Genomic DNA, 72,089 nt, shown 5'->3' with positions numbered 1-72,089 from the left:
CTGCAAAAGTCTGAAACAATAGATCTGAGACCTGTGAATTGCTTCATTCAGCTAAATGGACACTAACCTACATGCCCAGTGGTGATAAATGTCAGCATTGTTAACTATTTTGTTCTTCCTCAAAGCTTGTTGGAAATAAGAGGGACATCCTATTATGAAGGATGAACACAATCTGCTTTGGGTGGCATCTCATTTTGGAGTTTGGGGGAGTATCAGAACTTATTTTTCCTCAACCTGACCTATGGCGTCAAAAGACCAGTCGGTAGGTGTGGAGTTCAGTGGAACTTCTAAGCCCTACTAATCCACAGAGCCCAGCAGGATTTAGATTGCAAGGTGGAATCTACATGCAGCAAAGTTCATAATGTAGAGGTTCAAGTACCAATCCCTGAATGCAAATCTTCTGAGTCATGATTCACTTTCTATGGCACTAAGCAAACTGCTTGTAAATAACACTGAAGAGTTTACAAATAAGGCTTATATCAACAGTGTTTATTAGAAAAATTAAATTAAATGGGCTATTTGGCCTTCAGACCTCTAAAAATGAGTTATTTCTAAAATGTAGGGCTCGTTAGATTCTATCCCAACTTCATTCTTCTCTCCATCTGTAGGGGTTATTGTCCTTGAACTTTCTACTGTTTCTTCCCACTCTCTTTTAGCTTTGTTTCTCCTTCCTTTTTCCCTCCTTTAAAATCTTCCTTTAAACCCTCTCCTTCACTTTATTCCCCACCCATAATTTTTGGCGGATGGCTCTTGTCTTAAAGTGCTAACATGGCTACACCTGCATTCAGCTCTGAATGCCATTTATGTATGTCACAGAGGGCCAGATACCCGCATTGTCTGGTATCTTGTATAGTCCCTTATACATGGGCAAAATGTGTTTAAAATGGTGCTGAATCAGAATGGTAGTGTTTGACATCCAATTTGTACATGTGTAATGACTACACAATTGGAGAAGCAGGTCCGCAGATCACGCCATTGTGATCCATCATTTTTAAAACAAACTCTGCACAGGAAATATGAAAATGAGGGTGTAACAAGGGATTTGGAGGGCTTGGTCGCCTAGTGGTTGGCATGCCTGACCTCAGGCCCCTTGCTTCCCTGGTCGAGGTGCCTCAATCTTTTAGGTGGTGGGTTAGGGTACCAAAGCCCTCAGTCTCCTCCAGGTCCCAGCCCAGGGCGCTGCGATGAGTCCAGTGACGGATTAACTCTCCTGTGGGCCCAGGGCTATTGGATTTGTGGTGTTCCTGTATACAAGTCTTTTTCCCAATTTAAAACAAAATGATCACAATTATGGCATCGAGGCTATTAATGCTATACTAAACTTGCCTTTTAATTAACATAAAGCCATTCTGTGGTGACATTTCAGTCTTGAACCGTGTAGAATATAGTTAAGTTAATTCAAAATAGCCTACTTCTTACTTTAGAACAGCGGTTATATTAGTTTCTTTCTGGCAGGGAGTTTGGGTGCAGGAGCGGGCTCCAGGCTGGGGCAGAGTGTTGGGGTGCAGGAGAGAGTGAGGGCTGAGGGTCTGGGAGGGAGTTTGAGTGCAGGAGGGGATTCTGACCTGGGGCAGGGGGTTGGGACATAGGAGGGGGTGCGAGATGCCGGCTCTGGCCAGGAGGCGCTTACCACAGGCAGCTCCCGGCCGGCAGTGCAGCAGGGGCAGCAGAGACGTGCCAGCAGCGGGCTGCTTCCAGGAGCAGCGTGAGTCCAGGGCACGCAGGCAGCCTGCCTGAGCCCTGCTGCACTGGGGGCCCCCTTGGCCCTGGGCTGCAGCCCCTAAAGCCCCTGTGTTAATCTGGCCTTGGGTGAGTTGACCTCTGAACAGGGGGCACTTACAGCCAGGAGTATAAAGCCTGATCTACACTACACGGTTAGGTCAACTTAAGCTGCCTTGTGTTGACTGAGCCGTAGAAGTGTCTTCCCTTAAATTTGGCTCCCCCCTACATAAGGGCCTCTCTACACCAATTTAGTAACACCACATCCCCGAGTGTCATAAAGTCATGGTCCATGTAATTAGGTTGGAGCAGCGTCAGTATAGACACAGTGTTGTTTACATCGACTGTTACTGGCCTTCATAAGCTATTCCGCAATACCCCACACCATCAATACAATCAATACAAGCACTCCAAGTGAAGACGTGCACCACTGACACAAGGAGCCAAGTGTGCATGCTCCAAAGCTATTTAATAACTGCGATGGCTGTATGCCAATGTAAATTAGGTCGACATAGTTTTGTAGTGTAGACATGGCCTTTAAATCTGCTGCCCTAGACTACTTCCTACCACTGGCCCTTTGGTTTGGGACCCTATAGCCCAATTCACTGGAGTGGCTTGCTCCCAGTAAACCACCCTTGTGGAGCTTGGGCGCAGGGACGTCCCTACCCATACGCAAAGTACGCAGCTGCGTAGGCAACCATTTCCTGATGCCCTGCGCAGCTGCGTGCTACTCCAACTCCTGCCCCGCCTCTTTCCTGTGGCCCCCGCCCCTGCTCTGCCCCAGCCCCACCTCTTTCCACTCCTGCTCCACCCCAGCCCTGCCCCCACTTCCCTGAGGACTGCAGCAGGGCTGGGCCTACACTCACCGGCAGTGGGAAGTGTAGTGACCTGGCCCCAGCCGTGTTGCTGGTGAGTGCTGGGGGGTGGTTCCCCGCTGCCTCCCAAGCCAGCCCCCCGACCCCAGGAGGCTTGTGGCTGTGTAGGCTCCAGGATAGCTAGGGATGGTCCTGCTTGGAGGGCGCCCTGCCAGTCCCAGGTTCTTCAGGCAGTGCAGCCATACATTTGGTGAAGCCAAACCCCACAATGTCTCTGTGCTTCAGTCACGCAGTTACCAGAGGCTTCTAAGTCTCCTCCCCAGTCTCCCTTGGTGGGGAGACAGTACTTATTCCCTGTGGCTACCTTGGCTGCCAGGCTAGTGACCTGTCCCCTCAAGTAGGGCTGTAGCTAGCTCCGGCCTTTCCACCAGTCAGCCCTGAATTGAGCCAGACTTTCTCCTTTTCTCCCTCCTCCAGGCCTGGCATCGGCTCCAGGTATAACCGGGTGGGGCTAGCTGGGTCCAAAAGCTCTCTTTAACCCCTGCTGCGCTGGTGGGCAGTTTCTCCACTTCATCACAGAGGGGTTTCCTTGAAGCCAGGAATGGTGTGATGGAGGGTATGTCTACACTATGGAGCCTGTGCCAGTGTAGCCATGTTGGCATAGCTATATCAGCATAGCTCCCTAGAGGAGAGGCAGCCTACTCCAACAGCAGTTGTTCTATTGGTGTAGGAGCACCATCTCATTGAACAACATTGGCTACAAAGAGAATCCCTCTTCCTCTGACATAGCTGCATCTATGTTGGGGGTTTTGTTAGCATAGGTATGTCAGTCAGCGGTGTGGTTTTTTTCACCCCCTGACCAATGTAGCTATGTTGACATAACTGTTAAATGTAGACAAGCCAAAATAGTTAACTTTTTTGTCCCGCATGGATTTGTTTCTGTCTGTTGGATCCAGCAATTAACTTTTTATTCTTTCCTTCTTCTCTAGAACAAGTATAAATGATTTCAGACAGAATAATTAATACCAAATATGGAGTAAATAAAACCCTTCAGGTACTGGGCCAGAGCATGAGCAAGTTGAAGCAGAAATTTCCAGCTGAAATTTACCTCAGTAACTCTTGGAAGAGATCCTTAGATCATCCATCACAGTGGCTTTATACCAGTTGTAATTCCAATCAAATTCATCATCCCGGGCATGGTAAGTGATCTCGACTTTGTCTATCTAAAAATGTGCTACATTTTTTTAACCTACAGAACTGGTGTGATGATCTACACACTTGCTTCTAGATCTACTCAGGGTCCATCTTGTGTAGTAGGGGGTTGGGATTGACAGTTCATTGAATGGGGCTAGCAACCCTTTAGATCACTAACTCCTGCAATTGTTACTGATGTTGAGCTCTCATTTGGGCTTCTTGTAGCTGCTCTAGGCTTTCTGCTGTTCATTTATGAAATGGGACTACTCACATGAATAAACACTGCAAGCCTGGGTCCTAAATACATACGTCACAACAGAAATGCTTCTGTCTTTGGGATAGAAGAAAGGATGGAACCAACAGCATGGAGAATAAAAATAAGTAGAGAAAATTCCAGAAATGGGCAAAGCCTTACTCTTATGGAAAATGCTATTGGATTTTTTTAATGTCCTTGTAAAGGAGAGAGAACCTGAATTTTAAAGGTCTTATATGAAGAATCTTCACACAAAGAATTGCATGGAACTCAAAGTATCCAATTTAGAAAGATTAAAGAAGGCATAAACCCCACTGGAATTTTAATAATGAGATTGGGGCAGGTCCAGGTGTTAAGAGTGTGATACTGTGTCCTTGAAACGAATGGCAAAACTCCCATTGACTTCTAAAGTGCAGGGCTGGGCACTAAACCACAACTCCTTTTTAAGTGTGATTGCTGGAAATAAATTGTGGAGTGGGAGGAGGAGGGGGGAATTTAGTGTTATCCGTTACCTGAGCTGGCAAGAAGGAAAACAATCCCTTGTAGGAATGAATGAATGGGTGGCTCCCTGTCATGGGAGGTTATACCAATTACTGCTGTTAGGGCTACAATATTGCAAACTGGAAGGAAGTTAATTAGGAGAACAGCAGGTTAAAGCCCTAATCTTTATTAGTTTACAAGCAAGCAAGATGAAGTCAGATATATTGAACTACAGTGAGAATGTTCTTCCTCGGTGATTAAAAACAGCATATCATCATTTGAATAGAAGGCTTGTTATATAAGTAGAATTGCAAATGATTGTAAACAAAAAAGGTCTAAGTGTCTGAACTTAGGTATTTAACTACAAAGTTATATAACATTTATGTCTGACTCTATAAATTGATTACACATTAGTTATATTTTTCTTCAGAATGTATTTTTGAAGCCTCATTTAACAATATTTAAGCATAATGGGTGAAATTCTTCCTCTGTATCGCTGTGCTGCTATAAAGCTGCCATAAAGGTGGTTTAGCCAGCCACAGAAGCATTGCTCCATAGTAGAAATGATGGCTAGCACAGTGAACTTGGCCAGGGAATGGCAGCATGGGTAGAGTGTCCCTGCACTCAGGTGATCCCTGGCTGCCATAATTGGGCTTTTGGGACCATTGGTAGCTGGCACTAGTTGAAGCAACCACATGTTAAGCAATCAATTTGTGATCACCTAGAGGATAATAGGATTTTAAGCATAGTTGCCAACTTTCACGCTGTAAATAAGCACCCCGACTTTCACAATAACCAAAAATCAAGCTAATCCAAACAAAGCCAAATTCAAAATTCAAAACAAGCCAGTCCCTAAGAACTCCAATATACTATGTGACTAGATTCCCCCTGGTGTGCAGTTTGGGAGTATGGTGGGCCCGCTGTGCACTCCTGACTCACTTGGCCCCCCTTGCCCCTGCTTGCCCGGAGCCAATCAAAAAAAAGAAGCTACAAGCCAAAAGCTAGCCAACAAGCAACTCACAAGCCATTAAGCCAAAAACAATCCCAATGTATGCATTTTTTCCCATGTGTTTGGCATGACTGGTTTTAAGCAATACCCAGCATGCATTCGTCAAGAACAAATCATGCCAGACCAACTTGGGGTTACTAGCCTAGTGGATGGGGGAAGCAGTAGACATGATGTATATTGATTTTAATAAGGCTTTTGACATAGTCCCACATAACATTCTCATAATGAAACTAGGGTAATGTGGTCTAGATGAAATTACTGTAAGGTGGGGGCACAACTGGCTGCAAGATCGTACTCAATGATTCACTGTCAAATTAGGAGGCTGCATCTAGTACGGTCCCGCAGAGGTCAGTTCCGGGTCCAGTACTAGTCAAAATTAATGACTCGGAGAGTATGCTTATAAAATTTGCAGATGACATCAAGCTGGGAGGTGGTGTGCAAGTATTTTGGAAGGCAGGATTAGAATTCAAAATGACCAGGAGAAATTGGAGAATTAGTCTCAAATCAACAAGATTAAATTAAATAAAGACACATGCAAATTCCTTAGTAAGGAAGGAGAAATGAAATGCACAGCTACAAAATGGGGAATATATGGCTAGGTGGTGATCCTACTGAAAAGAATCTGGGGGTTATAGTAGATCACAAATTGAATATGAGTCAACAGTGTGGTGAGGTTGCAAAAGAGGCTAATATCATCCTGGGATGTATCAACAGGACTGTAACATATAAGACACAGGAGGTAATTTTACTGCTCTACTCGGCACTGGTGAGGCCTCAGCTGGAGTATTGTGTCCCATTCCGGCTACCAAATTTTAATAACAATGTGGACAAATTAAAGATAGTCCAGAGGAGAGCAACAAAAATTATAGAAAGTTTAGAAAATCTGATCTATGAGGAAAAAAACTGGGCATGTTTTGTCTTGAGAAAAGAAGACCTGATGAGGAGGAGGGGACCTAATATATCTGAAGACTTATCAAGGGCTGTTTGTGCTATACCAGGGTGACATCCAGACCAAGGAGTAGCTGTCACCCCAGTCCTGTGACCTGGAGTGCCCTTTAAAATGTCTTGCTGTTGTGCAACCAACCTGGACTGCTCAAAAACTGCATGTAAGTCACTCCTAACTATGTCTGTGTGTGCCGCACCTAGCCCGCCACAGCTTGGCTCTTACAGGCCTTAAAGTTTATCACAGCGTGACCCCAACACATTCCCAGTCCCAGATTTTATAAAGATAAAATGCTTACTGGTGCCTAACTTAACAATCTTCATTAGATTCAAAGCAAAGCTTTCTCACCACACTCCTTCAGCAGTCTTACCGACCAAACTCTTTAGATCAGGACCCCTCCCTCAGAATCCAACAGCTGCTTCCTTTGTCTCTTCAGGTGCAGTGAATGCGATGCGCAAGGAGAGAAAGGGTGTCTTGCTATCTGCCCCTTCTTTTCATAGTCCTATCCCACCTTTGAGAAGCTCCAGCTGGGAGCAAGACCTTTGTCTCTGAGAAACTGGTTTGGCCACTCCCCACATTTATCTTGAAAATATGTTTAGGCAAGACTAAGGATACAAAATTTGACATGGAGGTTGCGGAATCAGTGACTTCCAGAGACATCTGTGACTTCAGCCCTTGGCAGCTGGGAGCTGCAGGGTCCCCCATCTGTGGCTCAGAGCTCAGGGGTCCAAAGTGTCCGGGCGCCCTGGAGCTCCTGGCTGCAATGGGCAGTGGGGGTGCCCGACAGCTCCCCATTTTGTCACCCATATTTTTAGCAACCATCATGAACAGGTCAAAGGCTTCTGTGAATTTTTCTGTACTGCCCATGAACTCTCCGTGACTTTCACTAAAAATGAGTGACAAAATCTTAGCCTTAGTCATGATTTCAGCTTATATTTACAGCTTCACATATAATGCTACTACATGCATTGTGCCATATTATTGATCAGCAAATTATGAGTTTTTAAATGATATCTCACCAGGTATATCTTGTACAAACACTATTACAATAATAAACTATCTAAACTACTACATGCCACAAGAGGCCACAACAGTGGTTCCCTTAACCCACCCAGCAATATTGTTAATCTATCCAACTATACTCTTAGCCCAGCAGAAGAATCTGTCCTATCTCGGGGCCTCTCCTTCTGCCCCTCCACCCCCACGAACACGATACAGTTCTGTGGTGACCTAGAATCCTATTTTCAACGTCTCCGACTCAAGGAATATTTCCAACACACCTCTGAACAACATACTAACCCACAGAGACCTTCCTACCAAAACTACAAAAAGAAGGATTCTGGGTGGACTCCTCCTGAAGGTCAAAGCAACAGACTGGACTTCTACATAGAGTGCTTCCGGCAACGTGCACGGGCTGAAATTGTGGAAAAGCAGCATCACTTGCCTCATAACCTCAGCCGTGCAGAACACAATGCCATCACAGCCTCAGAAACAACTCTGACATTATAATCAAAAAGACTGATGAAGGAGGTGCTGTCGTCATCATGAATAGGTGGGAATATGAACAAGAGGCTGCTAGGCAGCTCTCCAACACCATTTTCTAAAAACCATTACCCTCTGATCCCACTGAGGGTTACCAAAAGAAACTACACCATTTACTCAAGAAACTCCCTGAAAAAGAACAAGAACAAATCCGCACAGAGACACCTCTGGAACCCCAACCAGGGATATTCTATCTGCTACCCAAGATCCATAAACCTGGAAATCCTGGGCGCCCTATCATCTCAGGCATTGGCACCCTGACAGCAGGATTGTCTGGCTATGTAGACTCCCTCCTCAGTCCCTATGCTACCAGCACTCCCAGCTATCTTCGAGATACCACTGGCTTCCTGAGGAAACTACAATCCATTGGTGATCTTCCTGAAAACACCATCCCAGCCACTATGGATGTAGAAGCCCTCTACACCAACATTCCACAGAAAGGTGGACTACAAGCCGTCAGGAACAGTATCCCCGATAATGTCACGGCAAACCTAGTGGCTGAACTTTGTGACTTTGTCCTTACCCATAACTATTCACATTTGGGGACAATGTATACCTTCAAATCAGTGGCACTGCAATGGGTACCCGCATGGCCCCACAGTATGCCAACATTTTTATGGCTGACTTAGAACAACGCTTCCTCAGCTCTCGTCCCCTAATGCCCCTACTCTACTTGCGCTATATTGATGAAATCTTCATCATCTGGGCCCATGGAAAAGAAGCCCTTGAGGAATTCCAACATGATTTCAACAATTTCCATCCCACCATCAACCTCAGCCTGGACCAGTCCACACAAGAGATCCACTTCCTGGACACTACGGTGCTAATAAGTGATGGTCACATAAACACCACCCTATACCGGAAACCTACTGAGTGCTATGCCTACCTACATGCCTCCAGCTTTCATCCAGACCACACCACACGATCCATTGTCTACAGCCAAGCTCTTCGGTACAACCACATTTGCTCCAACCCCTTGGACAGAGACAAACACCTACAAGATCTCTATCAAGCATTCTTACAACTACAGTACCCACCTGCTGAAGTGAAGAAATAGATTGACAGAGCCAGAAGAGTACCTAGAAGTTACCTACTACAGGACAGGCCCAACAAAGAAAATAACAGAATGCCACTAGCCATCACCTTCAGCCCCCAACTAAAACCTCTCCAACGCATCATCAAAGATCTACAACCTATCCTGAAGGACAACCCATCACTCTCACAGAACTTGGGAGACAGGTCAGTCCTTGCTTCCAGTCAGCCCCCCAACCTGAAACAAATACTCACCAGCAACCACACACCAAACAACAGAACCACTAATCCAGGAACCTATCCTTGCAACAAAGCCCGTTGCCAACTGTGTCCGCATATCTATTCAGGGAACACCATAATAGGGCCTAATAACATCAGCCACACTATTAGAGGCTCATACACCTGCACATCTATCAATGTGATATATGCCATCATGTGCCAGCAATGCCCCTCTGCCATGTACATTGGTCAAACTGGACAGTCGCTACGTAAAAGAATAAATGGACACAAATCAGACGTCAAGAATTATAACATTCAAAAACCAGTCGGAGAACACTTCAATCTCTTTGGTCACTCGATTACAGACCCAAAAGTTGCAATTCCTCAACAAAAAGACTTCAAAAACGGACTCCAACGAGAGACTGCTGAATTGGAATTAATTTGCAAACTGGATACAATGAACTTAGGCTTGAATAGAGACTGGGAGTGGATGGGTCATTAGACAAGGTAAAACTATTTCCCCATGTTTATTCCCCTCCCTCCCCCAACTGTTCCTCAGATGTTCTTGTCAACTGCTGGAAATGGCCCACCTTGATTATCACTGCAAAAGGTTTCTTTCCCCCCGCTCTCCTGCTGGTAATAGCTCACCTTACCTGATCACTGTCCTTACACTCTGTATGTTAACACCCATTGTTTCATGTTCTCTATGTATATAAATCTCCCCACTGCATTTTCCACTGAATGCATCCGACGAAGTGAGCTGTAGGTCACGAAAGCGTATGCTCAAATAAATTGGTTAGTCTCTAAGGTGCCACAAGTCCTCCTTTTCGTTTTGTGGATACAGACTAACACGGCTGCTACTCTGAAATCTATTACAATAATACGTACGGTGTGAACACAGGTATATTCTGTCACACTGTTATAAAGAGGACAATGATCAATTGATAGTACAAGAAGTAATCATGCTTAATCTGCAGCAAGGGAGATTTAGGTTAGGTATTAGGAAAAACTTTCTAACTTTAAGGGTAGGTAAGCTCTGGACTAGACTTTCAAGGGAGGTTGTGAAATCCCTGTCATTGGAGGTTTTTAGGAACAGGTTAGACAAAACACCTGTCAAGGATAGTCTAGATTTGCTTGGTCCTGCCTCAGCACAGGGGCCTGGACTTGATGAGCTCTCGAGGTCTTTTCCAGTCCTTCATTTCTATGATTCTATGTGTGTTCCTTCTTAATTAGTATCAGTTACGGTCCATGACCAGAGCTGGTGTGTAGATAAATGGGTTGAAACTACTTATTGTAGTTGAATTACACCACTGAAAAGCAGCTATAGTAGAGGAGTAGTGAATATAAATTCAACTAACTAAAATTAAGCACTGCCCAAAGTTTGGATAGACTGCAGCACTGTCTCTTTCCCTGGCCTGTCTGGCACACTTCCTGGGTACAGGCTGTTTGTGTGTTACCCTTTGTAATGCAGGCAGACCAGGTGCCAGGGCAGCCAAAGCCCTAGGCCAATTCTCTTGTGTATTAGTATAGATGAAAGTGATTGTTAAATGCATAAGAGTGTATTTGATGTTTAAACTTCATGAAAACTAATGGGATGTTGCATGCATTGTGTTCACTTATCTGTATCTGTAAGGGTCCTGTCTTGGGGAGCATGGCCACAGTGGTCATGGCTACAACTCCTGACTGTCAAGGGGGTTGTGGGGAGGGCAGCCTGGGCCCTCCCACTCTACCAGGCTCCGACCCAGGGCCCTTTGGGCTACCAGTAGTCTGGCAACCAATGCTGTTTAGGACTGTCCTCCGTGGGCCTCTTCCTCCTGTCCACCCTCTGTACACCCTCCAGGATTAACTTAGGCCAAGGCTTTCCCCTGATGCAGAAACCCAAACCTCAATAAGTAAAGGGGGTTACCAACATCCAAGTTCCACAGAATACTTCCCTCTCAGGCTGTCTCTGGGTGAGTGGGGGTGGGGGTGGGGGGTGCTGCCTTCCCTCAGGGAGGGTCCCTTTGGGCAGCTGTGTCAGAGTCTTAGGCTTCTCTCTGCTCTGCTGGAACTGTGGGATGCAGGTCTGCTCACCTCCAGCTCTGCCACCATTTGGACTGTGACTCACCTGTATGCAGGGATGCTGGAACAATTTGTAAAGTGGCAGTGTTGAGAGCCTGTATGTAATGGAATCCACTTCAAGCGAGGGAATGCGGCTGCACCCTCAGTACCCCTAGTTGTGGCACCTATGCCTGTACGTATATTTTACCTGCTTTAACCTCGCAATAATTCTGAGCCCTTTTTCTTAGCTGATAAACCTTTAGTTAGTTTACTATAGAATTGGCTACCAGTGTTGTCTTTAGTGTAAGATCTAGGGTACCAATTGATTCTGGAGTAAGTGACTGGCCTCTTGGGACTGGGAGCAACCTGAATGTGGTGTGTCTATTTCTTTTTGGTGTGTCTATTTATCACAAAGTCCAGTTTGTCTGGGAGGCAAGATAGACTGTAGAGTCTAAGGGGACTGTCTGTGACTCCATGGAATTGTGGAAGACTGGAATTGTGATCCAGGATTCACATTTGTTACTGGCTTGGTAAAATCTAATTATAGAGCACACCACCAGTTTGGGATGTCTGCCCTGTTTTCTGACAGTCTACCCTGAGGTAGGCACTCACAGTCTTGAGCCTCTCCAGACAATATGACACCCTTCACCAAAGTGGGTCTGCATGGCCCAGCTGCCTTAGGGCCCCAGGGCCAGCGCTGAGTCCCCAGACTCTCCAACAGTGTAAGCACACCATTTCTCAGAGCTTCAACCCTTTGGGGACTCTGGGTTTGCAGTTCACTTCTTCAGGGACATGGGACGGTGGAAGCAAACAGACACTGGAGTTTTGTAAGGGTTCAAAAACCAGTCATCTTTACTTTAGCTTAACTAGCACAAGAAATATACATATCTACACAAAACAATAGAACACTTATATACATTGCCTTGTATCAGTTTCCCAGCTATTTTTGAGCATTCTTCGGGCTTAGGTCAGAGTCCTCCAATGAGTCCAGGGCCCCCATCTCCTGCACATGACTTTTCCCCTAAATCATGGAATCTCCCTGAGGCATTCAATGATACAGCAATTTCATAAGATCAACCAGAATCCATAAGTAGTACATATTCATTTTAAGAACGCTTTCCCTGCAGATTTGACAAAACGCAAAGGAATGAAACCAATGTAAGATTTCTAAAGATAGCTACAGCACTCGACCCCAGGTTTAAGAATCTGAAGTGCCTTCCAAAATCTGAGAGAGACAAGGTGTTTGTGGGGTCCCGTTCACCTGCCCAGTGTTCTCAGTGACTGAGCCATGCACTGTCCGCCCACCCAGTGGTCTGGGGGGCCACTCGCCACACGGTGCTGGGGCCATCCACCTGATGCTCCAGAGGGCCAAATGCCCACCTGGTGCTCTAGGATGGGAGGGGGGGCTGCCTGCCTGCCCAGTATTCTGAGGGGCCATGCGCCGCCCACCCAGTACTCTGGGGGGTTGCACGCTGCCCAGTGGGGGCTGTGCATAACTCAGTGCTCTGGGGGGGAGGCTGCCAGCCTGGTGCTCCAGGGGGCCATGCACCGTTCACCAGATGCTCCAGGAGGGGAGGGGGATCTGGGTTTGGGGGGTAAGGGAGAGGGAGGGGAGGGGCCTCAGGTGGAAGGAGTGGCTGGGCTGGGGGCTAGCCTCCCCGAGCCGGTGGCTCACCCACCAACTCGTGTGCCAGAGATGCTTAACATTCGTATGCCCCTTCATGCTTTGGCCGCCATTCCACAGGACATGCTACCAAAAATATTTAATACATTTCAATTGGTATTCTATTATTGTTTAACAGTGCGATTAAAACTGTGATTAATCAAGATTAATTTTTTTAATCGCAATTTTTTTTGTTATCCCCCTTTTTCTGAAATAACTGCGATTAATCGACAGCCCTATTAAATATTGATATTTATCTATTCTCCTTTTGCCCCACTTCCACCCAAGATCCAAAGCATGTATGCTGAACCATCCTGTAGAATGGTACAGTTTACTCCTCTCTCCACTGCCACAAGTTCTATCACCTGGTGTGGAGAGGAGACAGAGCCATGTCTCACTTCCTCTTCATCCTTCCTTGTCTCCTTTGGGTGATTATTGCCCGAATGGGCACATGCAGTGTAGTTCCTGTACACCCCTGAGTGCCTATACTAGTATTACAAAATTGCTAGTTAAAACATTGTCGTTTGCAATATTGTTGGAGGGATGTTGGTTCCAGGATGTTAGAGAGACAAGGTGGCTGAGGTAATATCTTTTACTGGACCAATTTCTGTTGGTGAAAGAGACAAGTTTTTGAGCTTACACAGGTTTCGGAAGAAGAGCTCCGTGTAAGCTCAAAAGTTTGTCTCTTTCACCACCAGCAGTTGGTCAACTAAAAGATAATACCTCACCCACCTTTTCTAGTTAAAACATGTTAACTAAACAAGATGCAATTTCCTAGTCTAGAAATGGTTTTACACTGATGTAATCCCACTGATTTAAATGGAGTTAATTCTGGTTTTCACAAGTGAAAGGCTCCAATCCTGCAAATACTGAAACATGTGAATAACTTTACACGTGAGCAATCCCACTGAGTTCAAATGAAATAATTTGTCCTCTCAGCTTTTCATTATATTTGGTCCCTTCTGGCCTTAGAATCTATGAATTTAAGATTCCTGGTCATACTGAAGTATGTGAAGATTTTATTAAATTAATAAATTTTTGGACATAATTTATCATGCTGTGTTAGAATCATTGTTATAACAGTTTACAGTTTCAGATAAAATAAAGGCCTCTCTGATACCTAAGTAGCAATATCAGTGTCAAATAGAATGAGGTTCAAGCACACCCTAAAGTAGTTGTTCCTGGAATCTTGTTCTGTTTGCAAGATACATGATGCCAATACTAAAGTCATCTATAATTATGTGCCATGTGGTAAGTACTGTAACAAATTGGTTATACACCCCAAAGAGCATCACCGCAGCACAGAAACCTGCCAAATATCATCTGCCATATTTTCAGCCGTTCAAGAATTCAGTTGTCCCCTGAAATCATGCAGTGATAAACTTGCAGACCAGACATCTCTTGTTTTACAGCTGGAACTGCCAGATGGATGAACCAGATGAATTCTCATTCAACAATCAGGGCAAACTACATAATAAGTGTTAACTCAATGAAGGCGCTTTCAAAACAACAGAGGAATTCTGGTACCATGACTACTTCTTACAGTAAAGCAGTCTTCCTCTCACTCCTCCCACAGAACTACATAACTATATATAAACATTCACTGATACTGAAGTTGCAGTATGCACTTTGCATAACATTGAAACAATCTGGGACTTTTATTTAATTCTAAATGGAATTTAATTACACCTGAGTTCATTATAATGAACCCATGCTGCTGGACTGTAAAAGCTAATTTTTATTAATGACTGAAAAAGCCAAATACCTGTATTTTTGTCCATTTGTAGCATTGTGGAATACTGTGCATATGAATTTTTCAGTGATGAATTAGTTGCAAAATAATACCTGGTGATTGTATTTATTGAAGAGTAAACTCCTTATCCATGCAGAAAGCAACAATTAAAGACTGCAATCGTCATTCAGATTTTGGATTCTATTATTTTGAACTACTACTGCTTATTGAATTGTCTACTTTAGTTGCCTTCTGTTCAGAGGTAGTGCTACCCCATTGGGGGCCCTAAGCAGGAATATTTTGCCTCCCACAAATAATAAAAAGCGAATAGGGGGCTCCCTTGAGCAATTGCTTAGTCTGGTTATGCCTAGTGCTGGCTCTGTTTCTGTTAAGCCAGAACCCTTTTGTTTCACAAAACTGCAGACTGTTTATAGTGCGAACAAGCAGGATTTGTTTAAGACCTTGGTCCTAATTGACATTTCTAGGCACAATTGTAACATAAATAATGAAGATGATGATAAGGCTGGCTTGAAAGACTGAAAACTGAGCTGCAGCTGATGGAAATCAGAATGGGTATGTGAACATATAGGTACTGGGTCTCATTCTTGACTCGTTAGAGCAGTGTAAATCAGGAGTAATGCCACTGAGGTCAATGGAATTACATTGGTGTGAAACTGGAGTAAGTGAAAGTAAAATCTGCCCAACATAGAGATGCTATAATATCTTAGTACGAACAAGTAGGATTGTATGGGATGATTTTTTGGAACCAAGGTTTTCATCAGATACAGTTATCCCAGTGGTGCCACACTGGTCAATGAGTAAAGGAGCCTTTTTTCCTTAATTGGATAATTTGTGAACAATATGAGGCTATATATTTTTAGCTGCACGTTACAAAGCCTGGTGAAGCTCATGCACTTGTCACTGGGTTTTGAGAGGGCACTTGATTAACAACCATCCTACTTTAACACACATTACAGTTGTAAATAAAATCATATGTACTGTACAGAACAATTAACAGTCTGATGTTTTAGGAAGGTGTTTATTTTATGCACATGGCAGGAAACAAAGCATTAAATGGTACAACACATTTCTTCTTATGATAATATTCACTTTAAAAAACTACCAAAAGATGGCGCTGTGGTCATGAAGTTGAGGTAAAATTTATGTATATGTGAACTGTCCTTATATTGTAGCTTATTATGGCACTTACTAATCTTACCTTTATAATACTCCCCTGAGTCAAATGAATTTGATAGGCTGATGAATACTGTAAGTAGCTTGTTGCTGGAACTGAGATATTTACAGTAAGATATTTATCGCCCATCCAAACAAAATACATTTCTGTTGTAGAGAAATACATTCAGTCAAAAGGTAGAATGATCATAATTTCCATATTTTTATTAAGTCATAAAGTTCCTTAAGGTGCTGTTCTGCTTTGTCTGACTCTAACAAAACATTTTAATATTTTTTTAACCTTCAGCAAACATAGTTCTCTTAAAATTTACCCAAACAAACAAAAAAACCACCCCAATAACTTTAGACAAGCTTCCAGTTTATAAAGGAACTGACGGCATTTGAGTGCTTTAATCTGCTTGGCTAGCAGTGGGATTTAAGAAAACAATTAAACATTAGAGCACAATTTCACATTAAAATTTTTCAAAATACAACAAACATTCTTCTCTTGTGTTTATTTACATAAACATTTATGTTATATGTATTCAAAATAGAATGCATCTTACCGTTAGGCACAAATTACATATATACAGTACATGATTGGATGAATGGGATAGAAATGGAGGATTTTTTGCCCTACTATATATAAAAATGGGCATAGTCGCCACAAACTAAGGAAATATTCTCTAATAGAAGCTTAAAGTCACTGGACACTTTTCAGATGCTGTTGAAAAAATAAATTATTATTAAATAGCAGAGGCTGGTTGAAACATTTTAGATGAAAGGTTTTTTCCATCAAAAATGCTGTTAGATTGCAAATGTTTCTCAGATCCAGGGTGGCAGAGACAGAGAGAGAGAGAGAGAGAACCCCCACCCCAAAATAGCCAACAGCCTGCTGATTCAGAGCACAGAGACTTGAAATTGGGTCTCCCACATCCCAGGTGAGAGCCCTAACAGCTGAGTTAACCTGGGGTGGTGGTGGTGTTGTGTGTGTCATTTTTTCATGAAAAATGTCACGAGGTCTCATTTTTCTCTGATGTGGAACCAAAACAAATGTCAAAATCTTAATTTTTTTCATGAAGTGGAATAATTTCCCCCCACCAGCCCTAGTAAGCAGTACTGTATTTCAGTTCAGACAGTGGCTAGATATCAGCAGGGCGCTATAAATTCTGGTCTTGAAATGGCTAAATCCTGATGTCTACCAACAATAAAATTTATCTCTTAGTTGATATCTATTTATTAACTGTCTTGCAAATCTATTACTGCAAACTAGGGGGCTGTTGTCCTTATTCAGGCAAAGCTCATTGAAGTCTATGGGAATGTTGCAAGAGCAAGGCTGCAGGATCAGGTACAGTAGCAATCAAATTGTCAAAGATATTTATGAAGAGCCAGAGACATTCATCTTTGTCTGTTATGCATTCCATTATCTTTGTTTAAAGAGGCTTCTTGGGCTAAAACTGTTGTTCTCTCCGCATAAGCAACTATCTGAGAGCTAATGAGATTAAAAATCAAGTATCATATATCCATGTCTTGTACATTGCGTTCTAATGGAAAGGTAAGTTCTTTATTACCAAGATGAATTAATTAAAAGGACACTGTCAGGTAGCATAGGTCTAAAATATAGGTTTTATTTTAATAAGTTTTAAAGAACCATATATAAATAGACATCCTTTAATGAAATGTAAAACAATTAATTAAAATCACTTGTTTAGACTGCAATATTTCCCTTCAGTTTGCAACCTGAGCAATGCAACATTGTAATAGTCTTGTTAGAGACAGAAAATGAAATTTTCGAGAAATGGGGAGTCCGCTTTTGTTGGCCAAGCTGAATAAAATGCAGAAAATAAACAAACAGTATAAATAGTGGAAATTAAATGCTCCGTTATGTCTGTAAAGCACAGCCCAGTGGGGGAGATTGCATGAAGAAGCACTCACCCACTCAGAAGCTTCAGAAAATATTGTGCTTCAGGGAAACACCGTGGCTTCTCAGATCTCCTAGACATGCACTAGCAGTGAGTAATGATTGCACTGAAGTCAGTGCAGACTGAAATGCGACTTGTTCTTTGCACCTGGGAAGGCTCCTATGACCCATGCCACCATGCACTTGGTGCAAGGTCGCGATAGGCACTAAATTAGATTTTTAAGATTGTTTCATTTTTTATCATCTAAGGGAATTTGGTTTGGGGCCAAATGCTAAAGTCCTCACTCAGTATTTACTCACTCCTTATGCTGGTGAAACTTAGTGTCTTAATGAAGACATAACTTTTGACCTAATAGTGACCCTTTATTTTCAGTTGATAGGCTCTAAAACTGAACAGTACCTTGCTTTTCTTATACCTGTTTGTAAAGTTCATGTAATTGTCTAGTATTTGGACGCAATCTTGCAGATAGTAGCAACAGCTGTAATTTTACTCCCACACGGAATCCTACTGGGTTCAGTGGAAACACATGCTATACCTGGTAGTAAATGTTTGCATGATTAGGCCTTTTTATCAAAGTAAAATATTGATGCTTTTTAAATAATCTAACTATCCTGCCATTTAAGTCTGTGCAGGTAGAATCCTACACCATTTGCAGAATCTCATTATTTTCAGTGGGCCTCCACAAAATGTAAGGATCTGCCCAGGAATCCCTCATTAAGATTGTAGCCAAATAATGCAAGGAGCCCAGCATTCCTGAGGAACCCTCTAACAACAGCAAAACAGTTTGCATATGTGATGGAGGAAAACCAAATTCTAGTAAGAAAAAACACTTCTTTTTCAGTCTTCTAATTATTCTCAGTATAGAAACATTAAAACAAAACAAGGAACAGAAATGGGGAAAGATATTCTATTAAAGCCCACTCCTTACTCATGCAGAATGCCCATTGAAGTTAATTATATTTGAAACCTATGGGAGCTGTAAAGAGAAATGTCAACGGGATTAAGCCTGAAATTATTTAGCAGTGTTAGGCCTGATTTTCCACTCTGTTACCTCACTTACACTGTTGTAAAATCAGTATAATGTAGTAGAGAACCAAGCTCAATAGAGGCTTTTTGTAACAATATACTTTAAAGTCTAAACCAGTGTATGTGAAACATTCAGAATAGGGGATAAAATGAAATAGAAAGTAGAGCTCAATAATGTTTGTAGTGACAAATGAACATTCAAATTTAATTTACTTTTGAAGAGAACTAACTTGAAGTACAGAACAAATGGCAGAAAGGCCAACAACATTTCAGAATTGTAATTGGAAAGGAAAAATATCCATAAAAACACCAATTTTTTCACATAGTTGATCTATACAGGTTTTCAGAGCATTTTCTTTAATATTTAAATATATATCCATTTTCTTTAATATTTTAAATATATATCCATAAATTAACTGATGCTTTCTTTCCTGTAAAATCTTGTAAAGTGCTCATTCAGTTAATGATAATAAAATTACATTGTAGCAAGACAAATTAATTCAAACGTAACCAGCAAGTAAACCAAACAATAGCTTTGTTTTCATTTGCAGAAGGAAAAGAAACACTTTAATTTCGTCACAGCCCATGGTATAATAATACAATAAATTGCATTTTTTCTTTAAGAAATATATTATTTAGGATACTAAAAAAATAAGTTTAATAAAGCCTTTCCTTAAAACAGCTGAAATACTGTATGAAAAAAATGCACATTTGATAGCATTTTAACCCTGTTTGTCATCAACTGGATAACATGAGTATGTGATGCTACTGAAGTTCTCTTAGACAGGGCTAATTTTCCTACGCTATCAAAGCTTCTCAGAGTTAGGTGAAGTTTTCTGAGTACATACCATTGGTTGCCATGGCAGCTGTTGACAGGCTAGCAGAGTCACACACAGCTAACCTTTTCACTGTCTGGGCTAATACTGCCCTTTGATGTACTATCTAAAGGATGTATTCCGATTGTAACCATAGAATAATCCTTGGCCATCATTTTAGCCTCTTTTTTTAAACTCTTCATTTGTGCTAGCTGGAGTTGGCTGGAGTTATACGCTAAAGCAGGTATGGTGTTCACTAAAATCAGCTGTAAAGGCTTCTTCTCCTCCTTGTATCGACACTGAATATAACGTGAGAAAGCAGAACGGTAGGTTTTATTGAACAGTGTGTATACTAATGGGTTGACAGCCGAAGAAAGGTAGCCAATCCAGACAAATACATTAAGCAGTCCTCCAATGACTTTTTCATTGCAAGATTTCTTGCAAATGACTGCCATCACATTGGTGATGAAAAACGGGCACCACATCACAACAAACAGAAAGAAGACGATACCAAGTACCTTGGAAGCTTTTTGTTCATTACTGATTGACTGCATAGTCCTCCTTCCTGAATTCCCCAGCTCTCTGTTCAAAGAGCGTTGAAAGAGTTTCTCTGATGACAGAGAACTTTGAGGGAGAAAACTAAATGAAGCAAACTTGGTCTTTGTGCCAAGGTCATTAATGCATAAGGTAGCTTCTTTCTGAAGTGATTTTATAGTTAAAAAATAGGTGACCACCATGATGGTTAAAGGAATGAAGAACGCCACAAAAGAGCCTATTAAGACAAAGCTCTCATCAGCCAGCAGGCAGCTACCTTTCTTGAACACTTTGGAATCATCTTGTAGTCCAAACACAGGTACCGGCATTGAGATACCTGAAGATTGGTTAGAGAAAAGAAATAGAGAATTTCATGCACATTAATTATAAATAAATAAATACAAAAAAATACACATCATTTGACAAAACATGAAGAAGTGTGGCATACAGTTACTCGGCATAACCTATAACTGATACAAAGAGGTTAGATTAAAAGACATTCCAAAACTAATTCAAAGCACTCCCCCAGTGCCTCCAACTCATGTGCAACAGTCTGCTGATTCCATTCCTGTCTCACCCTTTGAGCTAGGACGACAGGGGTACCACAGGGAAAGAATGCCGTTTGTACGTTTTGTCTTGGAGCATGTAATTTTTGGAAGAGAAGCTTCTGTTTGGAGTGTTACTATGGTCACAGCCCTAGTAGAGCTCCCCTGAGCGGGACACTCACCAGATTGCTGGGTTTGGATCCCACCGCACACTGTACTCTTAAGCGTCCCGTGATCTAAGCAGGCTGCAGCTTGTGGGCACTCTGAGTTTACAGGTCACCTCTTCAGGGGCATGAAGCAAACTTGGTCTTTGTGCCAAGGTCATTAATGCATGAGGTAGCTTCTTTCTGAGGTGATTTTTGTAGTTAAAAAATTTCTGTGAACACAAACAGCGTGGACGCAAACAGACCCACAGGCTTTGTAAGGGTTCCAGAAACCAATCAACTTTTTTACTTTAGCTAGCACAAGAAATATACAGATCTAGACAAAACAATAAAATGCTGTACACCATTCCCTGCCTAGTTTCCTCACCACTTTAGAGCATACTTTGGGCTAAGGCCAAGTCCTCTAAGGAGTCCAGGATACCCCTCCAGCATGTGGCCTCTCTGATACTTGCTCACTCATTCACTCTCTCCCCTTGCTGCAGTCAGGTTTCTTCTTCTGTGGCTGGTTTTGCAATTAAAAGAACCCCTCTGCTACAAAAGCATACCCCTCTGTTCCTCTCTTCTGCCCACACTTCTTTTGTCTCTGAGTGTCCCTCTGGATTCCTTCCAAGTCTCTCAGGCTATGTCTACACAGGGCTAAAAGTCCTGTGGCTGGCCTGGGTCAGCTGACTTGGGCTGCAGGGCTAAAAATTGTATAGACATCCGGGCGTGGCCTGGAGCCTGAATTTTGGGACCCTCACTGGGACCCAGAGCTCGGTCTGGAACTTGAGCCCCAGCGTCTTCACAGCACTTTTTCAGCCATGAGCCTGAGCCTTATGAACCCGAGCCTCATGAACCCGAGTGTAGACGTACCCAGTGTGATAAAGACCCAGTGCTAACAACTGATTTCTTAGTTCTTTTGTTTGGGGATTTTCCACTCTCCAAATTCCAGTCCCCCGCAGAGAAATTGGATAAAACTGGCTTAATCTAGGCAGGAGTTAGTCTCTAGGTAAGATCTATTTAGGTCCTGATAGAGTATAACAATTGGCCTATTCATGAATAGACTTGTCAGCACCACTCCCGTGACTCCTTAGTACAAGGAGTGCTAGTAAAAGGGTCATAAAACATAAGGGCGCAGGCAGGTTATAAAATCAAACTGGAATTCATAAGTTGTACATAGACAGATTCCCCAAATTGTCACAACTATCCTAGAAAGGGGCTGCAGTTACCCTTGCAGAGGCCCGGTTGAGAGGGGTCGGAGAGAGAACAGGACCCACAAATGCCGGGGTGGAGGTGATCTTTGGTCAGGTAGGGCCACATCCTCTCTTCCTGGCTGACAGTTTGGCTGTCTTTGTACCACACAATCCCGTTTACAAAACCTGTCCCTGATGCAGGACTGAATATTGCTTCTCCTATAGAGCTGTCGTCTAATGGGCTTGATGAAGATGAAGCGGTCCAAGGTGAATGGAGTTTACTACTTGGCCCTGCAACTTATTATATGACTGTAACTCAACATACGTTTCAAGGAAAGACAGCTAACGTTTGTGCTGCTGTCTTTTCTCCTCAGGGGTTCTGCTTGGAGAGAGCAATTTGAAGTTGCTCATAGTGCTCCAAAGGAGCCCCATTGACCTAGGAGTCTGGGGGATGCACGAATCCGAGGCTACCTTATTGCTGGTGAACCAGTGGCACCCAGGGCTCAGTGTTACCCATATAGTTCACCCCTTCTCTGATTACTACTATCATCCCTGCCAAGGTTGACTTGACCTGAACTTGAACTGTACCAAAAACTGCAGGCATTTCAATAAAAAGACCATGGGAAGTTATTCTCAGGCCTCCTACAAAAGATTTATCCTCCCCACTGCACATCACTCAGTATTTTTAGCCTAGTCAGAAGCTCTTAGTCAGAGTGCTTTAAATCTTCAACTGAAAAAGGCCCAGCTGCAGCCTTTACTCTCCACAGCAGCCCCAGAAAGAAGGGAGGAGGCAATGTGGATTACAACTGAGAAAAGCATTTAAGAGAGCAGCAGGAGGTGGAGGGCAATTTTGAAAATAATGACAAGAGGGCCCAGGTTTCAGAGGCGTAATCACTACTATCCTTGTTGATGTTAAGACTTTTATAACACAAGTTCACACATGCAAACTTACTCTACTGGGCAAGAAAACCTGGGTTTTCTGAAGGAGACTAAGGGGGTAAAGCACCCAACTGCTATTGGGTTTCAATGGGAGTTGTGCATCTAACTCCCCTGAAAGACAATTCCAGTCTCTATGTTCAACTTCTTCAAGTAGAAAAACTGAGGTGAAGAAGACTTGTCCGGTATCTGGGGACAAATTCTTCCCTAGTGTTCACCCCTCCCCTCCTAGGAAAGTTCTTCTTGGCTAGCAGGTAGTGTGCTCTGTCTGCTGCTCATTGGTGCCTTGATTGTTACATTGTCCTCCCTTTTGTTTGTTTTTGTCCATCTATTGTCTGTCATCCTGAGGTCCTTAGGGCAAGGACCATCTCTTTAGTTCATGTGTGTACAGTGCCTAGCACAGTGGAGCTCTGATGTGTGGTTTGAGCCCCTAGGTGCTACCACAGTCCACATTGATCATAGTAATTAATAACATAACATTACATATTAACATTAATGCCATTGTTTGGAATTTTCAATGCCTGTAGTAATACAAGAAGGCTCTTTATTCTGTTAATACTACAGTTATTTATTTATCTTCACAGCTCAAAATTGAGAGTCATAGTGACGGCATCCACGATGTTACAAAAAAACTGCCACTCTTATCTGTGCAGAACAGAATTTGATGGCAGGCCTGTGGTTTTGCCCTAACTATTTCTGTTGGATTGTTACAGAAACCTAATCACTCAAACATAACCTACACTGAGTTATTGTAAGAAGTGTCAACCTCATGGAGAATTTTACAGCAAGGGACCAATATGACTAGAAGCTCATGCAACCCAGCTGAAGTTACAGGGTATGTAACTCAGAACATATTTCAGACCCACAGACCAAGTCAATTCTACATGAATAGGAATCTACTAGAAATATATTTGTATGTGATGTTTGAGTAAATAGGGGCCCAATTGTGTGAGGTGCTGAGTACCTGCTGTGAGATGCTGAGCTTTCTCAATTACAATTGACTTCATTGGCAAATTGAATGAGAGTTGAGGGCACTCAACAGCTCACTATTAGGCTTTAGGCATGTACAAAAACACACCAATCAGAGCAATACCATAAGTTCCCCCATCCAGTTTTGCCTTGTACAGATAACCGCAGTTCTCTTTTTCTCACTTGATTCAAGGAACTACTGTGAGCTGTGTAGATAAAATACAAACCAGTGTCGACAGAATAGACTCCTTGCATTGCTACAGAGCATAATGTTTCAAAAGAGCAGAAATGCTATTAAGATGGTTAACAGTCCTAGAAAGTTGAAAATTCTCAGCATAACTACAGGCTTTTTCAAGTACAAAGCCAGAGTCAAACTTGTGAACTGGTAACACATCACGAACGAATAATCCAGTCATTCTAGGCTACCTTAAATGGGCATCATAAAATGTCAAAGATTCATTCATGAGAACTGGGATAAAGGCATTGGCAGATTTCCAGTGTCACAGTTTACTGCTTGAGTGATTGGTAAGGAGCTTTATTATCCATCTGTTTTGTTTGCTGTTGGCGATTTCTGGAGAATTGACAGCTTCTTAAATTCTTAAATTTCTTGCTTTCAAATAACCTCATCACTGTGACTGAGTGGTCGCTATCTTCAGTTTTTAACTGCAGTTTTCCCATTCCATTGTAGTTCCCTTACCAAATGTAATAAATAAGATTCACAATATAGATTTGGCATTGCCAGATGTAGCTGTTATATCTGTATTGTGCAAAATTGATCTTCAATTTTAATGATGCTCCAGCCATGTGGCTAATGGCTGTGCTATGTTCTATTGTATGGGAGACCCCAAGTTTGATTCCCAGTCCTGTTCTTTCTTTTCCTGCATAGGCAGAGGCTGGAAATGCTGTCAGATATTAAGAGGCAGGAAGTCTTACATTGCTCAACAACAAGCTTTCTGGTTAATTAAAGTGTGGGAATGACAGAATCTAATTAGGCAAAGGGAGTAAATTCAAAAGCAACAAATTTAAAATGATTAATAAAAGGAAATGTTTTTTTAACACAATACATAATTAACCTGTGAAACTCACAGCTAAGGCTATTATTTTAGTAGGTGTTTTAAACAGGATCACATGTTTATATGATTAAGAATGCCATCCACATTTACACTAACTGGGATACAACTATAAAGGACATCCTAACTCATGCTTCAGGAGCGCATAAAGGAACAGATCTGGTCTAAATTTTAATCATTCATTTATTGATTGATTTATAAAATACACATGTGTTTATAGAAGTTAACAATCATAAATTAAAAATAGAATTGACAAAAGTTAATTCAAAAATAATTCCCTCTTCCACCAATCTACTCTGTGCAGGATGCTTACTATGGAAAAGCCTGAGCAAATAGATAGGCAATGCAGCATTTCCTAAAGGACAACAAATTTAAGCTTTTTGGAAACTTTTAGCAAGTGTATTCCAGTGCATGTTTGGACAGGTGGTCTCTAGGGATGCATCTTACTCACTGAAACTAATGGCAATACTCCCATTGACTTAAGTCGTGCAAGGTAAGGCCCTAAGGTAGCCAAAAGCCAAACTACACGGGACTTTATAAAACTGGACTTTACACAGAGCTTTATAGGATTCTGCCCTGAGAAACAAATGGGCAACCAGTGCAGTATACAGAGCACAGGTGTGTTATGCTCCATATGAAGAACACCATTAAGTAATGGCCTGATCCAAAGCCCATTGAAGCCAGTGGAAAGACTCCTATTGCTGAATTTTGAATCAGGCCTTAACTGGGTGACCACATTCCATATAAGCCATGGGTTCTCCAAGGATAGCTCCCTGGGGTATACATTACAGTAATCCAGACTTAGCACTGACCAAACACTTTACACGGGATCTGTATTTGATAACAAAGACTCAACTTTTATCATGCATTACAGGAACTCGCTGAGTTTATCCTGTAGGATGCAGACCAATTCGTTTATTTCTGCTTGATGATCCAGACATGAAGTGTCTCACACCTTACAATGTCCTTGCTCCCATATCCTTGCTCTTGGTGACTCTGTGGATTTATATTAAGAGGCATAGGGAATGTCCTGAAACTTCACATCTCAAGATCAGATCAATCAGTTTCAAAGCTCAAAGCTCACCCAATACTACCAGCTGACAAAGATCAGGGAGGGCAATATTTTGAAAACTGAATATGTATTATAAATATTATACTTCCTGTGGTTTAAGGGGATTTATTTATGATTTAAACACATCTAAAAAGCGACTGTCCAAAACTCTAGGTGCTTTTAACAAACCATAGAACATGATGCATACAAAAGCAGTAAGTGATAAATCCTCAATCACATGGCACAACTAGACCAACAAAAAGGCTATCTCAATATATCAAATCTCAACTACTCCAAATCAAAACAATACTAACTGTCATGCATTTCTCCCCAAAAGTCGGAGAAAATTGATAAAGGACATGGTTTACTGGTATTCTCTGGTTGCTTTGCAGACACACAGCAACCATAAACCGAGTTTAACTGGACGAGTAAACTTGCGTTTACAGCTGCTTTGCAAAACCAGCATAGCACAAAACAGCTGGAGTGTACCAGTGAATCTGAGCTGGAATTTGCAACATGTTCTAAAGATCAACAGATTTGAGCTATGCTGGATAAAGGGGTGGAGAATGGAGTGAATTGTAAAGTCTCAAAGTCCCCTCAACACCCTGCCATCAGTTCCCTCTCATTTAAATCTGGGAGCTCCAACACAAGGTCCGTCACTGCAGCAGTGTTAATTTAAATTGGTCTTTGATACTGTCTGAGCACTGTTACATACATTTAAGAACTGTCTGAAGTACTATAAACACATTTTAAATTTTATCTATAACAAAATTCTGCCTTTTTGACCACCTCTAAAGTAAAAAAAAAAATCACCTGCCTAAATCTTGCCCATCACCATATTTCAGACATATTCAAGCTATGGGCCAAATTGTGGCCAGCGATGGGGACCCTGCAGAGTTGCACTGCCTGGAGGGAGCTCAGGGAGGGATTGTTACTCAGGGAAGTACAATCTGTCCTTCAAGCAGCTCAGTGTGTCCAGGTTGCCCCACTTTTTGGAATGGAGTAATTTGCTCCCTGCAAAACACTTGGCTTTCTCTGCCAGCTGGTGCCTCTTTTGGAGTGATGTTACCCACAGGATGCCCACAGGAAGTATCCTCTGTCCTCCTTTGAGTGCAGCGTCTACAACTGTGATTGGTCCTTGCATTGGGAGCACATGGGTGGGAAAGCTGCTTGTGCACTTTCCTTTACACGCCCACACAAGGGCCACTCACAGTCTGGCTCTGTCTCTCTACTGGACACATGCAAGTTATACAACACAAGTTATACCATTATATGAGCATTTTTATATGTTTATCTGACTTTTGTATGAATCCAAATGTATTCTCTGAAACCCTGCCCAGCTCTGGTAATGACAAATCTCTCTCTTTTATGTTATAATTTCATCTCTGCCCAAATGCTGCCAGCCTTATATTAACTCTAGTTCCAGCAATGCATTTCTCTTTCTTAGAACAAAAGCATCCAGCCTAGCCTGAGACAGCAGGGGCTGCACTTCCATTCTCCTCCTCTGTCACATTGCACCAAATCCCATGCTGCACCAGCTAATTACAGCTTAATGTTGGTAATCAGAAAGGGCGGTTTGGCATCCCTTTGCCCTTGGTTGGCAATATTTTGGGATCACAGCTTCTAATCCTATCCAGGCCAGTTCATCCCTCCCTCGTAAAGAGTCAGTTCCATGAAGTTCATGTTTGGTTTAGACCATGAAAACGGAGGTGAAGATTTTCAAAGCTGCCTAGGGGATTTCATTGGGAATCGGGTGTCCAAAATCTCTAGGTGGTTTGAAAATCTCCACCTGAGGTTCTGTCTGCTCTGTGTGAACCTTAAACATCTCATGGCTGTTTTAGTAAGTGTAGTGTAAATTTCCGCTCACTCACTGTTGGACAGTGCATAATATGCCAGCTAGCTGCTACCCTGTACCCTAGGATGTGACTGCATTTCAATGTGTATGTGTTTATTATTATTTCTTTCACAAATCCACAGAAAATATCATCTTTCAGATGGATTTCATATACAGCTAGTAGGACACAATGTCTGATACTATTTCCTTTTAATATTTCAATATTCCCTACAGAGACACAGGACAGTATTCCCTGACATCTTCCTCTGAGGCGCCATCTACACAGGAGAGTGTACAATAAAGAAAAACGTTGCTCCTAAATTTTCCATATTACTCCCTGTAGTCATAACTTACTTTTATATACAAGTACACATGACTTGTTTTATCTAACTCTGACCTGGAACATTTTATGAATTCATATAAATCATTTAATGTTACCGGCAGAGCAAATTACTTAAGACTTTTCTCACCCCTTTAACTTTCACTTAGAGTAACGTGATTCCAGCTGGAATATTATATCATAACTACTGAAGTGACTTTGTTTTCTGCTGTCCATGAGAACTTTCAGAAAGCATATTTTTTAGCCCAACAAAAGATATATACATGTACTTTTCTGTGGGGCTTGAAGAAATTATTGTAAATTATTGCAATATAATGCTAGATATTGTTGCATTATGGAACAAGTCAAGACTGAGGGTTTGTCTACACTGCAATCAGGAAGTGTGATTCATGCACATGGGTAAAACTAGCCCATGCCACAGCCAATGCTGCCAGCTGCTTCCCTACTATTATTACCCAATCTAGTTAGATCAAAGCTACCTCGAGTATGTCTACATGTGCCACAGTTACACCTTCTGATTGTACTGTAGACATAGCCTGAGCCTCTGCCCCAAAATGTTTACAGTCTGTGTCCTTAGATCTACAGCTTGTTTCATGCAGGTACAGAGGCACCTGCATAGAGTAGTTTGTAGGACTGGGACATGTGTTAAACAAGAACAAACCAGGAGAAGATGAACACTATAAGGAGGGGTTAGATAAGAGTGAAGACAAGATGATTACCAAGTCACTGGGATGACTAATGCATGCATCTTGAGGTTTACAATTTTTAAATATCCACAAATAGACTAAAGTTTATAAATCTCTTAAAGAATGTTTGAGAAGGGATTTAAAGGAGGAGGGTTCTCTGTGAATTGGAAATAAGAGCATGGCATAAACAGGTTTGGGGTCTGAACCAAACCCCAGTGAAGTAATTGGAAAGACTCCTGTAGCCTTAGGAAGTTGAAATATAGAGCACAAATATCTTCTGATATGGACACATTAGGATTTGAGTTGATCACATTTCATAAACTTAGCAGGATTTGCCTTAGTCAGTGTTCAGAAGGTAAGCCTTCAAGGGAATAAGAGAGTTGCAGGAAGTTGTGCTGTCTAGTCATTAAAGTGCAGGACAGGAAAGTAGGAGATCGGAAGTGTTGATTGGCTGCTGCTGTGCCACTATCCCAGAAGTACTATTTTTTGGAGCAGTATTGCTAATGTCATGTCTACACTGGAGCTGGAAGGCAAAATTTCCAGCTTGAGTACACACAGAACCATAGAAATGTAGGGCTGGAAAGGACCTTGAGAAGTCGTCTTCTCCATCCCCCTGCACTGAGACAGGATCTAAACCATCCCTGACAGGTGTTTGTCTAACTTGTTCTTAAAAACCTCCAGTGACCGGGATTCCACAACCTCCCTTGGAAGTCAATTCCAGTACTTAACTATCCTTAAAGTTAGAAAGTTTTTTCTTAATATCTAACCTAAACCTCCCTTGCTGCAGATTAAGCCCATTACTTTTTGTCCTACCTTCAGTGGACATGGAGACCAATTGATCACTGTCCTCTTTATAACAGCCCTTCACATATTTGAAGACTGGCATTATGTCTCCCCTCAGTCTTTTTTTCTCAAGACTACACATACTTAGTTTTTTTAACCTTTCCTCATAGGTTGTGTTTTTTAACCCTTTTTATAATTCTTGTTGCTCTTCTCTGGACTCTGTCCAATTTTTCTACATCTTTCCTAAAGTGTGGCACCCAGAATTGGACACAATACTCTAGCTGAGGCTTTACCAGTGCTGAGGAAAGCGGAACAATTACTTCCTGTGTCATACATATGACACTCCTGTTAAGACACTCCATAATGATATTCACTTTTTTTTGCAACTGCATCACATTGTTGACTCATATTCAATTTGTGATCCACTATAACCCCCAGATCCTTTTCAGCACTACTCCCACCTAGCCAGTTATTCCCTATGTTATAGTTGTGCATTGACTTTTCCTTTCTAAGTAAAACACTTTGCACTTCTCTTTATTGAATTTAACATTGTTGATTTCAAACAAACTCTCCAATTTGTCAAGGTCAGTTTTAGTTCTAATCCTGTGTTCACAAGTGCTTGCAACTCCTCTCAGCTTGGTGTCATCAGCGAATTTTATAAGCATACTTTCCATTCCATTATCCAAGTCACTCATTTTGAATACTACTGGACTCAGGACTGACCTCACTAGATACAGCCTCCCAGTTTGACAGTGAACCATTGATAACTACTCTTTGAGCATGTAAGGAGAGTGGTCAGTTTGGATGAGCTATTGCCAGCAGGAGAGTGAGTGTGTGGGGGAGGAGGGGTGAGAAAACCTGTATTTGTGCTGGAAATGGCCCACTTTGATTATCATGCACATTGTAGGGAGAGTGGTCGCTTTGGATGAGTTATTACCAGCAGGAGAGTGAGTTTGTGTGTGTGGTTTTTGGAGGGGGGTGGGGGTGTGAGAAAACCTGGATTTGTGCTGGAAATGGCCCACCTTGATTATCATACACATTTTAAAGAGAGTGGTCACTTTGGATGGGCTATTACCAGCAGGAGAGTGAGTTTGTGTGTGGGGGGGGAGGGTGAGAAAACCTGGATTTGTGCTGGAAATGGCCCAACTTGATGATCACTTTAGATAAGCTATTACCAGCAGGACAGTGGGGTGGGAGGAGGTATTGTTTCATGGTCTCTGTGTATATATAATGTCTTCTGCAGTTTCCACAGTATGCATCCGATGAAGTGAACTGTAGCTCACGAAAGCTCATGCTCAAATAAATTGGTTAGTCTCTAAGGTGCCACAAGTACTCCTTTTCTTTTTGCGAATACAGACTAACACGGCTGCTACTCTGAAACCTTTCCTTTTCTTTGAGAATGGTTCTTCCCTCATGCCGCCTCCTTATAGTCATTTCATCTAGACCACATTTCTCTTGTTTCCTTGTGGGAATCGCATGTGGCAGTGTCTGATCGAGCTAGCACGCTGAGCCTGAAGTGGAGGCTAGCTGCCCTGTGGATGATACCACGTGAGACCCTAGGTATGTAGTCAGGTGGCTAGTCTCTCCCACTACTTGTGCTGCCACAGCTAAACTTCTATTTTAGCACACTAGCTTGATCAGAGCTAGTGAAGGTAAGTCTGCTCAAGCAGGAGATTACTCCTTTGACTTAAAAGTGCAGACAAACCCTAAGAAGGGAATAGCTACAACATCTTTAAAAAAAAAAATACAGAAGGGGATAACTTAATACCTGCTGTAACACCACTGAACTCAATGTAGTTACCTCAGGGTTGAATTTAGTCCAAATTGTGTACTCATAGGCCCTCACTAATGGTGTATTGTGATAAATTTCCCAGGTAGTGCTTGGTGAACCCCTTATTAGTCTTTATTTTGATGTTATACTTCTAGTTATGCTCAGATATGTTTCAAGATTTTCACAGATCCTAGCAATTTGCTCTATAGCCTTTGCTTCCTGGCAGCATCCTTTTGAAAACTTAAGCCCTAAAGCACTTCAGTCTCTGGAGGGTAAACAAAATCATTCTGCTTGGAATTAGCAGTATGGTGACTTGAACACCTGTGGATATGGTTCGCCAGTTGCATGTCCCAAGCCAGAGAAATAGGAAGAACAGTTTCACCTTGATAAGCTGCAATTGCTGAAAAAGTAGAAGATTCCATCAAGGGGAAGGACTGGTGTGGCAATTTGCATTCTAAGTAACAAGCATTCTTGATTTCCCTCTACTTGTTTACTACAGCGCTTATATCTGCTGACACATAGTACTTTTTCTGCATAGATATGAAGTAATGACCTCTCTAGCAGATAAAATTCATCCGTGGTTCCTTTAAAGAATAAAATCATGTGTATTACATTTTAAGGATTCATGCCTCCCTTTTATAATAGGAGGTACATGGATAGTTTAAATTCTGTCTCCTCTAAATCCAACTCATTTGGGTCAGTGAGCATACGCGTCAAATTTCCTGTATGAAAAATTTCCTTTAATAAATATTTCCTATATATTCCAGTCTCTGAACGTGTCTATAAAAATGTGGAGCTATGTAACAGCTTTTACTAGCTGGTTCAAGTGGATTAATATTCTAGAGACTGTGAGAACTTCTTGATCTAAGGACATTAAAGTTAATGAAACTCCTACATCTTTCTTAAGATAAACTTGTCTAATCTGTATCAAGACAGTATTACATGGTCTCCCAGACAGAGTGACTAGTCTAATGGAAGCTTATAATGAAGTGCAATTAAATTCTTTATCATAAATATAATTTTTTTTGCAATGTTTCACAGAATCATAGCAGTGTAGGACTGGAAGGGACCTCAGTAGGCCATCTAGTCCAGTCCCCTGCACTCAGGCAGGACTAAGTAACAATTAATGAGTCAGCTTTTATGATTTAAGGTTTCAGAGTAGCAGCCATGTTAGTCTGTATTCGCAAAAAGAAGAGGAGTACTTGTGGCACCTTAGAGACTAACCAATTTATTGCTACAGCTCACTTCATCAGATGCATTCAGTGGAAAATACAGTGAGGAGATTTATATACACACAGAACTTGAAAAAATGGGTGTTTATCATGCACACTGTAAGGACAGTGATCACTTAAGATGAGCTATTACCAGCAGGAGAGCGGAGGGGGGGACCCTTTGTAGTGATCATAGAATCATAGAATATCAGGGTTGGAAGGGACCTCAGGAGGTCATCTAGTCCAACCCCCTGCTCAAAGCAGGACCGATCCCTGACTAAATCATCCCAGCCAGGGCTTTGTCAAGCCTGACCTTAAAAACTTCTAGGGAATGAGTTTCCACCTCCTCCTTAGGTAACGATTTCCAGTGTTTCACCAGCCTCGTCATGAAAAAGTTTTTCCTAATATCCAACCTAAATCTCCCCCACTGCAACTTGAGACCATTACTCCTTGTTCTGTCATCTGCTACCACTGAGAACAGTCTACAGCCATCCTCTTTGGAACCCCCTTTCAGGTAGTTGAAAGCAGCTGTCAAATCCCCCCTCATTCTTCTCTTCTGAAGACTAAACATCCCCAGTTCCCTCAGCCTCTCCTCATAAGTCATGTGTTCCAGTCCCCTAATCATTTTTGTTGCCCTCCGCTGGACTCCCCCCAATTTTTCCACATCCTTCTTGTAGTGTGGGGCCCAAAACTGGACACAGTACTCCAGATGAGTCCTCACCAATGTCGAATAGAGGGGAACGATCACGTCCCTTGATCTGCTGGCAATGCCCCTACTTATACATCCCAAAATGCCATTGGCCTTCTCGGCAACAAGGGCACACTGTTGACTCATATCCAACTTCTCGTCCACTGTAACCCCTAGGTCCTTTTCTGCAGAACTGCTGCCTAGCCATTCGGTCCCTAGTCTGTAGCGGTGCATTGGATTCTTCCGTCCTAAGTGCAGGACTCTGCACTTGTCCTTGTTGAACCTCATCAGATTTCTTTTGGCCCAATCCTCCAATTTGTCTAGGTCCTTCTGTATCCTATCCCTACCCTCCAGGGTATCTACCGCTCCTCCCAGTTTAGTGTCATCTGCAAACTTGCTGCGGGTGCAATCCACACCATCCTCCAGATCATTTATGAAGATATTGAACAAAACCAGCCCCAGGACTGACCCCTGGGGCACTCCACTTGATACCAGCTGCCAACTAGACATGGAGCCATTGATCACTACCCGTTGAGCTCAACAATCTAGCCAGCTTTCTATCCACCTTATAGTCCATTCATCCAGCCCATACTTCTTTAACTTGCTGGCAAGAATACTGTGGGAGACCGTGTCAAAAGCTTTGCTAAAGTCAAGGAACAACACGTCCACTGCTTTCCCTTCATGCACAGAGCCAGTTATCTCGTCATAGAAGGCAATTAGATTAGTCAGGCATGACTTGCCCTTGGTGAATCCATGCTGACTGTTCCTGGTCACTTTCCTCTCGTGTAAGTGCTTCAGGATTGATTCCTTGAGGACCTGCTCCATGATTTTTCCAGGGACTGAGGTGAGGCTGACTGGCCTGTAGTTCCCAGGATCCTCCTTCTTCCTTTTTTTAAAGATGGGCACTACATTAGCCTTTTTCCAGTCATTTGGGACCTCCCCCGATCGCCATGAGTTTTCAAAGATAATGGCCAATGGCTCTGCAATCACATCCGCCAACTCCTTTAGCACTTTCGGATGCAACTCATCCGGCCCCAGGGACTTGTGCTCGTCCAGCTTTTCTAAATAGTAATGAACCACTTCTTTCTCCACAGAGGGCTGGTCACCTTCTCCCCATGCTGTGCTGCCCAGTGCAGTAGTCAATAGAGTGGGGGTGGGGGGGAGAAAACCCTTTGCAGTGATAATCAAGGTGGGCCATTTCCAGCAGTAAACAAGAACGTTTGAGGAACGGGGATGGGGGAGGGGAGGAAATAGTTTTACTTAGTGTAATGACTCAACCACTCCCAGTCTCTATTCAAGCCTAAGTTAATTGTATCCAATTTGCAAATTAATTCCAATTCAGCAGTCTCTCGTTGGAGTCTGTTTCTGAAGTCTTTTTGTTGAAGAATTGCCACTTTTAGGTCAGAAATCGAGTGACCAGAGATATTGAAGTGTTCTCCAACTGGTTTATGAATGTTATAATTCTTGACATCTGATTTGTGTCCATTTATTCTTTTATGTAGCGACTGTCCAGTTTGACCAATGTACATGGCAGAGGGGCATTGCTGGCACATGATGGCATATATCACACTGGTAAATGTGCAGGTGAGTGAGCCTCTGATAGTGTGGCTGATGTGATTAGGCTCACCTTGATTATCACTACAAAGGGTTTTCTCTCCCCCCCCACTCTCCTGCTGGGAATAGCTCATCTTAAGTGATCACTCCCCTTACAGTGTGCATGATAAACACCCATTTTTTCATGTTCTGTGTGTATATAAATCTCCTCACTGTATTTTCCACTGAATGCATCCAATGAAGTGAGCTGTAGCTCAAGAAAGCTTATGCTCAAATAAATTGGTTAGTCTCTAAGGTGCCACAAGTACTCCTTTTCTTTTTATGATTTAAGTAATTTACAATAATAACAGCAGGGCAAGAGGTCGTGTGTGTGTGGCGAGGTACATTTGGGCCTAGAATAAGAGAGGGTTGAAAGTATAGAGTATAGATAAGAAAACCAGGCACCTGGCCACCCTAGTCTGAACATATTTTATCACAGAGGTCACTGCAGGAAACAAATGAGAGGAAAAGAGTGTTTCTTTACAGATTGCTGTTAAAGGAAGGCCCTGCAAGGTATATTCAAGATTGAATGGTATAAAATAAGTTTTGATTAATACGATATCACAAAGGCCTATTAAGGTATTTAGCTTAACCAAACAATGTCTCAGGCCTAAAGATAGGCTGACATGAATAGTTAACCAATGAGTGACCCGGTGTCATAAGATGAAACAGTAACAATGATAGGTGTGTTAACTGCTGATATTCAGGGAATATATATTCCAATATACCAGTTAAAGCTGGTTAAAATATTTTGGGGATTTTTGCGGATATAGGGTGTCAGCAGTGTGCTAACTACAAGTTCCTATGGTGACTGAGTGATGTAAATGTTAATGAGTATAAGGGGAACTAACAAGTTAGCATATTTAAAACAAGGCACTCCAAATTTAGTGGGGTGTGAAAGTATAGATAAGGAAAAGGAGTTGAAACCTTCATAAATATGTATGAACCTCAGTGGATGTCAGCATAATACATTGTAAAAGTTGTATCTTGGCCTATGTGCCTTAGGAGATGCCAGGATAGCACCCACTGGTGATAACAGACACAATAAAGTTGATGATGAGGAGGAAGATAATGATGGACACTCCAGGCTTCCCCAGCAGGAGATGTGAGTGATGCGAATAATAGGGTTAAACACTTTGCACTATCTCTCTATCCACTGTTGTATTTCAGTGTTTGTGGGATTGTGTATCTATTTAGTGGATTTGTTAATAAGGGATTTGTGATAAATTCTAATTGTTTCTCATGTGCTCTTTGGGTCTCACATTCTAATAATACTGGTAATAATTTTCTTGATGTTGTAGCACTCAGGAGACTGAACCCTTCTTGATAACTGTGGTCTAAGAGATTAATCAATACACCGATCCACTGCTATGATGATCAATACCCCCACAACACACCTTTCAAGATCCAGGGGTCCTACACATGTAGTGTACCTTATCCAGCACAACGAATGCCTCAACAACAACTATGTGGGTGAAACCGGATAATCACTACCATCTCAAATGAAAACTCACACAGAAAAATGATAAAAGACAAAAACACCACATCACCCATAGGCAAACACTTTTCACAGAACAATCACTCCACATCTGACCTCGTAGTCCTCATCCTCAAAGGAAACCTGTGCAACATCTTTGAAAGACGAGCCTAGCAGCTTAATTTCAGAACTCTGCTAGACACCCAAAATCATGGACTCAATAGAGTCACTGGTATTATGTCTCATTTTTACATTCTTTAACCCACTAGCTCCCCTTTGTCCTATGACTGCTGAGGTGTTAATTGCCCACTTCATTTTGAATGGTTTCTTGCACCACGTGCTAACGGCTTATGCTTCACAATCTGTTAGAACATAAGAACAGCCATACTGAGTCAGACCAAAGGTCCATCTAGCTCAGTATCCTGTCTTCCAACAGTGGCCAATGCCAGGTGCTTCAGAGGGAATGAACAGAACAGGTAATCGTCAAATGATACATCCCCTGTTGCTCATTTCCAGCTTCTGGCAAACAGAAGCTAGGGACACCATTCCTGCCCATCCTGGCTAATAGCCATTGATGTACCTATTGTCCATGAATTTATGTAGTTCTTTTTTGAACCCTGCTATAGTCTTGGCCTTCCCAACATCCTCTGGCTAGGAGTTCCACAGGTTGACTGTGCGTTGTGTGAAGAAATACTTCCTTTTGTTTGTTTTAAACCTGCTGCCTATTAATTACATTTGGTGATCCCTAGTTTTTGTGTTATGAGAAGGAGTAAATAACACTTCCTTATTTACTTTCTCCACACCAGTCATGACTTGATAGACCTCTATCATATTCCCCCTTAGTTGTCTCTTTTCCAATCTGAAAAGTCCCAGTCTTATTAATCTTTCCTCATATGGAAGCTGTTCCATACCCCTAAGCATTTTTTTTTGCCCTTTTCTGAACCTTTTCCAATTCAAATATATACCTTTTTAGAGATAGGGCAACCAGATCTGCATGCAGTATTCCAGATGTGGGCATACCATGGATTTATATAGAGACAATACGATACTTTCTGTCTTATTATCAATCCCATTCCTAATGATTCCCAACATTCTGTTCGCTTTTCTGACTGCCGCTGCACATTGAGTGGATGTTTTCAGAGAACTATCCACCATGACTGCAAGATCTCTTTCCTGAGTGGGAACAGCTAATTTAGATTCCCATCATTTTATATGTATAGTTGGGATTATGTTTGCATTTATCAACATTGAATTTCATCTGCCATTTTGTTACCCAGTCACCCTGTGTTTAGCTGTGACACTCTGATTACCTTTCCCAGACGTGAAGAAGAGCTCTGTGGAGCTTGAGGAATTGTCTCTTTCACCAACAGCAGATAGGACAATAAAAGCTATTACCTCACTCACCTTGTCTCGTACATTAACATAGACAGCCTTGCATGCAGTAAGACCTAGGCCATGTCTCTGTGTAGAGCAGAGCAGCGGCACGGCTCTCATGTTACAGCTGCACCACGGCAGCATGTCTGGTGAAGATGCCCTGTGCTGACAGGAGAGACCTCTCCCATCAGCATAAAAAACCCACACCTGCAAGCAGCATAATCTATGTTGGTGGGAGAAGCTAGTGCTTATGTTGGTGTAACTTATGTCACTCAGGCAAGTGGAATATTCACACCCCTGCACCACGTTAGTAGAGCCCTACCAAATTCACAGTCCATTATGGTCAATTTCATGGCCATAGGATTTAAAAATTGGTAAATTTCATGTTTTCAGATGTTTAAATCTGAAATTTCATGGTGTTGTAACCATGGGGGTCCCAACCCAAAAGGGGATGGGGTGGGGAGAGTCGCAAACCTGTTGTAGGGGGGTCATGGGACTGCCACCCTCACTTCCGTGCTGCCTTCAGAGCTGGACAGAGTGGGGATGAGGCAGAGTGGAGCTATCTGCAGCTGGGAGAGATACCCAAGAGCAGCCCTGCAGGGAAAGAGCAAGTCCTGTCCTGCCCAAGCCCTGCCCGGACTAGCAGCTAGGAGCCCCCTTTGCTGGGGCGCTCCTAGGAACAAGGGAAGATTGGACCCACATCCACAAGCCTCCTCCAGCTGCAGGAACCTCTGGGGCTGCTGCACAATCCCAGAGCATCCTGCAGCAGGAGGCGGCACTCAGAGGTGGGTCTGGTCTCCCCCCCGTCCCCCGAACAGCTATGCAGGGGATGGACAAGTCCTGTCTCTCCCCAGCCCAGTAGGAGCTAGGAGCCCCCTTTGCTGGGGTGCTCCTAGGATCAAGGGGAGATCGAATTTCATGGGGAAAGACTTATTTCACGGTCTGTGTCGCGTTTTTCATGGCCGTGAAATTGGTAGGTCTCTAGACATAAGTTTTGCTGACATATGTGGTAATGTAGACATAGCCTTATTGGTCCAAATTCAGATGTAATGGGGTGTATGTGTTACACATTGGAATTTGGATGTGAGTCTAAGGAGTCTACATTGATGTAAGCAAATGTAAGGTAACCAACTTAGACCCCCTTTAGACTCACCTCTAAATATGGACCTCTTTCTGTGTAACAGATGCAACAGAGGCAGAAACAATGCACATTTCCCTACACTCTTCCACTGTGGTGCTGCAGCTGTTTCCTGGAAATACCACCATCACTGATGAGCTAGAGTGGAGTCTCATGAACCTCTTAACAGGACCAGTCACTGGATCCCATGGAGGAGAGTCTCAGCTTTCATTTTAGAAAAAATTAAATCTCTAGCCCTTTGCCCCGTGAAGATAGCCTGGAAAACAGAAACCAAAGTAAACCTATTGGTAGGTGGAAAGCAATTGGCCATCTGGGCTCTACTGTGATAGCAGAAGTCTGGGTAGAGATGGCCTCCTGGCCTGTCTAGCCCAGTCTGGAGACTGAAAAGCTAGTATTGGGAGGGAGGCTGGAAGCCTGTTTCTCTCCCTTCCCTTTTAATCAATCAGGGGTGACTCACTCCCCCACCAAAAACCTGCCTGATAAAAGCTTCCCTACCTGGCCTCTCATACCAACTAGGGGACTCTGGCAGCAGTCAGAGGTGACCTGCTCATCTGAGAAACCAAAGGTGACCCATTTCCCAGCTGCCTGTTCAGCCCACGGCAAGAGAGGGTCCTGCTGACTAACATGGAATAGTTCTGAGGGAGCAGCTTGTTAGTATTTTGGCAGCATGTTACTGTACCACCCATGGGGCGAGAAAGTCTCCTTGGCTTCTCAACTGAATTTGCCAGCTTGATTCCATTTAGTGGCAACTGTGAAGGTGTTTTTGTTACATGGACATATGTCTATTGGAAACTGGACTAATGACACTTCACATAGGCCACCACACAACTATCACATGGTAAAACTTTCAGCCAATACTGGCCAGGACTGGATTAGATTTGAAGTGGTGACAGGGTCTGGTTTCTATTACCAATCCCTTGAGCCAGCTAGGTGCACTATTATTACTTTTTAAATTGCTTGAAGAAACAAAAATGGCGGTGGGGGAGGGAACCTGCCTAAGAAAAGCTGTCTTCATTTTGACATCAGATACATTTAAAAATCTGACAGGATAAAATACAACACAAAGAGGATCTGTACAGACATGCGACAGGCCAGTTCGCTCGGAAGAACATGGGTTCAAATAGCACTGTTGCTCCCTCTAGTGAAGTACTCTGAAAGATACATGGGGCTGAAAATAAACAGAAGTTTTAAACACATACACACAAAATAAACAAAAGTTGCAGATACACGTGGATTCTTTTTAATAATTGAGCTACAGATACTATATTCTTGATTAGTAGTCAATCAGGGGTCTCTTTCACTACTTAAATCAGATTTCTTTAGGCTTTCTTTAAGATTCCTTCACGTTAGGCTCTTTCACTACTTAAATCAGATTTTTTCCGACAACAGTCCTTGAGATAATCAAAAATAATTGGCTTTCCCTTATGGTCCAACTAAGTCAGAGTCTGGCAAACTTTAGCCTTCAGTTTGACAATGGTCCAAAATACATCTGTCCAACCAATACTTTTAGCCAGCAGGAAATTTGCTGTTAGGCATGTGGGATGTGTTGCTGGTAGATGGAAATTAGAGGTGAAGGTCGGTGTAGTTTAGTAACCCGATGGTTTATCTATTGGTATTTAATTTTCATTTGAGTGCAACAATGGGCCTGCTACTAGCACTTTAAGCTTTGATGGTAGCACTGCATCTGCTAGCAGTTGCTCCTGCCCCTCTCCATGCTCCAGCCCTCTTACCTGCAACCTCCCATGCATGTGTGTTCCTGCACCCTGCTTCCTACCCTGTAAGGTCTGTGTGGCAGCCTGTAGTGAAGATCAAAATTATAGGTTCAAAATCTACATGTGGAAACATTTCAAACTTTAATTTTTATAATAATTAAAACAAACTTTAATCATTTTGACAGGTTTCAGAGGAACAGCCGTGTTAGTCTGTATTCGCAAAAAGAAAAGGAGTACTTGTGGCACCTTAGAGACTAACCAATTTATTTGAGCATGAGCTTTCGTGAGCTACAGCTCACTTCATCAGATGTTTACCGTGGAAACTGCAGCAGACTTTATATACACACAGAAATCATGAAACAATACCTCCTCCCACCCCACTGTCCTGCTGGTAATAGCTTATCTAAAGTGATCAACAGGTGGGCCATTTCCAGCACAAATCCAGGTTTTCTCACCCTCCACCCCCCCACACAAATTCACTCTCCTGCTGGTGCTAGCCCATCCAAAGTGACAACTCTTAACATAATCAAGTCGGGCTATTTCCTGCATAGATCAAGGTTTTCTCACATCCCCCCCGCCCCCATACACACACAAACTCACTCTCCTGCTGGTAATAGCTCATCTAAACTGACCATTCTCCAGGTTTAAATCCAAGTTAAACCAGAGCATCTGGGGGGGGGGTAGGAAAAAACAAGAGGAAACAGGCTACCTTGCATAATGACTTAGCCACTCCCAGTCTCTATTTAAGCCTAAATTAATAGGCTTAATCAGCGGCACTGCTATGGGTACCCGCATGGCCCCACAGTATGCCAACATTTTTATGGCTGATTTAGAACAACGCTTCCTCAGCTCTCGTCCCCTAAAGCCCCTACTCTACTTGCGCTATATTGATGACATCTTCATCATCTGGACCCATGGAAAAGAAGCCCTTGAGGAATTCCACCATGATTTCAACAATTTCCATCCCACCACCAACCTCAGCCTGGTCCAGTCCACACAAGAGATCCACTTCCTGGACACTACAGTGCTAATAAACAATGGCCACATAAACACCACCCTATACCGTAAACCTACTGACCGCTATTCCTACCTGCATGCCTCCAGCTTTCACCCTGACCACACCACACGATCCATCGTCTACAGCCAAGCTCTGCGATACAACCGCATTTGCTCCAACCCCTCAGACAGAGACAAACACCTACAAGATCTCTGTCAAGCTTTCTTACAACTACAATACCCACCTGCAGAAGTAAAGAAACAGATTGATAGAGCCAGAAGAGTTCCCAGAAGTTACCTACTACAGGACAGGCCTAACAAAGAAAATAACAGAACGCCACTAGCCGTCACCTTCAGCCCCCAACTAAAACCCCTCCAACGCATTATTAAGGATCTACAACCTATCCTAAAGGATGACCCAACACTCTCACAAGTCTTGGGAGACAGGCCAGTCCTTGCCTACAGACAGCCCCGCAACCTGAAGCAAATACTCACCAACAACCACATACACAACAGAACCACTAACCCAGGAACTTATCCTTGCAACAAAGCCCGTTGCCAATTGTGCCCACATATCTATTCAGGGGACACCATCACAGGGCCTAATAACATCAGCCACACTATCAGAGGCTCGTTCACCTGCACATCCACCAATGTGATCTATGCCATCATGTGCCAGCAATGCCCCTCTGCCATGTACATTGGTCAAACTGGACAGTCTCTACGTAAAAGAATAAATGGACACAAATCAGATGTCAAGAATTATAACATTCATAAACCAGTCGGAGAACACTTCAATCTCTCTGGTCACGCAATCACAGACATGAAGGTCGCTATCTTAAAACAAAAAAACTTCAAATCCAGACTCCAGCGAGAAACTGCTGAATTGGAATTCATTTGCAAATTGGATACTATTAATTTAGGCTTAAATAGAGACTGGGAGTGGCTAAGTCATTATGCAAGGTAGCCTGTTTCCTCTTGTTTTTTCCTACCCCCCCCCCCCCCCCCCAGATGCTCTGGTTTAACTTGGATTTAAACCTGGAGAATGGTCAGTTTAGATGAGCTATTACCAGCAGGAGAGTGAGTTTGTGTGTGTATGGGGGCGGGGGGGATGTGAGAAAACCTTGATCTATGCAGGAAATAGCCCGACTTGATTATGTTAAGAGTTGTCACTTTGGATGGGCTAGCACCAGCAGGAGAGTGAATTTGTGGGGGGGGGGTGGAGGGTGAGAAAACCTGGATTTGTGCTGGAAATGGCCCACCTGTTGATCACTTTAGATAAGCTATTACCAGCAGGACAGTGGGGTGGGAGGAGGTATTGTTTCATGATTTCTGTGTGTATATAAAGTCTGCTGCAGTTTCCACGGTAAACATCTGATGAAGTGAGCTGTAGCTCACGAAAGCTCATGCTCAAATAAATTGGTTAGTCTCTAAGGTGCCACAAGTACTCCTTTTCTTTTTAATCATTTTGTATAAAGAGTTTGTTATCAGATTGGGAGTAGCCACCTCCCTTGAACCTGGGAAAAATAAGGGGTAGTAGGATTTCATTTGAAGCCTGAAATGAGGTCCAGAAGTTTGCTTTTATGCAATGGAGCGGGACAGAAGTTTCAGGGCAGTCAGAAAGCAACTACAGTTCTGGTCTCCTTGCAGAGATTTGACCAGACCATTTGCTATCAAAAAATCTACCGCACAGATAGACACATGCTTTTAATTTTTGCTCTCAAGGCCAGATACTGTGTAATGATGGCCACATAATCAATCAATTAATAAATCAATGGTTCTTTACCTGGTTCCTTTAAACTTAAATGTTCACCTTAAAATTGAGAGATTGTTGATTAGTTTGAAAATTTTCAAGAAATGCAGATATTATAGCTGTTAATTAGTGGCACCATTAATTACTGGTTTCTCACATCCTGGAAATATATTACTAATTCTTGTTTAAAGCTAATGATGAAAAATCCAGGAACATTTATTGCTAAGCCAAAGGTTAGGTAGAAGGCCTTATGCAGCTTCAACAACATCAACAAAAACTTATTGTGAAATGCTCTTCTTTTTGTGCATTCAGCTAATGCTGTTTAACTTGCTTAGGTGTTTGCATGTTCCTGGCAGCAATGGTTTAATTTCTGCTGAGAAGCAATTATAGTTTTGCAGTTGTCATTGGTTTAGGTAAAACAGCTGTTTGCAATAGTCCCACTACTCTAGCAATTTATTTTTATTGAGTTTTAAATTTGACTAGGATTTTTCTATCTTCCTTGCATGCCAGCTTTCCAGCAGTATTCATCATGCAAGTCCCTGAGAGAATAAAGTTGTGTATACTGCACTTCACGGAATAAATACCACACACACACACACAGCACAATGGGATCTAAACAAATTAACAGTGACAGTGTCTTCCACTGGGTTTCCCCGTGCATCCTACTTTATGTGTCTGCCTTTTAGCTTTTAGACTCCTTAGGGCTGGTATGGTCTTTATGTGTGCATTGTACAATGCTGAATATACAGTCAGTGTTTTATAAATAATAACAACCTAATAAATTACTAAAAGCCCCTAGATATTCCGGTACCATTAGCAATTAATGATTTGACTCCCACAGGCAGTCTAAACCACAAGATCCCCTGCTATGTTATATTTCCCTCTTCTGGGCTTATAATTATTATAATTTATTAAATGATGGCAGTGTACTTAGATCAGGTTTAATGCTCCATTGAAGTAAATAGTGGTTTCCAAGGGGCTAGATTTTTCTGAATTTCTCCAGCAGTATATTTGGGTTCCTTGTGTGATACTGCAGTTTAATAGTTATTCTCAATCTATTATTAGACTATATTAATACACGCTGAAATCAGTATTGCACTGCTGCAGAAATTTCCAGCAATGCATTTAATAGCCTTATTGGTATATTCATCCTCAGTAAATTGCATTGAGATACCGAGTAGAACTGTACTAGCCTTGGGCACTTGGCCCTCCTATGCCCCCAGCCACTGGTCAGTGGTAGAGAAGAAACAGAACTTGGTTGTAATGATTATAAAAGGGATTTTGTACTGAGACTGTGGGACGCAGACAGACCCTGTAATTCTTTCAGACTTCCAGACCAATGGCTAACACACACAGCTTGTGCTGCCCAGTGTCCCTCTAGGTCCTGAAGTGATCTAAGAAGTCACGGAATGGAATCTGATCGCACTATTTGGTCCATAGTTCATGTTCCATTCTGTTATAGTACCTTCCACACCATTTCTTCACATTGTTCTAATCCCCATTGTGGCTGTTTGAAGAACATCTGCTTAAGCTAGTAGCCAGTTTGTTATGACGAGAATGAAAATGGTCTAAGCCTGTGGATGGCTAGTTATTGTGGCAGAAGACTCACCACAATATATTCTCTTGAAGAGAAAATATGATGAGAAGCAGGATGCTGAGTTTTGCTGCAGCACACCTGATGGCTCTTGTTCACCACCATTTACATAAGGGATAATGCTTTTAATACAGATTAAGCTGCCTTTGTATCCAGGCTACCTTTACCACAGTGTCATGTCAAAGATAACAGAGTTAAGAGCAGTGGGAAAAAAACAATAGACTATATCTAAAGTTCACATTAATGTGTGGTTATTTAGGTTCTACATCATAATCTCTCGGCTCATCTATTTTGCTAAACTGCACAAACCAGTCAGGAACTGAAAAACTTAAATTATCCTTGGAGAAAATTATCCTTGAAAATGGGTACAATGTTTGCTGAAAGGACCTCCCCCATGACACACTAGTTCTACAAATGCATGCATGGCAAGGCTGAGTGTTCAAGAAAGATGGCAGTTTTGGCACAAGTTTGGATACACTGAATGAAATGTAATCGCCTTTGGTGAGAGTTGTAATATTTATGCAACACACCTGCAGTATAAAGCTGCACAATGTGTAATTTTGGGAGGTGTTTTCCCCCCAACACAAAGTAAATCAGCCCTGGATCATGGGAGTGATTCCCAACTTGAAAAAACATTACAAGGCTCAGGTTAGATACAAATTCATAACAAGAGGCTTTTGCTGCTGCTGCAAAAAACAAAAAACAAAACAAAAAAAACCCCCAAAACCCTGCTAATAACCCTACTGGATGTGATTTAATTGCTCTTTAAAACTCTTGAGTACTGTGAAAGTTACAGCTCTAGAGGGCTGTTACAGAAAAGCTCCTTGTGTTAGTGTAGAATCCAATTCTGAGTCAAGAAGAACTGTTTTTATGGAGGAAGAAGAGTTTGATGGTCTTGTTTCCACTGATGGTGCCAAAGAACTTTGTAAGGAGCAGCTGACAAGTATTTCTTAATTTGCCATAGGTAACTGGGAAGCTGTTGCAATACCTTTGAAAAAATAATGACTTTTATTAGCTGGTTTGTCTTGGAAATGTCTCATCCATTAGACTAAAATCTTATCACAGATATCTCCCTTCTTCACAAGAGTGTGCAGTATAAAATGGAAATGGTACTAGCTACGCAGACCAGCAAACAAATGCGGGAGCGTTTAGATGAAGTATGAGTGTTTGGCTGCTAGTAAAATCACTGATTTAATTCTATAAAATAAATATTAAGATTAATTCCCCAATTTTTAATGACTTAAAATTTAAAATGTGGGTGTAATAAAGTATAATTCTTTGAAGTGCATAAGAGAAGCTAAGAAATTGCTCTATGCAATTTTGAATTTACTTTAAAAATTCAGTGTTCTTGAAATTGTTACTTCATACAGAAGAGTACAGTTTTAATGACACTATTTTTAATTTCTAGGGCAATTAAAGTGCAATTACAAAGCACAGATGACAGAATTTATAAACCTCAACATGGTTTCTTGTGATTTTCTTTTTGTTCATTTATATTTCATGAGGCTTCTGCTATGTAAAAATCCCAACTTCTCCTATTGCAGATGTTCACATAATTGGTACATTTCTTTGTCCATAGAGGAATCCCACCTCACCATATACTATTGTATAGATCTACTGGTACAGTTTCAGGGTAGACTGTTTACCCGTTCTGCATTTCAGACACTATATATAAAAAACTTTCTGCACTGGGGCTTCCACACACGATTCCAACTCTAGTGAAGTCCATTTGGAACTCCCTTATGTAACACACATCTTGCTATATCACACAGTATTGCCTTTCAGAGAGAGGAATAATTACTAGTACATGGCACCATACTATGCCTGGATTTTGCCTTAAAACATATTTATCTTAATTGATTACTGTGAATTATTGCACAAAGAGAATCTGGATGATTCTGGGGCTTATTGCAAACCAAAAGCACTTATCAATTTTTGCCCAGACAATGGTGGTTCATACATTTTGTTTGCTCTCCCTTTGTGCGTGGCTTTGAAGATTTGGCCTTAAGGATTTTTTATGATGTTCTGTAATGATTAGTGTAGATGGCACCTCTCCCAATAGGTGATATTGTATTTGTCTTAGTGCTAGGTTGTATATATATTTTTGATGTTACACTGTTGTATCTGATCAGGAGTTATAATCCCTCCTGTGGTGCTGGAGTTGTTACTTACAATGTCCCAATAAATCCTTTGATTTTTATACGTGAATATTACAGTTTCTTTACCTCCATGTTGTCAAATTTAAAGAATCTGGAAAGAGTTTCAATCAATATAAATTCTTTGTGCAGTTTTCAAAAAGGACAATATACAGGATGGGATTTATTTTAAGTCAGTAAAACTACCTCTTAGTATAACTGAAAACTACTTACAACATTAAAATGAAAAATGTTTTATACTGTACACCCTTGTGGAGGGGGGAGATACTTGTGATAGGATTTTAGTCTAGTGGATGAGACATGCATGTGTTCTTCTGGGATGAAAGAAATCAACCAAATCTAAGCAAAGAAATCTCTTAAGTGGAAAATGGGAAAGAATTTATTTTCAAAAGCAGATTTTGGTGTGATCTTGATGTGCCCGTTTTACAGCCCTATCTCTCAAATTGGGCACCCCATATTAGTGGATACTTTTGACCTTAAACTCTCTGTCTCTTAATCAGTATATATGCTTACTATACACGGAAACAGACACTATACAGTTAATAATTTTGACTTTTCCAAGGACCATTTATGAATTAAGTGGGCATTAATTCATCAGTAGCCAATTTTGGCGAGGTCTACTACTACAGTAAGGAATTCTATATTGGTATAATTATTATTGATTAATGGGCCCTACACATTATAACATTGTATATCAACACAAAAAATAAGGTTCTGATTCAACAAGATCTGACAGCCCTCATCTTCTATTAAATTATTATTATTATTTATTTGTATTCCTGTAGCACCTTGGAGACTTAGTCATGGACCAATTGTAGCCAATAGGAATGGATGGCTCTTAGCACTTCAGGTGATGGAGTTTATGTAATCTGGAATTTCTGGAGTGGATTTTAGATGCAGTTATGGTGTTTTTAATTGTCTCAGCATTTTATGTTACAGTGTTAGATAGTGTCTTTTATTTTTATTGTGGTTTTATTGATAGACCCCAATCAGGAACAGGGTCCCATTGTGCTGGGCTCTACAACAAACACATAAGAAAATACAGTGCTGCCCTGGAGAATTTACAATCAAAGATGACACAAAACATACGCTGGAGAGGGGGATACAATCAAAATAGGTACAATTTATATAGCTATTACATCTGAAAATGAACATCAAAAGAACATTAAATTACCTTAATTCGGTCCCTTTGTGCATATACATTATGATATAATATTTAATCACATGATCACATAGTATTTTTTTTCCTCAGGATCCCTGCCTAATTCAGTGCACAGGATGCTCTGGGTATGAATCAGGGCTGTGTATTAAGGAGGCTGTTGTCTGTAGGACCCCTGTTTCATTTGTTGTAGAAGTTGGAAGGTGTGTGGTGAATGGGGCAGGTGATTGCAGGATGAGAAAGGATGGTTTCATAGAATGTAGAACAGGATGGGACCTCGAAAGGTCATCTAGTCCAGCCCGCTGCACTGAGGCAGGACTAAGAGATCATCCCTCATAGATGTTTGTCTAACCTATTCTTAAAAACCTCCAGTGTGGGAGATACCACAACCTTCCTAGGTGATTTGTTCCAGTGCTTAACTACCCTGACAATTAAGAAGTTTTTGCTAATGTCCAACCTAAATCTCCCTTGCTGTTATTTCTTGTCCTGACCTCGGTGGATAAGGAGAACAATTTATCACCCTTCTCTTTATAACAAAGTTTATTGTACTTGAAGACTCTTATCATGTCCCCCTACAGTCTTCTCCTGATAATACATCTCAAAGTGATGTTCATTTTCTACAACGGTGTTACATTATTGACTCATATTTAGTTTGTGATCCATGATAACCCCCAGATCCTTTTCTGCAGCACTCCTTCCTAAGGCAGTCATTTCCCATTTTGAATTTGTGCAACTGATTATTCCTTCCTAAGTGTACTACTTTGTTCTTACTGAATTTCATTCTATTGATTTCAGACCATTTCTCCAGTTTGTCAAGATCATTCTGAATTCTAATCCTGTACTCCAAAGCACTTACCAAGTTTGGAGGATTTGTATCTTCCACATACTTTTAAAGTGTACTCTCTATGCCATTAGCCAAATCATTTATGAAGATATTGAATAGAACTGGACCCAGGACAGATTGCTGTGGGATGCCACTTGATGTGCCTTTCCAGGTTGACTGTGAACCATTGATAACTACTCTCTGAGTATGGTTTTCCTACTAGTTGTGTACCCATCTTATAGTAGGTTTGTTTAGGCTATATTTCACTAGTTTGTTTATGAGAAGGTCCTGTAAGAAGTATGAAAAGGCTTCCTAAAGTTAAGATATATCACATTTATGGCTTCCCCCTTATCCACAAGTCTTGTTAACCTGTCAAAGAAGGGCATTAGGTTGGTCTGAAATTATTTGTTCTTGACAAATCCATGTTCACTGTTACTTATCATCATATTATCTTCTAGTTGCTTACAAACTGATTGTTTGATTTGTTTAATTGATTATTTTCTCCATTATTTTTCTGGGTACCAACATTAAACTGACTGGTCTATAATTCCCCGGGTTGTCCTTATTTCCCTTTTTATAAATAGGTACTAAATTTTCCCTTTTCCAGTCCTCTGGGATCTCTCCTGTCCACCATGAGTTCTCAAAAAGAATTGCTTGTGGTTCAGAGATCTCTTCAGCCAGTTTTTTAAGTATTAACTTGTTCTTTTCCCATTTTAGCCTCAGATCCTATCCCATTTACACGGATGTTCACTATGTTAGTCTTCTGAACACTGTTAACCTTTTTTTTTATGAAAACTGAAACAAAAAAGTCATTTAAAATTTCTGCCATTGCTATGTTTTCTGTTATCATCTTTCCCTCCTCATTGAGTAATGGACCTACCCTGTCTTTGGTCTTCCTGTTGCTTCTAATGTATTTGTAAAATGTTTTCTTATTACCCTTTATGTCCCTAGCTAGTTTAATCTTGTTTTATGCATTGGCCTTTCTAATGCTGTCCGTACATACTTGTGTTGGTTTTTTTATATTCATCCTTCATAATTTGACCTAGTTTCTGCTTTTTGTATGATTCTTGTGAGTTTCAGGTTGTTGAAGATCACCTGGTTAATTCAGGATGGTCTCTTGCCATACTTCCTATCTTTTCTATGCAGTGGGATAGTTTGATCTGGTTCCTTTAATGTCTCTGTCATAAAAAGAAAGGGAAGGGTAAACCCCTTTAAAATCCCTCCTGGCCAGAGGAAAAATCCTCTCACCTGTAAAGGGTTAAGAAGCTAAAGGTAACCTCGCTGGCACCTGACCAAAATAACCAATGAGGAGACAAGATACTTTCAAAAGCTGGGAGGAGGGAGAAAAACAGAGGGTCTGGGTCTGTCTGTATGATGCTTTTGCTGGGGACAGAACAGGAATGGAGTCTTAGAACTTTTAGTAAGTAATCTAGCTAGGTATGTGTTAGGTTATGATTTCTTTAAATGGCTGAGAAAAGACCTGTGCTGAATAGAATGACTATCCCTGTCTGTGTGTCTTTTTTGTAACTTAAGGTTTTGCCTAGAGGGATTCTCTATGTTTTGAATCTAATTACCCTATAAGGTATCTACCATCCTGATTTTACAGAGGTGATTCCTTTACTTCTATTAAAAGTCTTCTTGTAAGAAAACTGAATGCTTTTTCATTGTTCTAAGATCCAAGGGTTTGGGTCTGTGGTCACCTATGCAAATTGGTGAGGATTTTTACCAAACCTTCCCTAGGAAGTGGGGTGCAAGGGTTGGGAGGATTTTGGGGGGAAAGATGTGTCTAAACTACATTTCCCAGTAAACCCAGTTAAAGTTTGGTGGTGGCAATGGAAATTCCAAGGGCAAAGGGTAAAATTAATTTATACCTTGGGGAAGTTTTAACCTAAGCTGGTAAAAGTAAGCTTAGGAGGTTTTCATGTACCCTAGAGTTCAGAGTGGGGAAGGAACCTTGACAGCCTCTTTAAGAAATTGCCAACTCTCCTGAACTCTTTTTTTCCCTTAGACTTGCTTCCCATGGGATCTTTTCTACCAGTTCTCTGAGTTTGCTAAATACTGCCTTCTTGAAATCCATGGTTTTCATTCTACTGTTTTCACGCCTACCATTCCTTAGAATCATGAACTCTGTCATTTCATGATCCCTTTCACCCAACCTCTCTTCCACCTTCAAATTTTCAACCCGTTCCTCCCTATTTGTCAGAATCAAATCTAGAACAGCCTCTCCTCTAATCATTTTCTCCACCTTCTGTAATAAAAAGCTGTCTACAATGCATTCCAAGAACTTGTTGGATAACCTGTGCCCTGCTATATTATTTTCCCAGCAGATGTCTGGGTAGTTGGAGTTGCCCATCACCAAGTCCTGTGCTTTGGGTGAGTTTGTTATCCTCATCCACCTCTTCTTCCTGGTTTGGTTGTCTATAGTAGACCCCTAGCATGATATCACCCCTCTTTTTACCCCTTTCATCCTTACCAAGAGAATTTGAACAAGTCTGCCTCTCACTTTTAGCTCAACCTCATTGCAAGCTTATACATCTTCAATATTCAAGGCAACACCACCTCCCTTTTTTTCCTTGCCTGAGCTCCCTGAACAAGCTGTACTCTTCTATACCAATATTCCAGTTGTGTGAATTATCCCAAATCTCTATGATGCCAATTATGTCATAATTGTGATTATTCACTAGTATTTCTAGTTCCTCCTTTATATTCCCCATACTTCTTGCATTAGTATACAGACATCTAAGTTGTTCATTGGATGTCCCCTTTACGTTCCCTCTTGTCTCTCCTTTGTTCCTGCTATGATAGCCCATGTTCCCCTCTGATTCCAAACCTTCACCCAGATCTCCATGTTCTGGACTTACTTATGGGCTTTTGTCTCCTGCCCCCTTTTAAGGTAGTTGAACTCTGATCTGAAGAATTGGATTCTATCCCTGCCTCTGCTATAGAGTTCCTATGTGATGCTAGTCAAAAGGCTTATACCAAACTTTTCAGAAGTTGTCACTAACTGTGTGTTCCTCATTTTCTGGGTGCCTGACTTGAGACCAGGGGGTCTCATTTGCAGAAGTGCTGAGCACTCACAGCTGCAACTGAAGTCAATGGGAGCTGTGCTTTGAACATATAAAGTGCTATACAATGCTAAGTACTCTGAAAAAATCACATCCTAAATGTCTCACATTGGGCACCTGAAATTAGTAGACATTTTTGGCCTTAATCTCTTTGTCTCAGCTTCCCATCTGTAAAATTGGGATAATAATACCCACTAATCATTGTGAAAATATATTCATTCATATTTGTGAAGCACTCAAATACAATAGTGATGAGCACCATAGAAAAGCGCATGAGAAAATTATTATAATTTTGCCTACATAGCAGGATTTGAATAGTTTGAAGTAAATAGGGCCACACACTGAGCAGTGAGGAGAAAAAAAATATTGAATAGCTACTCATTAATTGAGTACTCTCCATTCTGGGCACTAAGTGAGGCAGAGATCCTATGGGACAAAATAGTATGTCATCATGTAATTAAAGACTGGATCATAATTAGGGCCCTACCAAATTCATGGCTGTGAAAAATGTGTCATGGGCCATGAAATATGATCTCCTCCATGATATTTGGCTATTGTAGGGGAGGGGCAGGGCTGGAGGGGTGCCCCAGATGGAGGGGGGGAGGGGAGTCCTACCATGCACCGGGCTCCAGCTGCTAGTCCTGGCTGGGCTGGGGAGGGATGGGACTTCCTCTTCCCAAGCTCTGTAGCTGTGCTGCCTTCAGAGCCCAGCTGGGTGGAGCTTCCTGCAGCTGGGGGAGGTTCCCAGAGGTGGGTCTGACCCATCTCTGGAGTGGCCTGTGCAAAGGAAGAGGAAGTCCCAGCCCCACCAGGACTAGAAGCGGGAGCCTGGTGCATTGTAAAAGCCCCCAGTTGGGGTGCCCCCCCAAGTGATGACCTTCCCCATGCCCTCTTATCCTCACATCTGCGCTGCTGCTGGCTTTAGAGCTGGGCGCAGAAGTAAGGGTGGCAGTCCTGTGACCCCACTTATAATAGTTTTATGACCGCCCACAACCATCTTTTGGGTCGGAACCCCCACAGTTACAACACTGTGAAATTTCAGATGTAAACATTTTAAACTATGAAACTGACTATTTTAAAAATCCTATGGCTGTGAAATTGACCAAAATGGACCATGAATTTGGTAGGGCCTTAATCATAATGCATACATACACAGGGGGCTGAGTTTAGGTTGAATGGACAACCTTAATTCTGGCTAACCTAACTCTTGAGTGTTTACTTTGCAACCTTAATAATGATCTTTTAACATAGCTTGTTTGTGTAATTATATACACATTTAGGAACTTTTAACAATATACTAAATTAATCAGTGCTCTTATATTATGTCCGGCTGCCCCTTACTGTGCCTTTAATTAGTTGACTGAGTACTTGTAGGCATCATGGAAGAAGTAGTATTGAGAAGGGATCTGAAAAATAAGAAGGTAGATAATGCTCTGCTTGTATCTGCCAGTTCTTCAGGTTGGTTCTCTACCATGGGGCGGAGGATCTTGAGGTTCAGCTCCTGATCCAGATGCTTGTGCCAGCTCCACAGGTGGAATAAGGTGACATTGCTTCCCTTCCCAGCTGATCCAGTGTGTATAATACATCACTGACATGTGTATGGCTGTTTAGCATTGCTCTGTTCCTCAAAAAAGAGCTGCTATGGTACTTGGCACAAAAATTTCAAACATGGAGTGGATTATGTAGTGTGGTCCAAAAAAAAAAAATTGTGAGCCTCTACATCAGCACTTCCCTAGCTTTTGAGAGCTGAGTCTCCCCCATACAGGAAAATAAAACCAATCACACTCCCCTTCAGCCCTGCCGTATTGGCTAGACAGCATAGAGGAAAGTTACATTACCACCGTTCCATGCCCCCTAGGCTGTTCCTTCCTGTAGCCATCTCCCTTTTAGGGGCTGGGCCTGACCCCTCCTGGTGAGCCGAATGGCCATAGGTCTGGGCTTCGGCCCCTTGCTGGGGCAAGTCATTTGGGCTCTGGCCCCCTAGGTGGGGCAGAGCAGGGAAACAGTTTAAGGCTCGCAGCTCCTGGCTGGAGCAATCAATAACAGTTTGAGCTCTGGCCTCGTGGGTGGGGGAGAGCCAGGAAACAGTCTTCCAGTCCCTGATGTAGGTCTTCTGGCCTAGGGTGAGTTGGAAGACACCTCGGATGTGGGGTGGCAGCAGGGGTAGGAGGACCTGGGCCCACCCTACTCCACCAGGTCACAGCTCCTGCCCGTAAAAGTGGCGGATGGTCCTGCCACTGGGTCTGCAGGGGGATAACAAAACTTCTGGAGCATGCTGCCTCACTTCCCAGCAGCACAACTGGAACAAGATCTGTTTTCCCTGAGCTACTTCCCACCACTCTTGGCGAGAGAATGCTCCATCACTGTGGGGGTCAGCTTTTCAATCTAGTGGCCAGGCAACACTTCCTCTGGTTGCTCCCTGGGCTTCTCCATCTCCAGTGGCTAAGGTGTGCCTTCACTTCCAGCTGCCAGGTGATGGTTCTGCAGAGGGCTTGGAGAGATGTCTACTTCTTTCCCTGATCCAGCCACAGCTGAACTCCAGGACCCTGCTCTTATGCTTCTGCCCCTGCACTTCCTGTAAGGGGGGAGGGCAGGATGGGTTTGGCTGTGCCCACCAGGGAGCGTTAACCCTTTCAATACTGGAAGGAGGTCCTTTGGCCTTACTTGACTTCTGCTTTGGGAAATGCTAATCTACATTTTGCAGTAATCAAAATTTTGAAGTCTCCAAAACAGTGCTTCCCAGAGGATTCAGGGGGCCTGCGGCAAAGCAATTTCAGGGGTCCCTTCCATAAAAAAAAGTTAGTTTTGCCACCCCAAGCGGCGAAGAAAAAAAAAAAAGAAAAACCCAAGGCATGCCATCCAAAGAAAGAAGAGGACAGGAGGACCCGCAGCCGAACTGCTGCAAAAGACTGAAACGGAGGGATTGAGCTGCCGCTGAAGTGCCGACGACGAGGAAGAGAGGGACTGAAAGACCCGCCACCGAATTGCCACCAAAATTGTCCCTGCCCTGTCTGCGGGGCCTGGGGCAAATTGCCCCACTTACTCACCCCGCACTCCTGGGGTGGCCCTGCTCCAAAACTATGGAAAAGGAATTGGCAAAAGTTTTGAGATAAATGTTGCAAACGTTTTTTTCATCAGCTTTGCCCAGCCTTATTTGGGATCCTAATGGAGGAAAATTACTGTATAAATCTATGTGGTTACTGAGTAGGGAGAGCTGAGAGTGCCTGAAGGCAGTGAACAGATGTGTAGGCTGAGGAAGGAAGAATAAGAGAAGAGAGAAACTCAGCTAAGAGGATTTGGGCTTCATCAAACTTCACATGACTTAGATCACAATAGGAGGCTGAATCCTATAACAAAGAAGGGTAAGAACTGAGGAATGATATGAGTGAAACCTTAACATTTATTACTCTAACTTTTATTTTATGTACTGTTTTCAAAGGTCTGCTAAAAGGAGAGAAGGCTGGATTTTAGCCCTTTTACAGAGGATTGTGTTTCTTAGACAGGTTTAGATTCCAAAATTTTGCACAAAAGAAGTGAACTAGATTAATTTTATTGAGCTTCTATGGAGTTTTTCAGTGTGGGCTTTATTTATAGCGCCACATATTCTAGCTGAATGTTATCAAACTGGGTTTCACATAGACCACTGTAATACATTTCAAGAAGTGATAATGTCTAGTTTTTGACATCTATTTTCAGATATCACCTCTATGCTCTAAAATAAATTGAATCATTTTCAGTGTTTAGACATTTAAGGTTTCTAGAATAACAGGCCTGCCCCTGCAATAGCCACACATAACCTAATTATCCAGCCACTTTGGGTACTGTTTGAATTAAGAATTAAAGACAGAATTAGAATCTGTTACAGTAATTAGATTTTATCTTAAACCAATTGCCCTTGGCTCTTCATGGTCCAGAGAAATAAAGGCTGCTGGCTTAATGTTGTTCTGCTGTTAAATATAAAAACTCATTTTAATACAAAATTTAGGCTGAAAACATCAAGATTTTCAGAAGTCAGGTAAGTCACATTTCCTGTCCCATATTGTTATGTAATACATTATTAGCTCAGTCCAAAGCTCACTGAAGCCAGTGGAAAGACTGTCATTAATGTCAGTGTTGTTTGGATCAGACCCTAATAAAACTAGAGTGCACTAAAGTTCATATTTAAACAAGAAATCAGGAACAAAAATTTTATATAATGGTGATAAAAACTTTTGGAATTTTATGACTTTGAAATGCTTGATTTGTCAACCTCATTGTTGAATTAGTTTTAATATTTAATTTCCTTGGCCAAGATTTTTATAAGTATCTAGTGATTTTGACTGCATTCATTTTTTGGATGCCCAACTTGAGACACCTTAAAGGAATCTGGTTGTCATAGGGCAGGTGCTCATCACTTTCTGAAAATCTTCCCAGAGCCCCTGCCCCTACACTCAGTCTTCTTTTTTAAAATAGAAAAGAAAAAGGGGAAAAAATCCAGAGTTATTCATCTTGCAGAGCTGATCAGAAAAAGGCCAGAAGCCCCTGGCATCTTGTCCTCCTTGGCTCGTACTATAGTGACCACTCTATTGAACTCTCCAGGAAAAGAAGAGCATTTGTACCTCATTACACAACTTTGTTATAATTTCACATACTACAGTTCAATTCACAAATAGCTCAGATTTTGTTTTATTCATAAAGCATCATTACACCACACATCAATTAACACTGTAGCTTCCTAGCTGTCCCTCTTCAACAACCCTTCATCCTGCCCTCCAATCTAGCCTGCACCTTTCTCTCCCAAGGAAAAACAGTGTCCAAGCTATTAAAAGAGGCAGAACTACAGAACTGACATAAAGCAACTAACAATACTAGTCCTGGTTTCGGGTTACTGCAAGCGGAAGAAAGACACTTAGGGCCTGATTCTCTCCTGTTGCTCCTACTACTCTGTACCATTCAGGTGATGCAAAGAGGTTGGAATCTGGCCTTAGCTGACCTGCTGAGAATTTCCCTGGCATGACTGAGGTCTATGTTGGCATACAGCCAGCACAGCTAACTCCTACACCAGCTGCACCCCCAGCATAGAGGGCATGGTATCTGTGCTTCGTCAATTCTTACCTGATGTATGGTGAATGGAGGAGGACAGTCAGCTGGCATAAATAAGAACAGCCACTAATTTATGCCAGAGCTGTTGGTCTACTTTATACTGGAGCTGGGGCCAGAGTAACTTGACAATCAGGAAGCTGTAACTGGCTCTCTGATTGGTATGACCCCCACCTAACCTGTACTCAGCAAAGGTCAGTGAAGGAGAGTATCAAGGCCTTAATCTCTTTCCTTTATCCATATACCCTACAGCTCATCCATAACAGCGATAACAAAACTCCCAAAAGCAACAGAGGTCACGGCCTAACTGAAAACCACAGGAATAGGGGTACAACCGAATGACAAACAAAATGGGACCCAGAAGGCAGAGTATCAAGGGACATGATAAAGCTATTCTCTCCTGACAGAATCGCTTAGTGACGTCACATTATACTGCATTGCACCTGTGTGGAACTACAAAGAGTTAAATAATGTATAGACTAAGTCCTATAAGTACCACGGGGAGCCTGGAGATTGGTAAATGATAGATAAAGCATCTCTTTGTTCATAAGCCATTTCTGAACTTTGGTGCGGCAGATTTTTGCAGGCAAGGGAGTGCTGGAGGAGGACAGGGTTACATTACATTGACAATTGATTGACAGTTAGTTGCACTGAAGGGCTGAGACCATTAGGATTCTTTATGGGGCTGGCATTTTTCTTTGTCCCTTTTATGTGGCAATCTGCCATGGTGCACACTCACTCTACTTTGGAGATGAGGGATAACCAGATGCCATGCTGCCGCTCCACTGGTTGTTGTGCAGCTGCCTCCTTCCCTGTTTCCCAGAGCACATCACATTCAAGACATATTCACGCCTCGGGGGCTGGAATCTTCTTCCTTCAGCTTGTCACTCCATGCATCATGATACCACAGTACTAACAAGGCAACCGAGCACCATTCCATTACTCTTACTGCTCAGTCTGTTAACTGGATTTTTGTATACATATATTTAATTTAACAGCTGTTAGGTTGCACGATATCATCCCACCTAAATTCCAGGATTACATCACAGGTGTTATCAAAACATAACAAAGCCAGATTCTAGAGAGACAAGGTGGGTGAGGTAATATCTTTTATCGGACCAATTTGTGTTGGTGAGAGAGACAAGCTTTTGAGCTACACAGAGCTCTTTTTCAAGTCTGGGAAAGGTACTCAGCGCATCACAGCTAAATACAACGTGGAACAGATTGCTTTGCATAGAAAGTTAGCACATATTCCAAGGGACCATTAAAGGTGGAGTGGCCTGTTAAAACCTCTGCAGTCATAGGACCAAAAGGGAGGGGTTACTGGGTTACCGATTGTTGTAATAAGCCATAAATCCTGTGTCTCTGTTCTGTCCATGATTTGTAGTGTCTAGCAGAGTTATGAATTTAAGCTCCCATGCTCTTCTTTTGAAAGTGTTGTGGAGGTTTTCTTTGAGGATGAGGCCTGATAGGTTAGATATATAGTGATCACTTTGTGAAAAGTGATCACCCACAAGCGATGTGGTGTTTTTGTCTTTTCATTTTTCTGTGTGAGTTCATCCGAGTGCGTAGTGATAGTCTGGTTTCACCCATATAGTTGTTATTGGGGTATTTAGTGCACTGGATGAGGTACACCACAAGTTATGATAGGAATTTGTAGGATCCATAGATCTTGAAAGGTGTGTTGTGGGGGGTATTGATCATTGTAGCAGTTGAGATATGTCTGCCTGTTGTTCTGGCAGGGTCTGGTGCTACTTTGAGTAGGTGTGTCCTGGTCTGTGGGGAGCTTGCTTCTGATGATGAGTTTGGAGAGGTTGGCGGGTTGTTTGAAGGCCAGAAGAGGGGGTTCAAGAAAGATTTCTTTCAGGATGGTATCCCCATTGCGTATGGATTGTAGTTTTTTGATGATACGCCATATGGGTTCCAGTATGGGGTGGTAGGTGACAACTAGGGGTGTGGGATAGGAGAGGGTTTTATTTCTATATGAAGAAGTTAGCATATTGGTGAGCCATCCTAGTACCAATGGCTGTTCCAATGGTTTGGACAAAGTGTTTGTTGTTGAATGTACAATTGTTATGGGTGAGGATGAAATGGGATGACAAGGTATTTGGAGTGGCTATCTGAGGGTTGTCCAGTGTCTTGAAAATATTTGTAAATATTGGATCTTACACATGCCTATCACAACATGTGGCATACCTCATCCAGTGCACTAAATGCTTCAATAACAAGTATGCGGGTGAAACCAGACAATCACTATGCTCTTGAATGAAGTCACGTAGGAAAATGATTAAAGACAAAAATTTGCTATCACCCCTCATAAAGCAGTCACTCTATATTTGACTTATTAGGCTTCATCCTCAAAGGAAACCTGCACAACATTTTCAAAAGATGAGCCTGGGAGCTTAAATTCATAACTCCGCTAGACACTAAAAATCATGGACTGTACAGAAACACTGGATTTATGGTTTATTACTGCACTCTGTAACCCACTAATCCCTTCTTTTTGGTCCTATGACTGCAGAGGTTTTAACAGGCCACTCCACCTTGAATGGTCCCTTAGAATATGTGCTAACTTTCTATTCAAAGCAATCTGTTCCACGTTGTATTTAGCTGTGAGGCGCCAAGTACCTTTCCCAGACTTGAAGAAGAGCTCTGTGTAGCTCAAAAGCTTGTCTCTCTCTCCAGTAGTATCTCCAATAAAGATATCACCCTATGCATCTTTTCTTTCTAATATCCTGGGACCAACACAGCTACAATACTGCATAAAGCAAGATTCTGTCATTTTCAGTCATGCCAGACTTCATTGCTTTCTAATAAACATAGGCATCATATTATACAGAGAATACGGACCATGTTATTATCAGTTATTAGTACACTATCATAACACAGAAAATGTGTGGATCAACTGATCATTGGTGGGAGAAAAAACTCTAGATGGTTAAATCCTACTGAATTTTTTATTTGTACAGTGCTTTCTATTACCACGACGGGTGTTTATAACTCTTGAAACAGCATGATAGAAAGGACACACGCACACACAACCCCCCCCGCCCCCCCAAGAGTTTTGAAAGGGAACATAATCCCTTGTGTTTCAAGGCATAAGCCAACCTCTAACTAATGGGGATTGAGAAGAAGCTTTCCGTGTGAGCAGTTTATTCCATAATTGCATTCTTTGTGATGCAACTAGTGTTGGCCGCTGTCAGTCAGAATACTGGACTAGATATATCACTGGCCTGACCCAGTGTGGCAATTGCTATGTTCCTATGAATTTGTGATTAGCATAGTTTAAAATGTACACTTTTCTGTGCATTTTGTACACAGGTATAGGTGACATCTGAGATCCATGGGGAAATCCCTCACATTGCTAGGCACAAAGGCCCAGATCCTACCCACTCAGCATACAGTGGCACAGCACTGGATCCATGTGTCTTGGGCTCTCAGTGACCATGGAGGAGCAGATAGGCTTTGCCTCAAAAACGAATAAACCAAAAAAAGCAACCCAGCTGTAAACAAGTCATAGTGGTAAGGTGTCAGGAACAATTGAATTACAGCTAAATCAGAGAGCTCTTTTTTCAGGCCTGATCATTTGCTTTTTCCTGCTGTCCAGGTAGTAGGGGATATCAATACTGAAAACAAGCACATCTATAGAAGAAACTTGAATACAACAGTTTTGACTTTATGTATTCTTTCACTGCAGAGTGTGGCTCAATATTTCTCCACTTGCCATTGTCACTGGTGATTTTTATCATATAATTACTACATTGCACCACATCTAATACTGGGGCAAACAAAATCTTGCAGCCTGGGACACAATTTTACTCTGCAATATATGTGTCAAGTCTCTCAAAAAACAGGAATCTATAATTATGTGTTGAAATGTTGCCTCACTTACCAACAGATATTGTCCAAACAGCAATTATTTTTGTGAAAGCCTTAGTTCTGGAGTTAAAGCGGCTGTGATGGATGGGATTTCGTATGGCAATATAGCGATCCAGAGAGATGGCACAGAGGTGCATGATGGAAGCAGTGGAGAAAAGCACATCCAAATAGATCCAGACAGCGCAGAGTTTTGTAGGCAGAGGCCATGTATATCCTGCAAAGGAGAAACTTAGCATCAGCTAAGCAGAGTATAAATGGATGGATGAATTTTACTATTGCTTATAACTTTACCTAAGTTTCAGAGTAACAGCCGTGTTAGTCTATCTTCGCAAAAAGAAAAGGAGTACTTGTGGCACCTTAGAGACTAACCAATTTATTTGAGCATGAGCTTTCGTGAGCTACAGCTCACTTCATCGGATGCATAAAGTGGAACTTAACCATTGGGGCTGAGATGTTGTTGGCTTGCTTTCTGCCTCTGGCTGATTATATACACAGGCATTTCTGAGAAAGATGTTAGGGAAAAATAGGCAGTTTTATCAATGTAAACATATTTCTTCAGTTTTCTTAAAAGAGCTCTAGCACCTCCAGGGTTTGGAGCAAATTTAGCAGTGGGACAGTCCTGGGAGTAGAGAAGTGCATTTTGTTTTCCCTGTGAAAATACATACTGATTAGACCAAGTTACAAGAAAATTGCCATTTCCTCATGCTCAGGAGAGCTTGTGAGAGGCCTGCTGCTAAAATCTCTGAAAGTTCCATTTGCACTGAGCATGCTCCAGTCCCACAGTGCTAACCACTGGTTAGCCTGAAGGTCCCAGGCAGAGAACTAGAGCTCCAGATAGGGATGATATGGAAGCTATAGCAGCAGCTGCGGTTACCCCTTTGGCACAGGGCAGAGTTTCCTAAAGTATGTATGGCATTTGAAGCACTAGCTGGGGGTGCGTGGAACAGGAGCAGTGCAAGTTTCCTCATGTTGTCCTGCTAACATGACAGGGTGGAAGGGGAATGTGAATGGCTTAATTTTTCAGAAGTGTGTCTCAGTTTTCCATCAGAAAAATACTAGCCAAAGAGCGTAAAGTGAGTGGAAAGTGAAGGTAATACAGCTCCCCCTTCCACTAAAACCATAGGTAAAACTCCTCCGCTCTCCCTCTTTCTTGGCTGGAGTGGTGAGAGCTCCCCTTCCTCTTTCAATGTGCTCTACCCACCAGGGAAGGTGTGCTGAGTGCTAGGGGGATACAGTGAGTTCTAGTCTCAGTTCTTCCTCTCTACACTTCCTGGTCCTTATTATTAAACAAGGCCAGCTCCAACCTGAGAAGGCAGGCAAGTATCATTCCTCCATATTACAGATGGGATAACTGAGAAGTACCCAGGGTCTTTTGTGACAGAGTTGGAAATAAAACCAAAACACCAGAATCTGTGCTGTGCTTCTCAGAAAGTGTTGTATGGAGAAATGGGGAGAAAAGTTGGTTTTAAGTCACCTTTGTATCTCCTAGAGTCTGGGCTGCTCTAAGAGCTGGTTCTATCCCCAGCGTAAATTAGGGGTTCTAGAGACTGCCCTAATTTGCAGCCTTACACAGATGCCCATGGGATTCCTCACAGCTCAGAACTGCTGCAGCACAGAGCTTTGCCTCCTTCCGCTGGCATGCCCCTATGCTGAGGGTTGCAAGAGTGTGAAGTGTAGGGCCAGACCAACCTGGAGGAATTCCCCAAGTGGCCACTCTGCATCCTTTACAGCCCCTATATACCATACTGGGGACCAGAATTTATCCATAGATCTAATATGGTAGACCCAAGTTTTAACCACAATGCTTTTCTGAAGGGATGTGCCAAACTTATGTGTTTCGCTGTGCACAGTCCCTTCCAGAGCCAGGAATATAACCCCAGATTCTGGATTCCCAGTATTCCCCTGCTGTCCACCAAACAGTTATATAACATTGGCAAAACATGTGTCACATTCTTCTTTAGTGGCTGGTCCCCATAAAAAGTAACATCCTACTACTATTACTACCAGTCACTCCTTCAGCTGAAGCAGTAGAGATCTGTGCTGTGGATTGAAAGATCCTGGGCGCCAACTCTACTGATGATGTGTGTAGAGGGACAAGTTTCCACATGAAGGAATATCCCCTTGTCTTGTGTTCGTAGGAGAGCTCCATTCTGCTCTGGTCTCTGCTACAGACTTCCCAGAGATGTTGGACAAAATGTTATTGTAATGACTACGCACAAGGAGGTTGAGTTAAAGCTGCCTGGGCAGAATTTATTTTTGTCATTTTTTATCTTTTTAATCCTTGACTTTGCAACCTTATCATTCTTTTAATGGATTTTTTTTTTTTTGGTACGTATCTCTAGAAAAATCAGAGAAGGGCCATTTTTTTATGAAGGTAGTTGTATAGCACCAGTTCAAAAGGGACCCAATTCTTGTTTGAGTTCTGGCCAATATTGAAATACAAATAATATTGTATGTATGTTAATACACATTCACACACACTCGTCAAATTGAGGCCTAAGCCACATTCAAATCTGTATTTCAACTGTTTCTCCAACACTCTAAAGTTCAGTGCATTCATATCCAGGGTTTTGATCTGGGGTGTTAGTAATTTATACATAGAGGAGGCATTCAGATCTAAGGGATAGTTTTTGCTCCCACTTAAGCCAATGGCCAAACTCTTACGGACTTAATCTGGAATTAGATGAGACTCTAAAAGCCTGAAATACTGCTGAGCAACTCTCCAGGTGCTGAGTGCTCTGATGATGGGAGTTGAAGGAGCCAGCACCTTTTAGGATTAAGCTCATAAAACCAGATTATCAAAGGTATTTAGGTGCCCAGCTCCCCTTGATTTTGAGGATCTGGGCCATAATGACTTCTGGTTTGAGATCAGTGCAAATAGCACCAGAAGTGCTTTGGTGTCTGGGATAATATGATCACAGGTTAATGGGAGTCTGGAAACTGACTGATTCCTGGCCTTTTGTTTCTGGTAGTTGGGGTGAAGTTCTTAGTTCTGGTGGGGAAGGAGGGTTCTCTACAATAAATTGTTTGCTGGTCACTGTGATGCTGATAATGTATCACCCTGATGCTGCATTTCTAGGAAAGCTCATGCCAGAATGACTGAGTGATTTTTCAAAGGCATGTATCCTGGAAAGGGATCTTTCCTCTGGCAAAAGACAGCACACTGCAAAGGAGAAAAAACAGAGAGGAAAAAATAGAGAAGCAAAGTGAGAGTCCTTCCTCTGTCAAATGGAGGGGATGGAGTTTTTCTCCTTTGCAGTGATCATGCAGCTGCCCTCCTATTACTGTGCATGTAGTAAGGGTGCATTTGACCATGTAAATATTGCAGTTAAAATAAATGGTCACAATTGAATATGGATTTCTGAGCAGAAGCAGGGATTAGCTTCCTCAGTGGCAGGGTCTGGCCAGCAGGAGTCCCTATTGCATGTGTCAGTGAACTATCCAGGGCTTGAGTCTTTCACTTATCTCACAAATCAAGCAATTACTGCTTCTATGGCACAATTTTTCATTAGCTTCCCCACTACCAAAGGTAATGATACTATGGATACAATCAGTCACAGACCCATGCCAATTCCAAACCTAATCTGATAATACTATTTAGGGTAGTTTGTCTAGAACACAGGGAAAGTGAAAGAGGGGGATTTGGAAATAAATTCTTATATTGCTGTTTCCTAATAAAATCTTCCTAAAGTTAAAGTTTAGTGGCTGATGATTTAGCTTATTGAAACAAGCCTAGAAGCTATTTCATCTCATGTCTCCTCTCTTCTTGTATTGGGTATTTTTCTAAGTTTTGAAGGTAAATTATACAAAAATAGGAACACATTTTTATTTAACACTTAGGCTGCTGCTTTTCAACCTTCTCTGCTTTTCAACTTTCTCCGTGTAACAGGCTTCTGAGGATATTGGTCAAAATGACAAACTTCCGATACCAATCTCAATAAACTGTGTCGCAAGTCAATTTACACTTGCAAAATTACTCATTAGAATAGATACAAATTAATAATCAAATATTGGGATCTTTTCTAAATATTACCAACAATTGGGTACAATTAACTCTAGCCACTTTTCAGCCTCCTTCAAAACACTTATTCCAACATTCCATGGTAGCTAATGAAATTTAAAGGTAGACATGTAAATAAGGATCTCAGTGGAAAGATAATTATTTAGAATTGCAATGCTTGATTAAAAAATAAAAATAAAAAACAGAGGCAGGCTATTTTAACTCTGAAGGCACCAAGTAATTAATGCTTCTGTGCCTATTTGCAGGGCAAAGTAATTGACAGGACATTACTTCCTTATTAGAAACATATGTGTCAAAGATAAAACTGATACAACAGACAGGACAAAATATCTGATAGCAATTATAAGACAATTCCATCAGAATCAAAGTAGTAAATTGACATTTTGGACTGTGTTTAAAATGTCCATACTTAGAAGTTAAAAGTAAATAAACATGTAAATATTGCATCTGTTCTTTACGAACATTTACCCCTTATAGTTATTTTTCACCTTGAACGGGGAGGTGGGAAGCATATACCTTAAAACTAGCCTTATTTACATTTTTCTTTTCAAGCTGAAATAATAATAGCGTGTGCATGCAATTTTTAGAAAGCTACTCAATGTATGCAATAAGTTAGAGAGCTGATACTCACCATACAGTATGGTTAACATTGACACAGGCATGACAAGGAAACCCAATAGCATATCAGCTATTGCAAGTGACATTAGAAAATAATTAGTGGCATTCTGTAGCTTTTTCTCCAGAGTCACAGCCATGATAACAAGAATATTTCCAGCAATGGTTAGAACAATCACTATAACTGTCAGCAGAGCTGGCCAGTTTTTCTCTGGAAGATGAAATAGTGATGAATAACACGGCGGAGTCAGGCTACCTTCACATGAAAGATTAGTTAGGTTTTCGGAGTCCATAGTCAAGTTAAACAGATGAGATGCGTTAACCTCTCCAGGCACAAAAACATTTTTGTAGAGTCTTCTCTCATGATTTAATTGGATTAAGGAGTTTGCAGTTGGGTTCTCCTCGTCACAAAGAATATCCATTGCTAAATCTGAAACTGGGGAGGATGTACAGTGAAAAAACAGAAAGTTATAACCCTTTGTCACCATCAGGCTTTATATTCCTTTGTTGTTCAGAGCTGATGCTGGTGGAAAGAAGGGATTCTTTTTTTGTTGATTGTTTTTTCATCATTAATATGACATTGAGAAAACTGAGGGAGTTATTCTGGATGCTCAAATACTTTTATTTTCAGTTTCATGTAGTCCAATATCAGCATATGTTAAAAATCCAGTTAAAAAGGAAAACTAATTTACAGGCTAGAAAATGTGGACTCGAGGCTTCAGAGAGCAAAAACATTGGCCAAAAAACTTTTGCAACCACCAGGACTCCCTTCTGTATCTACATCCTATTGCTATTGGTAACTGTAATCACACAGTTTTAAACACAGCAGTATGAAAATAGCTTGCCATACAAAACAGCAGAGCTCTTTGTGCTCTGCATTAAGAAAGTTGATTAAAGATTCTATTCAGCATCTTACTCTCACAATAATTAGATATGCTCTTATTTATAGTTCATCTTCAATATTATGGCTGATAGTCTCTGACTTCTGTCATATTACAATATCATTTTAAGTCTCATTCCAAGATTACAAGTAATGTTCCATATTGATTTTAATATGTAATTGTAATGATTACTTGTTGGCCCAGCATGGCTTCAAAATAGAAATAAAATGACTAAGTACTACAATTATTTAAAAAATACAAGATAAGGTAAGACTTACATTGTACTTCAGAGCCCACACTCAAAGTGAATTAGAGTCACTTTGTACCATGCTTTATTGTGTCCTTCACTGTGTTATCCACTTTTGTGTCCTTTCTCTTCAGTCTCTACAAAAATGATTGTATTTTGATTACAGTTTTGTTGATTTCTACACTGTACATTAGAGTGAAGCCAGTTCCTGTGCTGTGAGTCTTGTTCTCTTCTGAGAGATGGGCAGCTTGCTGTCTCCTTCCTTGTGCATTCCCCCAACTCCCCAAAGACAAACTACGTTTAAAATAATAATATTAGAGCCCTTCTCAAAGTGACACAAAAGAAATCACACAAACCAGAAGGAGCAGTCTCCACAAAGGGATTACTGATTTCAACAGGAATGTAATTTCTTGCTCACTGCCTTGCTCAGTTTGTCAGACCTCCCACTAGCTAGATGTCATAAACTGCAAGGTAGCAACAGCAAAGGAGGGCAGACCAAATAGGGTCTTTTTAAAATAAATACTAGCTTTCTCATTTTATCATTTTGAGGGCTTAGTTTAAAAAAAATTACATTTTTCATTTGTATAGGATGCTGGGCAAAGCAGCTGCAAATGCTGATAATATTTTACAGGGTGAAGTTTTTAGGAAGGCAATAAATACATCTCATAATGGCATATGCTGGTAAAATTGTAAACATATAGCTTTTTCCATCCTAAAGGTTGCCAATTTTAAGCTAACCCTAAACTGAATTGGTAACATTTAGATTTTTATAATTTTATTTCTGGCTCTTCACTGATGTCATAACCAACTTGCCAACCAATAGTTATTATATATATATATATATCCTGATAATAAATATAATACATATAACATATATATCCTGATGACAACACTGCATATATACCCTGATGTCATTTTTATTTGTCAAGAGCTGGAAGCTACAATTAACCTCAATAACCTGTTTGAAAGAAAAGCATCCCAAGTGAAGTAATCCAATCAGGTAAACACTGTCTAGATTAAATGGTGAAAATAAATGCTCTTCCAGGATTATGGCCTATTCCTTTGTAACATTGGTACCAGGATGCCTGTGGGGAAACTAGTTAACTGATAATGAGACGTTTGAGGGTAACTGAGAATAATTTATGTGTTATGTTGAAAATAAAACAAGCTACCCACTTGATGGGGCCAATTACCACCCTACTAACATATAGCATCCCTTCCCCCCTACTCTCTGTCTATAGATTGAGCTCCTCCAGCCAGGGTTTATACCTTCTTCTATCTAGGTTCTTATATGGCCCTCATCACCATAGTATCTGAGTACCTTAAAAATCAATGGTCAATTTTATCCTCACAGCACTCCGTTTTCCAGAAGGGAGACTGAGGCACAAAGTAGATTAAGTGTTTTGTTCAAGGTTGCACAAGAAGCCTGTAGCTGAGTCCAGCTTTGCACTCAGTTCTTCGAAGTCATAACCCAGGACCCTAGGCCCCAATACAATCCTTCATTCCCCCTTCCCTATTTGGAAATGCCACTGCAAATATATTATTCATCATTATTTTGTATTTTTCTAAAGATAACTTAGATTATTTATCTAAAGACCTCTAGATTCCTTTACTTTTGTTAAAATCATGGGAACTGATCCAATAGGGAGCCTTCAAGCCAGGTGATGCAGCAGCACCCCTAGTTCTAGCACCTATGCCTCCACTCAGCTAAAAGTAGCGCACTTCCTGCTTTAAATCTGTGTAACAAACTTACAGAATTGACTACAGCTGCAAAGCCCATCTGTTTTCTCTGATATTTAGGTATGGTGTGGGTGGTATTTGGAGGACTTTTTTTACCTTGATCTGGGTTGTTACTGGTTGGCATTTATTATTATTTTATTAGTGATTGTTGGAGCAGTCTGTTCCAAATGTTGTGAAGGACTGATAGCTGTGATTGGTTGTCTTGTAATTATAAACCAAAACAAATAATTAAATAGTATTGATCTGTTTTACCATAATATCCAGGGAGTTTCTGTATCCCTAAACTCCTTAATCCTTCTTTCTTTTATACTGAGGGGAGACCATCAAAGGTTTGATGTTTCAGTACAGATAGAAAAGGAGTACTTGTGGCACCTTAGAGACTAACCAATTTATTTGAGCATAAGGTTTCATGAGCTACAGCTCACTTCATTGGATGCATACTGAAGCTGTAGCTCACAAAAGCTTATGCTCAAATAAATTGGTTAGTCTCTAAGGTGCCACAAGTCCTCCTTTTCTTTTTGTGAATACAGACTAACACGGCTGTTACTCTGAAACCTGTCAGTACAGATAAGCACTCTTAAAGTTTGGCTGCCTTTTCTTCGTAGAACTGGACTCCAGTTCATATGAGAACATTTTAATGAGATTTTTGGCCTGTCACACTTCCAGCAGGGCCAAAAATACCCTAATAGGATATTGACTCCTTTTCCAGTTTTGTCTGAAACCAGGAAATGCAGCAGAAAATACATATATACAATAAGTTAAATAAACTCTTTCAACCCCAAACATTTTGTTCAGTTTCTATTTAATTATGGATGAAATTTCGGATCAGATCTTCCTTTATCCCCAATGATTCACTACTCCCTGCATTTTGGACTGATGCACACTATTTGTGATGTTTAATAGATTGTTCCACATTCTATTATTATTCATATACCTCCAAAAGTGTGCTGGGTATACTACTATTAAAAAAAACACACACAAACCAGGTCCTGCAGTGAACAGATTACAATTTAAGAGGAGACAAGACATAAGTAATGTAACCTAAAAACAAAGTTGAGAAAGAAGAGGGAGTACAAGGAAACAATACCATATCCTTACTTAGGTAGTTATACATACATCTTGAAGGGCTTGTATTGTTGAGCTTTCATTTTTATTACTGTTGTTGGAAATTCATTTCTAAAGGGCATTGCAAAGAAGTGAGTCTAGTTTTATATATGTACTTTCTATAATTATTTGCTTGACATGTTTATATGCTAGCTTCACATTCAATTCTCAATTATGGTTTATGGCCTCTTGGGTTTTGTTTATGCAAGGCAATTGACCAGCACAGTTGTAGAACAATAAAAATAGAGTAATTAGTCCAGAATAAAGTCACTTTTATTCCAGAATAGAGTGTCAACACACGTGAGTAATATCAGAATTGCAATAGCATAATAGCTATGCTTTAGCTTTGCTGGTCAATTTCCCCTTGCAGGAAAGCTCTTGTATCTGAAAATGCTCAACTTGCTACCCATAGTGCTACTCTGAATGGGCCAGGAGCAGTGATGAAGGGAAGAGATCTCAACCAGGAGCAGTGAGGACCTGTGAAAGGAAGGGGACATGGACTTCCTATCCATCCTCAGTTTTGTAGAACCTGGGGCCATTGGTGCCAGGTGAGGTCTGCATTGGAAAAACTCTGCCAGGTAGTTTGGGGTGGTTACCCCTGTTTGGTAATACTGTATGTGTCTCATTGTTACCTTGTCCTCATCAATGTCTCATTGTCATCAATGTGTTAATTCCTTTCCAGTTTGTCCTATACACTATTATTTCTTCATAACATTATGCGACACTCTGTACCTCATGCTCTAATAAATTTGTTAGTCTCTAAGGTGCCACAAGTACTCATGTTCTTTTTGTGGATACAGACTAACTCGGCTGCTACTCTGAAATCTGTACCTCAGGGGAACACCCAGCACCCATTGTGTGGTATCCAATGCAATGTTTGTCTGTTGGGTGTCTTCGGAAGGCTCATGATGCACTGAGCATTGTTGTTATAGTGATGTTATAGTAATTGTATTTACAGTAATGTTATAGGTTATAATTTCATGTATATAGTTATGAGGCTGCAGATGTATCCTCATGGCTTAAAGGAAGCCCAGGCAAAAACTCTCTAAGAGCAGAGGGGCACTTAACACCTCATCAAGGCATGTATGAGACAAACCCAGCCCAGCCTCACAGGAACAAAGGACGCTGACCTAGGCAGCAACAAAAGGATCTGTTGGACTCTCGAGTGAGTCACCCCCTCTTCCTTTGGTCAGTTTGGGACTGCAATGAGGTAATGCTCACCTGACTCTGAAGGGGCAGCGACGCAAAGCCAAGAAGGAAGAAAGAACATGATAAAAGGAAGAGACATTTGCCATGCTCTTCCTTTCTCTTTCACCTCCACCTACAAACATCACTACCAAGCAACTAAAGCACTGATCAAAGGGGAGAGCCTGGCTGAAAGGCAACCAGCCAGCCTGTGGTGAGAGGCATCTAAGTTTGTAAGGGCATTGAAAGTGTTAAGATCAGCTAAGAATGCGTTTTGCTTTTATTTCATTTGACCAAATCTGACTTGTTATGCTTTGACTTATAATCACTTAAAATTTATCTTTGTAGTTAATAAATCTGTTTGTTTATTCTACCTGAAGCAGTGCATTTGGTTTGAAGCATGTCAGAGACTCCCCTTGGGATAACAAGCCTGGTACATATCAATTTCTTTGTTAAATTGACGAACTCATATAAGCTTGCAGCATCCAGTGGGCATAACTGGACACTGCAAGATGGAGGTTCCTAGGGTTGCGTCTGGGACTAGAGATATTGGCTATTGTCATTCGGTTGCACAATCCAAGGAGCAGCTTACATGCTAGAGGCTGTGTGTGAACAGCCCAGGAGTGTGGGTTCTCACAGCAGAGCAGGGTAAGGCTGGCTCCGAGATCAAGGATTGGAGTGACCTACCAGATCACTGGTCCAGATAATACCAGAGGGGAACATCACACATTACTTATGTATCTGGGTAAAAGACCCTAATATCTGACATCCCCGAAACCACCAATTATAAAGTGTTAAGATACAAAATGATAGAAAGTCATGTAAGTGTAATGGGCCTAATTCTGCATTTGGTTATACTGGATTCATGCCAGATTACCTCCATTGACTTCATCAGCCGCTGAAACAGTAGGCAGGAGAACATTCAGTGCATTAGCCAATGTGGCAGGGCACTGCTGGGGAAGGCTCAATCAGCTCCTTCCACTCCAGCCCCAATCAGTGGAAATGGTTTGGGTAAATAGCCTAGGTTTGCCTAATCACTGACTGAACCAGCAAGCCTCATTAGGCAGGAGCTATAAGGCTGGGAGGAAGTGGAAGAAAGGTGGATAGGCAGAGACCAGGAAATTCAGGGAGCAGCAGGAACCTGCTACTCTGTTGCTGATCAGGCCT

General features: G+C 41.7%; 1 protein-coding gene across 1 annotated transcript; it reads right to left on the bottom strand.

The window, feature by feature from the left end:
• Positions 1 to 19,089: 19,089 nt before the first annotated feature.
• HTR2A (5-hydroxytryptamine receptor 2A) lies at positions 19,090 to 67,358 on the bottom strand. Its single transcript, XM_073344253.1, has 3 exons — positions 65,782 to 67,358; positions 61,143 to 61,343; positions 19,090 to 20,448 (listed from the first exon to the last, which is right to left on the bottom strand). Exons 1-3 carry the CDS (start codon positions 66,251 to 66,253, stop codon positions 19,649 to 19,651), a joined length of 1,473 nt encoding a protein of 490 aa, XP_073200354.1. The 5' UTR covers positions 66,254 to 67,358; the 3' UTR covers positions 19,090 to 19,648.
• Between the last annotated feature and the right edge of the window lie 4,731 nt (positions 67,359 to 72,089).

Source organism: Lepidochelys kempii, chromosome 1 (assembly GCF_965140285.1).
Source record: "Lepidochelys kempii isolate rLepKem1 chromosome 1, rLepKem1.hap1, whole genome shotgun sequence".
NCBI classification, from domain to species: Eukaryota; Metazoa; Chordata; order Testudines; family Cheloniidae; genus Lepidochelys; species Lepidochelys kempii.
This window is presented reverse-complemented; position numbering and strand designations above follow the sequence as displayed.

Coding starts and splice junctions, on each gene's coding strand:
- HTR2A (XM_073344253.1), bottom strand. CDS start 66,253: ATGGTGACAAAGGGTTATAACTTTCTGTTTTTTCACTGTACATCCTCC. Junction 61,344..65,781: donor AATGTTAACCATACTGTATG/GTGAGTATCAGC, acceptor TCTCCTTTGCAG/GATATACATGGCCTCTGCCT. Junction 20,449..61,142: donor TGTTTGGACAATATCTGTTG/GTAAGTGAGGCA, acceptor ACCAATCTTCAG/GTATCTCAATGCCGGTACCT.